The sequence below is a fragment of the Lepidochelys kempii genome, chromosome 16, assembly GCF_965140265.1.
Source record: "Lepidochelys kempii isolate rLepKem1 chromosome 16, rLepKem1.hap2, whole genome shotgun sequence".
Lineage (NCBI taxonomy): Eukaryota > Metazoa > Chordata > Testudines > Cheloniidae > Lepidochelys > Lepidochelys kempii.
Window position 1 is genome coordinate 3297556 of NC_133271.1, and position 67999 is coordinate 3365554.

Below are 67999 nucleotides of genomic sequence, written 5' to 3' on the forward strand. Positions count from 1 at the left end.
CCTGTCTGCTGATCACCTCAGGCAGAACTGCTATGCTTATGCAAGTATAGTCTGCTCCTGAGGTCCTGTCCCTCAGTGCTTATGTTCATGTTGATTTCCTTTAGTTTAAGTAACAAAATTAAGAAGTAAGACTAATGTTTGCCATCAAGCAGGCTTATGCTATCAAGTTAGTGACATACACCTGGGCTGAAAGAGGCAATAAATACAATGAACTGAAGCCAGATAGTATGTATAAGAACATGATCCCAGAATGGCATAATTGGATCTGTATCTGTTTGATAAATAATGTAGCGCCTCAGTTCACACATCACGTATCAATCACATATACCAAGGTTCCATCATTGTTAAAACAAAGAGAACAGGAATGGAAGATTTACACACCTGTTCCAGCCTGCTTGCAAACAACAATTCTTGAAGTGACTTTGCATTGTATAATCACTGTTAAAACAACTATAAAGAATATGGAGGGACTTTGTATAAATTATATGAACTTTAAACTGGATATTTCAGCAGCTAGAAAAGTGTTGATGGAAAAACTGCTACTTGAGAAGCATAACTATAAAGTTGGCCAAGGGAGGATTATAAAGGGGCCCACAGAAAGCAACTTCCAGAGGTAAGTTGCTGACTGGAGCAAACCAGCTGGTCTTCAAGGTATGTACCAATAGCTGTGGTCTAATCTTACACGAACTGGTGTGATGGATGAGTTGCACAAAAGAACTGAAAAATTCCAGTACCGGCGGCAAGAACTCAAAAGGTCTCATTCTCTGATTGGATGGGCGGAAAGGACACAGTAGAGCAGTGACACTGCCTGTTCAACAGCCCCTGTGCTGTTCAGGAAGATGAAGGTCTCAGGACAGGAAAGCGTGAAGCTGGAGCAGGGAAAAACAATCGCACAGTTGGGACCCTCCTTCCGGATGATATCATGATATCATCTCCCAGTGAGGATACCCCATCCAGGGGAGGGGACCCCAATTATTAGGAAGAGATGGGTATTAGTACTGGGGGAATTTGATATTAGAATTATATATAGTTGGCTTTGGGATGACCTGGCTAATTGCATGATAAATTGCCTGCCAAGCATGAAAGTAGTGGATCTAGGAGACATCTAGATAGCCTGGTAGGCAGTGCTGGGGAGGAGTCAGTGGTTATGGTATATGTAGGTACAAATGATAGAGGGAAAGTTAGGAGAGTGTCTCAAGATGCCAAATTTAGGCTGTTAGGTAAGAGATTAAGAATTGAAATTAAAAGGACCCTAAGAAAGGTGGTGTGGGAAATCAGATAAGCAGTTACTTACCTAAGGTTTGTTTTATACCCTCTATTTTAACACAGACATCCAGGATGCGGACAAATGCACTGTGGGACAGCCCAGGGTACTGGAGGGGCACGAAGAATAGCACAGGGGACATCCAGGACATTGTTGGAGACATTTCCTGGGGAACTTGCCATGGTGCCAGATGCAGCACAAGGAGTATCTGGCACAGCATCTAAGATCATAGAATCATAGAATATCAGGGTTGGAAGGGACCCCAGAAGGTCATCTAGTCCAACCCCCTGCTCGAAGCAGGACCAATTCCCAGTTAAATCATCCCAGCCAGGGCTTTGTCAAGCCTGACCTTAAAAACCTCTAAGGAAGGAGATTCTACCACCTCCTTAGGTAACGCAATCCAGTGTTTCACTACCCTCATAGTGAAAAAGTTTTTCCTAATATCCAATCTAAACCTCCCCCACTGCAACTTGAGACCATTACTCCTCGTTCTGTCATCTGCTACCATTGAGAACAGTCTAGAGCCATCCTCTTTGGAACACCCTTTCAGATAGTTGAAAGCAGCTATCAAATCCCCCCTCATTCTTCTCTTCTGCAGACTAAACAATCCCAGCTCCCTCAGCCTCTCCTCATAAGTCATGTGTTCTAGACCCCTAATCATTTTTGTTGCCCTTCGCTGGACTCTCTCCAATTTATCCACATCCTTCTTGTAGTGCGGGGTCCAAAACTGGACACAGTACTCCAGATGAGGCCTCACCAATGTCGAACAGAGGGGAACGATCACGTCCCTCGATCTGCTCGCTATGCCCCTACTTATACATCCAAAAACGCCATTGGCCTTCTTGGCAACAAGGGCACACTGCTGACTCATATCCAGCTTCTCATCCACTGTCACCCCTAGGTCCTTTTCCGCCGAACTGCTGCCTAGCCATTCGGCCCCTAGTCTGTAGCGGTGCATTGGATTCTTCCGTCCTAAGTGCAGGACCCTGCACTTATCCTTATTGAACCTCATCAGATTTCTTTTGGCCCAATCCTCCAATTTGTCTAGGTCCTTCTGTATCCTATCCCTCCCCTCCAGTGTATCTACCACTCCTCCCAGTTTAGTATCATCCGCAAATTTGCTGAGAGTGCAATCCACACCATCCTCCAGATCATTTATGAAGATATTGAACAAAACCGGCCCCAGGACCGACCCCTGGGGCACTCCACTTGACACCGGCTGCCAACTAGACATGGAGCTATTGATCACTACCTGTTGAGCCCGACAATCTAGCCAGATTTCTACCCACCTTATAGTGCATTCATCCAGCCCATACTTCCTTAACTTGCTGACAAGAATACTGTGGGAGACCGTGTCAAAAGCTTTGCTAAAGTCAAGAAACAATACATCCACTGCTTTCCCTTCATCCACAGAACCAGTAATCTCATCATAAAAGGCGATTAGATTAGTCAGGCATGACCTTCCCTTGGTGAATCCATGCTGGCTGTTCCTGATCACTTTCCTCTCATGTAAGTGCTTCAGGATTGATTTCTTGAGGACCTGCTCCATGATTTTTCCAAGATCCTCCTTCTTCCCTTTTTTAAAGATTGGCACTACATTAGCCTTTTTCCAGTCATCCGGGACTTCCCCGGTTCGCCACGAGTTTTCAAAGATAATGGCCAATGGCTCTGCAATCACAGCCGCCAATTCCTTCAGCACTCTCGGATGCAACTCGTCCGGCCCCATGGACTTGTGCACGTCCAGCTTTTCTAAATAGTCCCTAACCACCTCTATCTCCACAGAGGGCTGGCTATCTCTTCCCCATTTTGTGATGCCCAGCCCAGCAGTCTGGGAGCTGACCTGGTTAGTGAAGACAGAGGCAAAAAAAAGCATTGAGTACATTAGCTTTTTCCACATCCTCTGTCACTAGGTTGCCTCCCTCATTCAGTAAGGGGCCCACACTTTCCTTGGCTTTCTTCTTGTTGCCAACATACCTGAAGAAACCCTTCTTGTTACTCTTGACATCTCTTGCTAGCTGCAGCTCCAGGTGCGATTTGGCCCTCCTGATATCATTCCTACATGCCCGAGCAATATTTTTATACTCTTCCCTGGTCATATGTCCAACCTCCCACTTCTTGTAAGCTTCTTTTTTATGTTTAAGATCCGCTAGGATTTCACCATTAAGCCAAGCTGGTTGCCTGCCATATTTACTATTCTTTCGACTCATCGGGATGGTTTGTCCCTGTAACCCCAACAGGGATTCCTTGAAATACAGCCAGCTCTCCTGGACTCCTTTCCCCTTCATGTTAGTCCCCCGGGGATCCTGGCCATCCGTTCCCTGAGGGAGTCGAAGTCTGCTTTCCTGAAGTCCAGGGTCCATATCCTGCTGCTTACCTTTCTTCCCTGCGTCAGGATCCTGAACTCAACCAACTCATGGTCACTGCCTCCCAGATTCCCATCCACTTTTGCTTCCCCCACTAATTCTACCCGGTTTGTGAGCAGTAGGTCAAGAAAAGCGCCCCCCCCCAGTTGGCTCCTCTAGCACTTGCACCAGGAAATTGTCCCCTACGCTTTCCAAAAACTTCCTGGATTGTCTATGCACCGCTGTATTGCTCTCCCAGCAGATATCAGGAAAATTAAAGTCACCCATGAGAATCAGGGCATGCGATCTAGTAGCTTCCGTGAGCTGCTGGAAGAAAGCCTCATCTACCTCATCCCCCTGGTCCGGTGGTCTATAGCAGACTCCCACCACTACATCACTCTTGTTGCACACACTTCTAAACTTAATCCAGAGACACTCAGGTTTTTCTACAGTTTCATACCGGAGCTCTGAGCAGTCATACTGCTCCCTTACATACAGTGCTACTCCCCCACCTTTTCTGCCCTGCCTGTCCTTCCTGAACAGTTTATAACCATCCATGACAGTACTCCAGTCATGTGAGTTATCCCACCAAGTCTCTGTTATTCCAATCACGTCATAGTTCCTTGACATCACCAGGACCTCCAGTTCTCCCTGCTTGTTTCCAAGGCTTTGTGCATTCGTATATAAGCACTTGAGATAACCTGTTGATCGCCCCTCATTCCCAGTATGAGGCAGGAGCCCTCCCCTCACAGACATTCCTGCCTGTGCTTCCTCCCGGTATCCCGCTTTCCCACTTACCTCAGGGCTTTGGTCTCCTTCCCCCGGTGAACCTAGTTTAAAGCCCTCCACACTAGGTTAGCCAGCCTGCTGGCAAAGATGCTCTTCCCTCTCTTTGTAAGATGGAGCCCGTCTCTGCCCAGCACTCCTCCTTCATGGAACACCATCCCATGGTCAAAGAATCCAAAGCCTTCTCTCCGACACCACCTGCGTAGCCATTCGTTGACTTCGACGGTCCCTACCCAGGCCTTTTCCTTCCACGGGAAGGATGGACGAGAACACCACTTGCGCCTCCAACTCCTTTATCTTTCTTCCCAGAGTCACGTAGTCCGCAGTGATCCTCTCAAGGTCATTCTTGGCAGTATCATTGGTGCCCACGTGGAGAAGCAGGAAGGGGTAGCGATCCAAGGGCTTGATGAGTCTCGGCAGTCTCTCCGTCACATCGTGAATCTTAGCCCCTGGCAAGCAGCAGACTTCTCGGTTTTCCCAGTCAGGGCGGCAGATAGATGACTCAGTCCCCCGGAGGAGAGAGTCCCCGACCACCACCACCCGCCTTCTCCTCTTGGGAGTGGTGGTCGTGGAACCCCCAACCTCAGGACATCGCATCTCATGCCTTCCAACCAGCGGAGTCTCCTTCTGCTTTCTCGCCCCAGACATATCATCTGGTCCACTCTCCGCAACGGTACCTGTGGAGAGAACATGAAAGCGGCTAGTTACCTGTGTCTGTATTACTGGAACCCGGACATTCCGCTTACCTCTTCTGGAGGTCACATGTTGCCAAGCTTCTTCACTGGCCTCTTGGCTCCTCTGTGCAACCTGCTCTATATCTTTAGAGCTCTGTGCCCCTAGAAGCATATCCTGAGTTTTGTCCAGAAAATCCTCAGTTTCTCGAATGCAACGCAGGGTTGTTATCTGTTGCTCCAGACCTTCAATCTTGTCTTCCAATATGGAGACCAGCTTGCACTTTGTACAGACAAAGTCGCTTCTGTCCTGTGGAAGAAAGACAAACATGGCACATCCAGTGCAGGTCACAACAGCTGAACCCCCCCCCCCCTTCCATATCACCTTCCTACTATGAGCTTCCTCAGAGCAGTTTGCAAGATGTACGCCTCACTGGGCTCCCTCCAGGCGAACTCCCAGGCAAACTCCTGCTGTGAGCTGCTCTGCTGTCCCCCGCTGCTCAGCTGGTTCGCCGCCGCTCAGCTGGTTCGTGAAGATGTCAGTGGGGGTGTCCAGAATGACTCCAGGGGCACAATGGGACAGTGCCAGGTGTGGGCACCCAGGGATGTCCCCTGGGAGATGCAGTATTCTTGCAGGTCCAATGGCAGAGGCATCCATAATGCCACAGGCACCTAGGACGGCACTGAGGTGTCATCGGGGCATGGAGGATGGTGCTGTGTCATCAGTGTCACCTGTGAAGGTGCTGGAGATATCACCAGGGGCACTCAGAGCAGCATTAGACCATCTTCATGGATGTCTGGCAGCTCTGGGGGCATTGCTGGAACAGCACTGGGGGTAATGTTAAGGGTTCCCAGAACTGTGTGCCTGAGGTACCTGGGAACGATGCTTGGGACATTGATATGAGTACCCAGGGTGGGGTTTGGCTGCTGTAATAAATGGTTCCATTTATGTTATTAATTAGTGAGACATCAAGTGGTAAGTTTATTAAACCAGGTTGCCCTGATTAAAGAAATGACAGTGCATTACAGGAACGGGGTAACTCACTACCAATCTTGGGTCCAGTCCACAGCTCACCTGGTTCCAAAGCTGGGTAACAATTTATAGGGTTTTTTTTTATAACCCCTTATTTATTTCATATTACAATTTGCAGTTAGTTATGCAATTTACCATCAATCAATCATAATTAAATGTCATATTCTGTTATGCCTACATTTCCACTGTAACAACTTTAACTTACTTTAGCCTGACCTGAAAACATGTTTTTAACATATTTCATGTTGTCTTTTGCAGTTGGGTATAGTTTAACATTTTCCTGATTCCTGTCCCCAATAATAAAATTAATTTGCTATTAACAATGTTCTTTTACTACAGCCTTTTCTTGTGGTTTCCATTACTACATTATAATTTCGGTTGGTCAGATACAAGCTTTCAAGTTCTGTGTGGCTCAAAAACTTCTCTCTCTCACTAACAGAAGTTGGTCCAATAAAATATATCACCTCACCCACCTTGTCTCTCTATGTTATAACTTGTCATTCAAGTAGTCAGAGCTAATTAAAAGTACAAACTAATCTCAAACAGGCTGCAAAGAGGCCACAGAAAGGCCATTCATTTCTATTCTATAAGCAACAGAAGCTTATATACTCAGAGCTTGTCTTCACTACCACACTAAATTGCCCATTGCTGTATCTGGTGAAGATGTGCAAAGTCAATAGGAGCGTGCTCTCCTGTTGACGTAATTACACCGTCATAAATATAAAGGGAAGGGTAAACCCCTTTAAAATCCCTTCTGGCCAGAGGAAAAATCCTCTCACCTGTAAAGGGTTAAGAAGCTAAATGTAACCTCGCTGGCGCCTGACCAAAATAACCAATAAGGAGACAAGATATTTTAAAAAGCTGGGAGGAGGGAGAGAAACAAAGGGTCTGGGTCTGTCTGTATGCTGCTTTTGCCAGAGACAGAACAGGAATGGAGTCTTAGAACTTTTAGTAAGTAATCTAGCTAGGTATGTGTTAGATTATGATTTCTTTAAATGGCTGAGCAACTGTAATTAAGCAACTGTGCTGAATAGAATGACTATTCCTGTCTGTGTGTCTTTTTTGTAACTTAAGGTTTTGCCTAGAGGGATTCTCTATATTTTGAATCTAATTACCCTGTAAGGTATCTACCATCCTGATTTTACAGAGGTGATTCCTTTACTTCTATTAAAAGTCTTCTTGTAAGAAAACTGAATGCTTTTCATTGTTCTAAGATCCAAGGGTTTGGGTCTGTGGTCACCTATGCAAATTGGTGAGGATTTTTACCAAACCTTCCCCAGGAAGTGGGGTGCAAGGGTTGGGAGGATTCTGGGGGGAAGGACGTGTCCAAACTACGTTTCCCAGTAAACCCAGTTAAAGTTTGGTGGTGGCAGTGGAAATTCCCAGGGCAAAGGGTAAAATTAATTTGTACCTTGGGGAAGTTTTAACCTAAGCTGGTAAAAGTAAGCTTAGGAGGTTTTCATGCAGGTCCCCACATCTGTACCCTAGAGTTCAGAGTGGGGGAGGAACCGTGACACACCCATTGACATAGTGCAGTATAGACACTGCTTTAAGTTGATGTAAATTACATTGCTCAGGGGGTTCACACCCGAGTGACATAACTTACGTCAACTTAAGTGGTAGTGTAGACCAGCTCTCAGAGCTTTGTTCTGTTTTTAGTTCCTTGACATCATTGAGATGGATGCTGGGAACTTTGGGCAACACTGGCGATGCTTGGGATGGTACAGAGTTGTTACCCGGGGCAGCTGCGATGCTGTTAAGGCTCCATGGGTTGGCACTGGGGCATCACCATGGGTATATGATGGTGCCAGAGGCATTGCTAGGGTTGCCCTACTGGGTTGGGGGGGAAGGAGTGGGGAAACACAGGAGGGAGGCATTGTTAGGGTTGCCATCATCTGTGCTGTCTCTGGGAGATTCTATCATGCTCTGAGGGCCTCACTTGGGGTGCCTGAGCTAGTGCTGGGAGCACTCAGGATGGAACTTGGGGCTTTTGGGGTGCTGCTGGTTGCCATGGTACCTGGGGGTATCTGGAATGGTGAAAGAACCATGGTAAAGGTCTTCAAGTATGTAACAGGTTCTTATAAAGAGGAGGGTGATAAATTGTTCTTATCCACTGAGGACAGGACAAGTAATAATTGGAGTAAATTGCAGCAAGGGCGGTGTAGGTTAGACATTAAGAAAAACTTCCTGTCAGGGTGGTTAAGCACTGGGGCGGTTGTGGAATCTCTGTAATTGGAGATGTTTAAAACCAGGTTAGACAAACACTGGCAGGAGACTTAGCCCTGCTTCAGTGCAGGAGACTGAACTGGATGATCTCACGAGGGCCTTTCCGGTCCTACATTATGAGGAGGATCGTGTAATCGGACTGTCATAGTACTGTTCCAGAATTTATTTTAAATTGACTTTTTAACTTTCTCACAGTACACCAGTAAAACACTGAAAAGTTGATATCTTTCTCTTGTAAATGTGGGGATGGGATGGGATGGGTGCCATCTTTAAATGGCAGGAGGGGAGGGGCAGGGAGAGAGGAAGGAAAAGTAAATAAAACATTGTAAGGAAAAAATGCAGGCACACACTTACCCAAGCTCCCTTCCCCTTCATCAGCAGGCTCATCTGCACTCTCCTGATGGGACTAGCAATTCTCCCACAGTTTCAAACAGGTCCAGTTTTATGGCATGGTTGGAGCCCTCTCCTGTGTTTCCCCACTCCTCTTCCCCCTCATTGTTCATGGCACGGGTTCAATTTTAGGCTCCTCTGATGCCTGCACAGTGGTCTGTGGGGTCACTGCAACTATGACATGCAGTTCGTTGTAAAAGAAGCAGGTCTGTAGGGCAGCACCACATCTTTTGTTGTCCTCTCTCACCTTGTGGTATCCCTGGTGAAGTTCCTTCACTTTCATGTGGTGCTGCTGCTAATCCCTGTCCTAGCCCCTATGCCTGCATCTCTTGTGCAAACTGCTCATAAATGTCCACATTACTACGGCTGATCCGTAGCTGTGCTTGCACAAACTCTTATTCCTACGGGCCCAGGAGATCCAAAACTTCTTGTCTGCTCCAGGCAGGAGTGCGTCTACTACCCCCCTGTGTGTGTGGAGCCAGCATGGTTGATTGGAAGAAAAATGACAAAGATGAGCTGCTAGATTAGCTTGCCAAGGAGAACAACCAGCAAAGGGAATTTAAAAAAACGTGTGGTTTGTAAAAGGGGTGTGTGTGTGTGTGGTTTCCCATCTCTGGGCAGCGGAGTTTAAAATTGTAAGCAGAGTGATCAGTGTTGTGGACATTAGAGGATTGTGAGACAGTGGCTGAAGGGCTGTTAGGGTCAACACAGTCCATGCAATGTCTATACTCACACTGTGTTGACCAAAGTAGGATGAACATGGCTTTACACTGTTTGGGGAGGTGGTTTTACTGCATTGCTGTAATGGGATCCTTACCTCAGCCAGAGACAAATTTGCGTATAGACACATGCACAAACCTAACTTATAGTTGCAGAGCAGGCCTGTATTCCCTTGGGGTATGGTGGAGCTGATGCAGCAGTGTTATAAGGAAGCCCAAATTAGTATGGATATCTGGAATCTTTACTTGGCTAGCTGTCACTTGCTCTTTACTAGCGAGAGTGCTTGATGTGTGCAATCTCCCTTATACCACTAAGTCACAATCAACAGAATTGCTGCATACAAATTAGCTGTAGAAGAAGGGTAGTGACTGGCTGAGTGACCTGTGATGTCACAATGTCCACAGTTGAGAGTTACCTGAACTGTTGACAAGAGTTTGTCTGTAGTATATATAATCATAACAATTGGATACAACAATCATTAGGTTGTAATTAAGCTACATTATTAATCTATGCACAAGATTTCAAATAATTTTAACTATATGCAAAGTGTGAAGGGTCTGTGCCATTTTATTGTTAAGATCATTTGTAACAAAGAAAACACTGACAGAGATGCTACATTTTTTAAAGGTTCTGTTATTCAATTAATTATACCTCATAAATTCATTAGGTGAGTTACTTGTAAATTCTCAGAAAAATTATCCTGTACTCCAAAAGCAAATATTATAAATTTGGGGTGGATACTCTGTATTTTTTTCACAGTAAACAAAGATTAAATCCCTGCTTTAAGTGCAAAATGGAACTGACTCTGAACTATGGTACCTCCATAATAAAATAACAGACAAAATGAAAACAACTGAACTGCATGTTGATCCCAAATAATGTTTATTAGGGTTGTCATTTTTATGAGGGAAAGGGTTGTACTTTAATTAGGACATATTGTAATAACTTCATCTTGAAAGAAAGAGTATACACTGATCATAAGAGAAAACACACAGCTATTGCTGGAATGGCCTTCAGAGATCCACTGAATAGCATCATCTGATCAGTTTAACACTTCTGGATAGCAGAAGAAGTGTGACTGGTGCTGTAACAACAGAACACACACAAGGTTCCTGCCCTGAGAAACATACAGTTCAGGGTCCCAATCCTGTAGTGTTCAAGATGTGGGTAGTCTGCTGCACTTGCATGGATAGCCCCAATGGCTTCCCCAAGGCCTGGTGCAAGTGCCACAGTCCACTTACACATCATGCATTGCAGGAGCAGAGCCTAGGTTCAATCCAACCTGACACAGTGACACTGAGAGGAGAGACTTAATTAGTTGGCATGGGATTGTGTGTCTGCCGGGGGACTGCAGACAAGAATGGCCTGTGAGGTAAGATCTGAAGGGCGATTATGCAGTGAGTGCAATGAGGGAGGACATTTTAGTCATTGGGGCAGAATGGGACACCGCAGGGAGGTGGAGGAAGAATGCAAAGGGATGTGTGAATTGCAGGGCATGCGGGGAGTGCAGGAAACAAGGGACAAAATGAAGACAAGGGCAGAGCTGGTTAGGGGCTTGAAGATGAGGACTGTGGGTCTGAGGTAGAAGAGAATGCAGAGGGGTTGGGATGTGGGGTGAGCACCAGCAGAGACAGATGTGTGGCACCTATACGATGTACAGACTGGAGGGGAGTCAGAGTCACGTAGGCCACAGGAAGGAGGCAGCAATAATCTGGTTGGGAGATCACCAAGGAAAGGTTTGGACAGGAGAGATGGAGAAGAAAGGATGGATTCTGGAGATACTATAAAGGAAGAAGCACCAAGACTTAGCAAGAGCTTGGATGGGAATGGTAAAGGAGAGACAGAAAGGAGAGATAACATTCAGGTGTCAGACCTGGAAGGGGAAAAGCAGATTCCTGACTCTCACTGCCACATTGACTCTAGCACGTTCACTGGTCTCCTGGTTTGATACATGTGGATGTTTTAAAACATGTAAACTGCATCTATTTTCGGCTTTAGGCACCACCAGAATCCATGTTATATACATTAGAGCACAACAAAATTAACAAAAAGTCAACAGAAATCATTCAAAGCCCTGCCACAGTCCTGAGCAAAACAAGAAACTTGCACACAGATTATTCCCATACCCCAGCCTGTAGCCAGACAGCCAGCCCCCCACCTCTCAGACCAGCATTGCTGGAAACACAGGAGGAAGCAGGAACAGGGCACTTAACATATATTCCAGCACAGCCTTTGAAGCTGTGAAAGCACAGGTGTGCTGCTACAATGTGCCTCTGGGAACAGATACAACGATTAAGCTCACAGCAGGCAGAGGCCCTGTGACAGACATGGCTGTTAGCCCCAACTAAATAGCGTGATGCACACACACCAACATCCTAGTTGGGAAAATATTTACCCTGATAAAAGAAATGTCCAGTCGTCGACACTTATTGTTTCTCTCCTTTGCAAGTGTAAACTACTCTTGCGAAAGCTGGCGTCACCCCGACAGACCAGCCTCAATTTGGCATAAGAAAGGAGAAAGAGAATAAAGGAGTACAGAGGTATAAGTAGGGGACCTACAGCACCATGATTTTTGAGTGCTTTCACTATCTATCTGCTGGTCAGATAAGTGACAGCCTCCCAAGGCTTCTGCAGCTAAGAGGGTCCCTACGCCTTGTTCCTTATTCGTCTTTCCGCGGAATTGAGTGACCGATCCTGGCTTGGCACCGCTGGAATCGAGAGATGCAAGGAGGGTAAGAAGCACCCACACCTGATCTCCTATCTTTAGTGTACACATATTTTGACATAGAGCTCTATACTTTGTTTTCTTTTCTTTGGGATTGTGGCTTCAGTTTTGTAACTTGTTTGTGTGTGTAACATCTCTACATTTAAATAAGTAGGCACTAGCAATTTTGTAACCACATGATTAGAATCTAGCTTAATAAATTTTTGGTAACCATTTATGCATAAGCCTGACTTGTTTTCTCTGGTTTACTGTAAAGCAGCCAACACAATTAAAGAACCTCAGCCGTTTTGGCTCTAAAGCCTGGCCATTAGGTGAGAGTACTAAGAGCCTAGCGTTGAGTTGTGCCGCCTCCACGGGGCAAACTCTTGGGGCACCTGTCAGTCAATCCTGGCTGCCCGCTGCGAAGGAGCTCTGAGCTCTAGCAGTTAAAGTCACGGGTGTGGAGAGGCTCTTAGTGCTGCCATTGGGGCACCTGTCAGTCAGTATTGACTGCCCGCTGCGAAGGAGCTCTGAGCTCTAGCAGTTAAAGTCACGGGTGGTTAGGACCTTGGGGCATCCGTCAGCCTAGCCCGGGCTGCCCGCCGCGAAGGGACAGTGCGTCCTAGCGGTTAAAGTCACGGATGGTATAAACGGGCATAGCTGGCACCTCACCAAACATCCTTGGCCGTCGGCTAACAGAAATTGGCGTCACGAACAGGATTGTGATATAGGCTGCACTACAGTAACACAATGAAACCAGTCATGATAAACACCACAGAATTCCCTGAGCTAGAGAAAAGTTTGACCCAAGAGGGATGGGGAAACCCTCTGTGGAGCAAAGAACTGCTGGAGAAATATTGGGGAAAACCAGCAGAGATCTGGCAGCATTTCTGTAACTGGAGAACTGCCTGCAAGATGAAGAAAGGGAAAGGAAAAGGTGCTTGTATATGGCTGCTTACTAACGTTTGGCAAGCTGCCTGTAAGGATTATCATGGTCTGGCAATAGAATTTAATAGGCTGCAACAGGAAAGGGACACACTGCGCAAGGAATGCCAGAATTTAGATACCAGAGTAAGAACACTGAATAGGGATATGGAACATCTTCAGAAAAGATTACTTCCCTTAATTGAGAAAGAAGGGATAGAACGAAGGGAAAAACTGGAGACTAAAACACGCAGTATCAACCAGGCTAAAGTTGAGACTGCTCTCTGGCTAGACCCTGAGGAATGGGATGGAGACATTTGGGATTCAGCAAATGAGTCCCCCTCCTCTGAGGAGGAAGGTCCCTCTGTAAAATTAAGACCAGCTATCACACATCACAAATCAGAAGAACATGAGGAAAATTTGAGTGGGGCAGAGCTGGATGAAGAAGGGGATGACAATTATCCATCCACCTCTTCAAAAACAAAGAAGGGAGGTAAAAAGGGAAAAGGGAGTAAAGCTCCAACACACTTTACCAAAATTACCACCCGCCAATATACTCCCATGGAGTTAAAAACAATCCAGGGAGATTTTGCTAAAAAGCCTGAGGAAGGTATAATAGAGTGGCTGGTCCGCCTCTGGGACACTGGGGGTGGATATATACGCCTGACAGCCCAAGAAACTGAGCGCCTTAACTTAGGTGCAGGAATATTCCTGGAACACTCAGAGGGGAACACCCCTAAAATACTTTGGTCTCTGGCTTGTCGATGGGCAAGAGGAATTTACCCAGCAGACCGAGATGAACCCACAGTAATGCACTGGACCAACATAGATGAGGTAAAAACAGCTCTATTAACTGTGGCTGTTATTAGCATGCTTGGCCAAAACCCTCAAGCGTTAGCCTATGAAAGCCCATGGGAGGGTCAGGTAGATGTAGATGATCTCAGACCCCTGCTTAAGGGAGTTCCGAGTAACCACAGGGCTATGGCACTGTCCCTTAGATCAGAAGCTGCAGCACATAACAGTACCTTTCGGGCACTGCTAAACCTTCTGGTGTCATACTTTAGAGAATTCGGAGACATCAGAGCACTGACAGGCAAAGCTAAGATGCGTTCCCTTCAGGGAAACAAGGGGGCACCATCTAAAGGACATAAAAACAAGCGAGAGCCAACCCAGGAGGAAAAGGAGCTTAGAGCCAAGTTGTGGAGACAATGTCTGGCTTTAGGTTATCCCAGAGATGTGATAAATGGACTGCCCACAGAGCGGCTAAAATTATTCACCACCTTTAAAAGAGCTGACTGGGAGACAACTAATGCGACTCCCAGTGCACCTCTGCAGCTCTCTCCTCTTTCCCCACCTGCAGACACCCGGTATACTCCATTGCTGCAGCAACTGCAAGAGTTACCAGAGCAGGGAAACTAGCTTGTGGGGGTCAATCTCCTCTCCTAATAAACCAGCTTAAATCCAAAGAGGAGAAAACAACAGCAAAAGACCCCCGGATACATGTAACTGTAAATGACAAACACATTATTCCTTTCTTAATGGACACAGGGGCTCAAAGGTCCATGATTAAGCGAGAAAGTTTTCAGGGCTCGCCACCTACTGGCCGAAAGCAAGTACTTGTTACAGGGGTAAATGGCAGTACCATAACTTACCCATTAGTAAAGATAAAACTGGATATCCCATTGCAACCCCACCATCAGCCCCGAAAATATGAGGTGATTTTGGGCAATGCCAACATACTGGGCATGGACGTTTTAAGAGGAAAGAAGGGAAGGATTAATGGGGAAAGATGGGCTTTTGGAGTCAGTTCTGTTCCTCATGCCACCCACCTGGAAGAGGAAAGCCCTCCCCACTATTCTGTAAACTTACTTAGCAGCGCGCCTGCTCTCCCGCCCTCAACAGTAACAAACATAAAGCAGTATAATGTCCCAGCTGAGGCCATAAGCCCTGTTACTGACCTGATCAAAGATTTGGAACAGCGAGGAATTTTAATTCGTACCCACTCTCGCTTTAATTCTCCTGTGTGGCCCATCAAGAAACCAAATGGCAAATGGAGACTCACTATAGACTATAGGAAGCTAAACAGTAACACTGGACCATTAACTGCAGCAGTCCCTAGCATAACAGATATTGTAAACACCATACAAACCTGGGATAAACCCTGGCTAGCAGTATTAGATGTAAAGGACATGTTCTTCATGGTCCCTTTGCAACCAGCTGACCAGGAAAGATTTGCTTTTACTTGGAAAGGTGTACAATACACTTTTACCCGAATGCCACAAGGGTTTAAACACTCACCCACTATTTGCCATGGGGCACTGGCAAAGGTCCTAGATGACCTTATACTGCCACCCAATGTACAAACTGTGCAATACATTGATGACATCTTAATAGGTGGGAAAACCTCAGAAGAGGTACAGGAGGCTATGAATCAAATCAAAGGAGCACTAGAAGCCCTTAATTTAGAGCTACCAGCTGAGAAATGCCATGGTCCCTCCCAAGAGATAAAATTCTTAGGTACTGTATGGATGGGAAGTAGGAGGTCTGTGCCTAATGACACTGTGCAAGAGCTAAATCAGGCACCCTCCCCTGAAAGTAAAGATCAATTGAGACAGATTTTGGGAACCCTGGGGTTTTGGAGAAAACATGTACCTGGCTTTGCCATTATAGCCAGACCATTGTACAATTTGTTAAAGAAAAGTGCTGCCTGGGAATGGGCTCCTGCCCATGAGGAAGCCCTCAGACAACTGATAGGGGAGATACACACCTATCAGGCTCTGGGTCCCATGCATCCTGAAGCCCCACTCCATTTGTACCTAACTGTGGGAGCCACTGGAATGTCTTATGCTCTCTGGCAAGACAGTGACACTGCTCCCAGACGACCAATTCAGTTTGGTTCCAAGTCATGGCAAGGGTCACAGGCTAACTACACATCTTATGAGAAGGTGCTTCTGGCAGCTTACACAGCCTTGAGAGAAACTGAGGAATTAACTCAGGATAAGGACATCACAATTCACACTCCTCTTCCAATCATTAAACCTATATTGGAAGGGAAAGAGTTACCACCTGGTGTAGCACAAAAGATGACTATCCAAAGATGGGCACTTTACATACACCACAGGGTAGGGAGTGCAGACACTGCACAAAACCCCACTATGATTCAGGAATCCCTATGGAAAGTAGGAATGCCTGATGAATACCGCCTGCCTCCACAGCAGTCTCCCATTAAGGATGCTGCCCCATTTGATCCTTCTAAGCCTGAGAGAGTATGGTTCACTGATGGCAGTGCCAGGCTGGTCAAAGGAAAATGGAAGGGAAAAGCTGCAGCAGTGCCTGCAGACACCTCTGCAGCACCCCTAACTGCTGAAATTGATGGGTCAGCACAACTTGCAGAATTGGCTGCAATTAAACTGGCCTGTGAAGCAGGAGCCACCGCAGTATATACGGACTCCTATGCAGTATGGGCAGGTGCCACTCAGTGGATCACTAACTGGAAAAATAACCACTGGGAAATAGGAGGTAAACCAGTCTGGGGACTGGAATACTGGAAGTGGTTATATCAGCATGCCCTGCAACAACCCCTGTCTATAGGACATGTCTCAGCTCATCAGAGGAATAATACCCCAGCTGCACAGTTAAACAATTTAGCTGATGCAGCTGCCCAGCTCTTTACCACACAAGTAGAATGGGAACGCTTATATTCATGGTTACATGATAATTTAGGACACACAGGAAGTGATGAGTTAGTGCGGCAAGCACATATCAGGGGGTGGCCTATCACCCACAGACAGGCTAGAGACCTGGTACAAGCCTGCACTATTTGTGCTGAGACTAGAAAACATATAGTAGAAGGACAAAGGTTTGCCAGGCTAAGAGATGGAAAAACACTATGGGCAACCTGGCAGGTCGACTATGTCGGACCACTGCCCACTACAAGGCAGAGGTGGAAATACATCTTGACTGGAGTAGAAATTGTTTCAGGGATTGGTTTTGCATATCCAACCCGATTGGCAACAGGGTTGTCCACAGTTATGGGACTAAACCGCTTAACAGCAATTGTCCCAATGCCTCAAGAAATCCAATCAGATAATGGTTCGCATTTTAAGAATAAACTTGTAAGGGAATGGACCCTTAACCATGGAGTCCAATGGACCTTCCACCTTCCATATCGACCTCAATCTAATGGCATGGTCGAGCGCTGGAATGGGTTGCTAAAGAATCACTTGAAGCCTACTGATGGCACATGGGGAGACAGACTGGACGAAGTGGTGCAGAGATTAAACAACAGACAGACTCCTACAGGAAGTCCAATCAGCAGGGGATTCTTCCCTACAGGGAAAGCTATCTCCCCTGCCAAAACACCACTGCACAGTTCCAAGTATGCTCCCGGAGATACTGTTGTGATTAAACACCCAGCCCTGGGAACCTTTACCTGCGTTTTGCACGCCTATAAAGAGAAAGGTGTATGGAGTGCCTTAAATGCTGATAAAAGGCTAATAACCATTACAGAGGCTTGGATCGCATCCAAGACCGGCTGACCATGTGATTTATTGCAGGAATGGTCCCATGGTTCCGAGCAACCTGCCAGCTAACCTGTCAGCAAAATGGACCATGCAGCAGACCTGTTTGATCACTAGAGACTACTATGGACTGTTGATATATTTGCCATTACTTATAATAGCAGGTGTAATTTTTGCTTTTGGTTTTAAAATAAGTTTTTTAGCTAGAACACGACCCACCAGAGATATGTTCCTGCAAGCCCTCATGATCCTTCTGTTGGCTCCAGTCACCTTGGCAATACCAGAACATCCTCTTCGGGGAGCAATCCAAACCATCGCCTCAGCTGCTGGTGCTACAAATTGCTGGATGTGCACCTTGCTAGATTCAACCAATGGACTGGGACTTGAATTTGTACCACTCAGCCTAAATGATTGGTGGAACAAAAGCGACATCTTTCAGTGGGGACCAGCATGGTACACCAACAACCCTCGCAATGACTCGGGGGAGGTGGGACAATGGCATCGCACTGTTTGGGGACAGCCTGTGGAATATGTAACGGGATCATCTAAAGAAGTATACCCTATTTGTTTTGAAACTCAGGGTGACATACAAATGGGTAGTCTAGATAAGCAGCAATGTGCCCATACAATTGTATTTGATCAGAAAAGTGGGGGTTGGACTACCTACCCACCCATGAGCGACAAAAGAACTTTAAAATGTTGGAAAGGTCCCATCAATGGCACACTTGAACATAGACCCCTTTTTAGCATATATAATGCCACAATTGTTCCCCTGAATATGAGTAGATAGCCTGAAAGCAGAGATTGGTATGACCAATCACTGTTCTTTATTCCCAGTTCTGGACACATTTATAACCCATTGCTAATCAAATCTATTAACTCCTTATTAGATCAGTGTAATGAAAATGGACTTTTTCGCTCAGATCAAATTTTAGAAGATTTGTTAATAGTTTTGCTCTGTACTAACATTAAGATGGGATATTGTGTTCCATATCACCAACCCATACCTAAACCTGAGGGGGGCAGGTGGCACAGAGGACCTTATTCACCTATTCTTAGTAAAGAACCTGGCTTGTTCTTTATTTGTGGGGACAAGGCATATAAATATCTCCCTGTAGGTTGGACTGGAAGGTGTTCACTGGGACATGCAGTACCCGAGGGACTAACAGTACACCCTCATGTTAATGCCCCCAGAATAACAAATCTGGGAAGTTTTATACACCGGTCCAAACGAAAGTTCACCTACAACCCCCTGATTGAACGGCCCTCTGGTTTTCACCGATTTACACGTGCACTTATACCTTGGTTAAGTATAACTGAGCTCGAGATGGCAATAGCAAATGTTTCTGGACAATTGGAAATTGCTCTGAATCATACTGCTGATGCATTAGGGCTTTTAAATGAACAACTTCAGTCTGTGGCCCGATATGCTCTGCAGAACAGAATAGCACTGGACGCTACCCTAGCCCAGCAAGGAGGAGTGTGTGCTGTCATCAACCAATCTTGTTGTTTTTATGTAAATCATTCAGGGCAAATAGAGCAAGATGTGGTTGCTATTAAAGGTGCAGTTAAAATTTTACATGCAGTGGCTGAGAATGGACAAACCTCATGGATGCAATGGTTAGCTCAACACTTGGGATTCTCCCTCTCCCCGTTTTTACATTCGGTTGTGCATACTGTTTTAACCATTTTAATTATTGTAATTGTTTTTTGTGTAACTTTATGTATTATGAAGCGTTTGATTCAAACTGCTCTGTCCTCCACACAAATCAGATACCTAGAGCTAAAAAGGGATCCTACCCAATTCCGCGAACCCTCATCCTCTAATTTGGTTGTTGGGTATTTCTAGATTTCCCCAAGGAGGGCAAGAGGTGCTGGCATCACCGCCACCTTGCAATCTGGGATGTAGTGTGGTGCATCAGGGGGTGGAATGTAGCCAGACAGCCAGCCCCCCCCCCTCAGACCAGCATTGCTGGAAACACAGGAGGAAGCAGGAACAGAGCACTTAACATATATTCCAGCACAGCCTTTGAAGCTGTGAAAGCACAGGTGTGCTGCTACAATGTGCCTCTGGGAACAGATACAACGATTAAGCTCACAGCAGGCAGAGGCCCTGTGACAGACATGGCTGTTAGCCCCTACTAAATAGCGTGATGCACACACACCAACATCCTAGTTGGGAAAATATTTACCCTGATAAAAGAAATGTCCAGTCGTCGACACTTATTGTTTCTCTCCTTTGCAAGTGTAAACTACTCTTGCGAAAGCTGGCGTCACCCCGACAGACCAGCCTCAATTTGGCAGAAGAAAGGAGAAAGAGAATAAAGGAGTACAGAGGTATAAGTAGGGGACCTACAGCACCATGATTTTTGAGTGCTTTCACTATCTATCTGCTGGTCAGAAGCACCCACACCTGATCTCCTATCTTTAGTGTACACATATTTTGACATAGAGCTCTATACTTTGTTTTCTTTTCTTTGGGATTGTGGCTTCAGTTTTGTAACTTGTTTGTGTGTGTAACATCTCTACATTTAAATAAGTAGGCACTAGCAATTTTGTAACCACATGATTAGAATCTAGCTTAATAAATTTTTGGTAACCATTTATGCATAAGCCTGACTTGTTTTCTCTGGTTTACTGTAAAGCAGCCAACACAATTAAAGAACCTCAGCCGTTTTGGCTCTAAAGCCTGGCCATTAGGTGAGAGTACTAAGAGCCTAGCGTTGAGTTGTGCCGCCTCCAGGGGGCAAACTCTTGGGGCACCTGTCAGTCAATCCTGGCTGCCCGCTGCGAAGGAGCTCTGAGCTCTAGCAGTTAAAGTCACGGGTGTGGAGAGGCTCTTAGTGCTGCCATTGGGGCACCTGTCAGTCAGTATTGACTGCCCGCTGCGAAGGAGCTCTGAGCTCTAGCAGTTAAAGTCACGGGTGGTTAGGACCTTGGGGCATCCGTCAGCCTAGCCCGGGCTGCCCGCCGCGAAGGGACAGTGCGTCCTAGCGGTTAAAGTCACGGATGGTATAAACGGGCATAGCTGGCACCTCACCAAACATCCTTGGCCGTCGGCTAACACAGCCGTGAGAACATTCTGCCCCCTTTACTAATGTTCAAATCTGGGGCTTCTTAGAGAGCCTCTCAGCTGATCTCAGATGTCAGGGTGGTGCATGAAGAAATAGTCGATGTACACAGGAGTTAGGACTAAAACATATAGGCTTTATAGATCCAAATCAACAACTCCAATTGCATCTGGAACAAACTGGCAGCAGGTGGAATATGCTCCATGTGAGCAGCCCGCACACTCTGCCTTAAATGAACTGATCTTTGAGTGATCTTCAAGAGTAGCCCAGGCCCTGCACGTTTCAACATGACAAAGCATGGACAGCTGTGGCAAAATTCACCTCCAGGAGCAAAGGAAGCCATTTCCTCACTGAGGGAAGATGAAAATAGCTTCTGCTGCTTCCTGTTACTCCAGAAGCAGCCAAGGATTCAACAGGTCCCCTAGAATGGGCAGAGTAACCTTGAAGAGGTGTGTGCATAGGCCCTGTGTATCTCCCATAGCCAGCAGCAGGCAGAGTTCTATGGAAATGGAAAGGAGACTGCCTGCCCCATCAACACTGGAGAGACAAACTACCTGGGGGACTGCAGCAGGACCCCGATGGACAACCTGTGCAAAGCACCTACAGGCCCTGAAGAATCTGTACATGGCTGAGCCCAGAAAGGGGAAGTGCTGGCTGCAGGGGGAAGGTTACAGCAGCTGGAGGAGAAGTAGCTCAGAGTTGCTCCCTAAAGAAGGAAGCACAGTTGCCAACTTTCACGCGGTAAATAAGCACCCCAAATGTCACAAAAAAGCCAAAAATCAAGCTAATCCCATTTCAAAACAAGGCCAAAACAAGCCAATCTCTAAGAACCCCAACACTCTATGGGACTAGATCCCCCTGATGTGCAGCCTGGGACTGTGATGGGCCCGCTGTGCACTCCTGACTCTCTCCCCCGCTTGCCTGTTTGCCAGGAGCCGATCAAAAAAAAAAAGAAGCAACAAGCTACAAGCCAAACAAGCAACAAGCCAGAAACTAGCCAACAAGCAACTCACAAGCCAATTAAGCCAAAAACAAGCCCAATTTCTGCATTTTTTTCATGGCTTTGTCATGTCTGGAAGGAAGGTGCCATTTTTGTCTCTTTTACGGAGGGCTTGAGACTGATAGCCCTCTGTGGAGATAGAGGCGGTTAAGGACTATTTAGAAAAGCTGGACGTGCACAAGTCCACGAGTTGCATCTGAGAGTGCTGAAGGAATTGGCGGCTGTGATTGCAGAGCCACTGGCCATTATCTTTGAAAACTCGTGGCGAACCGGGGAAGTCCCGGATGACTGGAAAAAGGCTAATGTAGTGCCAATCTTTAAAAAAGGGAAGAAGGAAGATCCTGGGAACTACAGGCCAGTCAGCCTCACCTCAGTCCCTGGAAAAATCATGGAGCAGGTCCTCAAAGAATCAATCCTGAAGCACTTGCATGAGAGGAAAGTGATCAGGAACAGCCAGCATGGATTCACCAAGGGAAGGTCATGCCTGACTAATCTAATCGCCTTTTACGATGAGATTACTGGTTCTGTGGATGAAGGGAAAGCAGTGGATGTATTGTTTCTTGACTTTAGCAAAGCTTTTGACACGGTCTCCCATAGTATTCTTGTCAGCAAGTTAAGGAAGTATGGGCTGGATGAATGCACTATAAGGTGGGTAGAAAGCTGGCTAGATTGTCGGGCTCAACGGGTAGTGATCAATGGCTCCATGTCTAGTTGGCAGCCGGTATCAAGTGGAGTGCCCCAAGGGTCAGTCCTGGGGCTGGTTTTATTCACTATCTTCATAAATGATCTGGAGGATGGTGTGGATTGCACTCTCAGCAAATTTGCGGATGATACTAAACTGGGAGGAGTGGTAGATACGCTGGAGGGGAGGGATAGAATACAGAAGGACCTAGACCAATTGGAAGATTGGGCCAAAAGGAATCTGATGAGGTTCAATAAGGATAAGTGCAGGGTCCTGCACTTAGGACGGAAGAACCCAATGCACAGCTACAGACTAGGGACCGAATGGCTAGGCAGCAGTTCTGCGGAAAAGGACCTAGGGGTGACAGTGGACGAGAAGCTGGATATGAGTCAGCAGTGTGCCCTTGTTGCCAAGAAGGCCAATGGCATTTTGGGATGTATAAGTAGGGGCATAGCGAGCAGATCGAGGGACGTGATCGTTCCCCTCTATTCGACATTGGTGAGGCCTCATCTGGAGTACTGTGTCCAGTTTTGGGCCCCACACTTCAAGAAGGATGTGGATAAATTGGAGAGAGTCCAGCGAAGGGCAACAAAAATGATTAGGGGACTGGAACACATGAGTTATGAGGAGAGGCTGAGGGAGCTGGGATTGTTTAGCCTGCAGAAGAGAAGAATGAGGGGGGATTTGATAGCTGCTTTCAACTACCTGAAAGGGGGTTCCAAAGAGGATGGCTCTAGACTGTTCTCAATGGTAGCAGATGACAGAACGAGGAGTAATGGTCTCAAGTTGCAGTGGGGGAGGTTTAGATTGGATATTAGGAAAAACTTTTTCACTAAGAGGGTGGTGAAACACTGGAATGCGTTACCTAGGGAGGTGGTAGAATCTCCTTCCTTAGAGGTTTTTAAGGTCAGGCTTGACAAAGCCCTGGCTGGGATGATTTAACTGGGAATTGGTCCTGCTTTGAGCAGGGGGTTGGACTAGATGACCTTCTGGGGTCCCTTCCAACCCTGATATTCTATGATTCTATGATCTGCAGCCCTCAGCTTTACGACAGAAAGACTGAGCCCCAACAGTGAGTCACTGAGCCCAAAAAGGGAGCAATAATGAGTTTTAGTACCATTGGGGTGGTACTAAGAGAGGGTTACATAGATCATCTCCAACCATCAACCCATCAATACCTCTGTCTTGTCCAGACTGAGACTCAACCATCCAGCTTTCCCGAGCCCACTCTTGGCCAGACAATAGGAAAATGGACACTACTGCTCCAGATCTGCTGTAAAGACACAGAGCTGAAAGAACTGGGATGCTGGCAGCATTGCAGCCCAGACTGCTTTACCAACTCCCTCAAAGCTGCACAAGAGCCATGAGCACTGTGCAGTGCACAGCATGAAATGGCTCTTAAGGTACCAGCCTCTGAGACCTTGGAGAGAGAGCCAGTCACACCATCAGCTACCCAGAAGTCTGTATAGTCATCTTCAGTGCCTCCTGGTCAGTGATATCAAAGGGACTTGCCCTAAAAGAATCAGCATCAACACCTGGCCTCTGCCTGTTGCTAGGAGATCATCATCCAGTGAGACCAATGTCCTCTGTACATCTGGGAGGAAAGCTGCTTGGAGAAGACACAAAAGCTGCAGTTGGGAGATAGGGGAGATAAGACTCAGTCAGGGCTACCCCTCCCTGCATCATTCCTGCAGTCCAGAATTTTGCAGACACCCACCCCGTCCCACACACACACACTTCCCCTGCACAAGTCCTTTCCTTAACACAGGGGAGAATGAGGAACAGACCAGGGCAGGGACAGCCAGAGTCTCAAGGTAGCAGGAGATGTCAGGGAGTGGCTGCTGAAGGGTCCTTTGGGCACTCACAATGTCTTACAATCATAGAAGATTAGGGTTGGAAGAGACCTCAGGAGGTCATCTACTCCAACCCCCTGCTCAAAGCAGGACCAACACCAACTAAAACATCCCAGCCAGAGCTTTGTCAAGCTGGGCCTTAAAAACCTCTAAGGATGGAGATTCCACCACCCTCCTAGTGAAATAGTTTTTCCTAATATCCAACCTAGACTTCCCCCACTGCAACTTGAGACCATTGCTCCTTGTTCTGTCAACTGTCACCACTGAGAACAGCCTCGCTCCATCCTCTTTAGAACCCCACTTCAGGTAGTTGAAGGCTTCTATCAAATCCCCCCCATTCTTCTTTTCTGCAGACTGAATAAGTCAAGTTCCCTCAGCCTCTCCTCATAAGTCATGTGCCCCAGCCCTCTAATCATTTTCGTTGCCCTCCGCTGCACTCTCTCCAATTTGTCCACATCCTTTCTGTAGTGGTGGGGGGCCAAAACTGGACACAATACTCCAGATGTGGCTTCACCAGTGCCCAGCCCAAAGGGGTCCTACTCTCATCTGGTCTCTGGGTGCTACTGCAATTATAACAACAGTAGAAACCCAATTGAATGGGACAAAGCAGACCCATGAGGAAGATGGCTGCCTAGTCCCAGACCTATTCTCTCTCTAATAATTACTTTCCTAGCAAATTGACAATAAGTTTATGTCATAAAAGTTTTAAATTAATCCTCTAGATAAACTTCAAACAGTTGACTATGGATTCCAATGAAAAAATGAGAGGCAACAAAAGCGCTAAGCCTGAATCACCTCAACAGCTGAAGGTGGAGATCTCAAGGCCACAGCAGAGCCTCACCCAGTGTATCGCAGCTCTGAAAGAATTCCTCACACACTGGATTCAATCTCCAACGATATTCATGTAAAATCCGAAATGGCTCACTTGGAAAATGAGCTATAAAAGGCTGCCATTGAAACCAGTGAAATTAAAGAAGAAAATACATTGACTAGACAAACTAAAAGAAAAACAACTTTGAAAACAGATCTCAAAGAGCCAATCTTTGCCTCTTGGGCATTGATGAAGGTCTAGAGGAGAAGGATATTATCAACTTTCTCCAGAAGCTGCTTTCTGACATATTTAAATTGGACCCCAGCTGCCCCCATTAGATATTGAAAGGGTTCATCAAATGCCTGGTGCTAGATGGCAGGACTCTGACAAGCCCAGACCCATCATCTTCAAGCTGCTGATGTTCAATGATAAAGTAATGCCAATGAATGCTGCCAGAAAAGCTAAAACCCTTATGCAGAAAGGCCACATTTCTCTTTTACCTGTCTTCTCAACTGAGCTTACCAAAAAGAGAACTGCATTCAATGGCATAAAGCAGATCCTGACAGCGACCAGCATCAGATACAAGATCAAGTACCCTATGGATTTAGCAGGCTTCTGCAAAACACCATCTGAAGCTTTGCAGACAATTCAAAGACAGAGGCTAGACGTGATCAAAAATAGCAGAATGGTTATTCCACCATAAAAAGCATACGTCCACAAGTCTAAAAATCAGTTTGTATTCCTATATATCTTTGCAGATATGGTAATACTCACCTATATAATCTGCCAAATTCTAGCAGCTAGGCTGAAGTCTTTTGTTGACCCTCTTTGGAACTGAGCAACAACTGCGTAACACTGCAATATATAGAGTAACAGCTTAACACGAAGCTGGGGGACACAGACCCATCTACTGATGGAAGTGTTGTCTCCAACTAATCATCACAACGTGCACTGCTAGATGAAGACGTAGAATCATAGAAGATTAGGGTTGGAAGAAACCTCAGGAGGTCATCTAGTCCAACCGCCTGCTCAAAGCAGGACCAAAGCCAACTAAATCATCACAGTCAGGCTTTGTCAAGCTGGGCTTTAAAAACCTCTAAGGATGGAGATCCAACCACCTCCCTAGGTAACCCATTCCAGTGCTTCACCACCCTCCTAGTGAAATAGGGTTTCCTAATATCCAACCTAGACTTCCCCTACTGCAATTTGAGACCATTGCTCCTTGTTCTGTCATCTGCCACCACTGAGAACAGCCTAGCTTCATCCTTTTTGGAACCCCCCTTCAAGTATCTGAAGGCTGCTATCAAATCCCCCCTCACTCTTCTGTTCTGCAGACTAAATAAACCCAGTTCCCTAAGCCTCTCCTCGTAAGTCATTGCCCCAGCCCCCTAATAATTTTCGTTGCCCTCTGCCGGACTCTCTCCAATTTGTCCACATCCATTCTGTAGTGGGGTCCCCAAAACTGGACGCAATACTCCAGATGTGGCCTCACTAGTGCCGAATAGAGGGAAACGATCACTTCCCTTGATCTGCTGGCAATGCTCCTACTAATGCAGCCCAATATGCCGTTAGCCTTCTTGGCAACAAGGGCACACTGCTGACTCATTTCCAGCTTCTCGTTCACTGTAATCCCCAGATACTTTTCTGCAGAACTGCCGCTTAACCAATCGGTCCCCAACCTGTAGCAGTGCATGGGATTCTTCCGTCCTTAAGTGCAGGACTCTGCACTTTTCCTTGTTGAACCTCATTAGATTTCTTTTAGCAAAATCCTCCAATATGTCTAGGTCACTCTGGACCCTATTCCTACCCTCCAGTGTATCTACCTCTCCCCACAGCTTAGTTTCATCCACAAACTTGCTCAGGGTGCGATCCATCCCATCATCCAGATCATTAATGAAGATGTTGAACAAAACTGGCCCCAGGACCAACTCCTGGGGCACTCCGCTTGATACCCGCTGCCAACTAGACATTGAGCCGTTGATCACTACCCGTTGAGTCCGATGATCTAGCTAACTTTCTATGCACCTTATATTCCATTCATCCAAACCATACTTCTTTAACTGGCTGGCAAGAATACTGTGGGAGACAGAATCAAAAGCTTTGCTAAAGTCAAGATATATCATGTCAACTGCTTTCCCCATATCCACAGAGCCAGTTATCTCCTCATAGAAGGCAATCAGGTTGTTCAGGCATGACTTGCTCTTGGTGAATCCATGTTGACTGTTCCTGATCACCTTCCTCTCCTCCAAGTGCTTCAAAATGAATTTCTTGAGGACCTGCTCCATAATTTTTCCAGGGACTGAGGTGAGGCTGACTGGTCTGTAGTTGCCCAGATTCTCCTTCTTCCCCTTTTTAAAGATGGGCACTATATTTGCTTTTTTCCAATCTTCCGGGACTTCCCCTGATTGCCACGATTTTCAAAGATAATGGCCAATGGCTCTACATCAGCCAACTCCCTCAGCACCCTCGGATGCATTGCTTCCAGCCCCATAGACTTGCGCATGTCCAGCTTTTCTAAATAGTGCTTAACCTGTTCTTTCATCACTGATGGCTGCTCACGTCTGCCCCATACTGTGATGCCCAGTGCAGCAGCCGGGGAGTTGACCTTGTCTGTGAAGACGGAGGCAAAAATGCATTGAGTACTTCAGCTTTTTCCACATCATGTCACTAGGTTGCCTCCCCCATTCAGTAAGGGTCCTACACTTTCCCTGACCTTCTCCTTGTTGCTAACATACCTGTGGAAACCCTTGTCACCGTTCACATCCCTTGCTAGATGCAACTCCAATTGTACTTTGGCTTTCCTGATCACACCCCTGCATGCTCGAGCAATATTTTTATAGTCCTCCCTAGTCATCTGTCCAATCTTCCACGTCTTGTAAGCTTCCTTTTTGTGTTTAAACTCACAGAAGATTTCTCTGTTAAGCTAAGATGATAGCCTGCCATATTTGCTATTCTTTCTGCACATCGGGATGGTTTGTTCTTGCACCCCCAATAAGGCTTCTTTAAAAATCTGTTCACTAGTTCTACTGCTGATGGATCATATTATGATAACCACAGATCCTTTGGGGGCAATCAATTCCTGTCCTGTAGATTACAGCCTAAACCGTAAATAACACTAACTATTCAATTTGTGCAGGACATCTGCCATAGTATATGACATTTTTTCTTTTCCCCCATAATATTGTTGTATTTTCCATATTCAGATTTTATACTAATTTGCACTTCATTGACCAAATCAACTGTGAATTTATATGTGATGACTCTGCATACATGTAGATGCATAAGGCCCTACTTAACTTGTGATACTGTGGAAATTGCGGATTCCGCAACATTAGGCTTCTCCCACAATGGGAGCCCTGGCCACCCCAGGGCTGAGAGTGAAAGCCCCCAAGTGGCCGACAGGGGAAAATTGCAGAAAAGTAATAATGGATTTTATTATTGCAAATATTATTACTTTTCCACAGTTTTCCATGGTTTGTCCGCAACTCAGTCACTTTTTTTTGACAATCATCCAGCAATTAAAATTGGGCCTCTTATATGCATATATAAGTGTATAGATGCATGTATAAAAACCTCTGGACGTAGGAATATATTATACATGTTCTAAGAATACCCAATGGTATTTACAGGCTAATATTTCATTTAAAATATATTTGCAATTACAGATGTTTAGAATATTAGATAATACGGGGAGGGGGAGTGAAAGAAATGGAAGTCATTAGGGATCTGAATGTGCGCATACTGCCTGGTTTTATGTTTGTTATTTTTTGTTTGTTTTCTGTTACAAATATACCTTGGGAGACATATGATATTTAATTATAGACCTTTTTGTATACCTGACACCCTCAGAGGTTGAATTGAAGCCATAAATTTATTCAAAACTAACCATTATCTAATATGTATATATATGAACCATTATCTTAGAGATGTGGTTTTACAATATTAACTGGGAATATATATCTTTAGAACAAGGTTATATATCTTAATGTATCTTTTAAAACTTTGCCATTAATTTTCTTAGAGTGTGTTTCTGGAATGTGAGGGGACTTAATGAACCTTAAGAGAATTAAAATCTTGAGAGCAAAATTATGCCACTTTGCTTTAGTGCAGGAAACTCACTTAGTAGAAAAAGCAGCTGATAGAATGAATATGATGTGGTTAAGTGTAGAGTATCATCCATCACTGAATTCTTTTAGAGGCACTTCCTTCTTAATTCATAAAAGTATAACTTTCCACTTTACGTAGTCTTGGTCTGATCCTGAAGGAAGACATATATCCTTTCTGAAGGCTGTTTCAACTCAAAAAGGTTAATTCTAGGAAGCATTTAAAATCTAAGTGGAGGTAATTCTGAATTCTTCAAAGATATTGAAAATATCATTTCTAATAAAAAAGATATTCCTGTAAAACTGGGAGGTGATTGGAATACTATACTAGACACACATCTGGACAAATCCAATTACAAGAGAGACAGCTGTCAAAATGCAATAGGCTAACCCTCATTATTAATGAATGAATTTGATTTAAAAGATATGTGGACACTGAGACACCCCAAGGAGCCTGATATTTCAATACAGTACATTCATCTTCCTCCAGAGTTACCTTTTTTCTTGGGTATTCAGAACTGACTCCAGCATGACTAGAAGCAACTATTTTTCATATACTCATTTTGGATCATGTTCCAATTATACTTACCATAGATGGTAGTTCTACTTTATTAAATTCTCAGTCGAAGCTGAACACTGTGCTGCTAATAGCTGCAAACTTCGTTGCACAGTTGATTCAGTCATCTCTAACTTCATATGAGAAAATAAACAATCTGTAACCTCAGCTATGAACGCTACTGTAAGGGGTGAATGCATAAAGTGGGCCTCCCAAAAGAAGATAGAAAGACAAGTTATTCGACTCTTTAGCCAAGGAAATAGATGATTTGGAGAGAATGCACAAGACTGACCCAAATAATGAAAACCTACATTCTCTAATCAACTCGAAATATAGATATAATGAATGCTTATCCAGCCAAATCGAATTTACAGTCACAGGATCAAACAACGATATTCTGAATGGGGAGATAAAGCAGGTAAACTACTTGGCAGAAGACTTATGAGGAAACTAGCCAGCAACAACATTTCTTCCTTCTTTCTTGAACTAATAGATATAGATACAAATAATCAATTTAAGCAATTCTATCAAGTTTCATATAAATCAGACGACCGAGCTGACCCTAACAAATTTAATCATTTCGTTGAAGACCAGCCTTTTAATATCCTAACTTCAGAACAAGTGTTTTTTGGACAAACATTTGTCAACACAAGGACTCTAACACACTACTGAAAATATAAATTCTGGTAATGCCTCTGGGATGGATAGCTTTCCAAAATATTTCTACAAAACATTTTGTAATCAGTTATCTTCTGTTCTTTCAAGGGTCTTCAATTAAACATTCCCAAAACCATGGCTTGTAATATGAGAACTGTTTTAATTATTTTAATATTAAAGAACAAAGATGGTTGCAACTATGGTGACTTTTAACTCATATCTGTTGAGCACAGATTGCAAAATAATTGGAAAAATTGTAGTGACACAACTGAGTACCATCATCCCATCAGTTACACACACAAGATCAGGTTGATTTAATTAAAAGAAGATTGTTTGCTCATAATACAAGAAAAATTGCTCATTTGATCCAGCAAGTTCAGATACCAAATATTTCCTCCATAGCCTTATCTCTAGATGCAAAGAAGGCCTTTGATAGGGTGGAATTACCTTATATGATGACTTGCCTAAAAAAAATTGGATTTGGATCAATATTCCTAAATTGGATTAGTATATTATACAACTTTCCCCTCCCTTTACTATCAACTAAAGGAATCTCCCCCCTGCATTTCAGCTAGAAACAGGGACATGACAGGGCTGTCCCCTCTCACCCTCCTTTTTAATCTATTTCTTGAACCACTGCCAATGTACACATGCCAGCTCTCAACCACCGAATTAAAACCACTGAAGGTGTGACCATAAACACAGAAGAATTTATATGCTGATGACATTTTTGTACTATTGACGTATCCATTGTCATCAATTCTATCATAATTGAGTACAGTTGGCATTTTTTTGAAAAAGATCTCTGGTTTTCAGATTAACTTCTATAAATCACAAGCAATGGCTGCATCCAAAAGACCAGATCCTTCTTAGTTTCAGCACCTTCCTTTTCAAATATGCAATGAAATCGCTTACTTAAGTGGATTGCACCCTCAGCAAGTTTGCAGATGACACTAAACTGGGAGGAGAGGTAGATACACTGGAGGGTAGGGGATAGGATACAGAGGGACATAGACAAATTAGAGGATTGGGCCAAAAGAAATCTGATGAGGTTCAACAAGGATAAGTGCAAAGTCCTGCACTTAGGACGGAAGAATCCAATGCACTGCTACAGACTAGAGACTGAGTGGCTAAGCAACAGTTCTGCAGAATAGGACCTAGGGGTTACAGCAGACGAGCAGCTGGATATGAGTCAATAGTGTGCCCTTGTTGCCAAGAAGGCCAACGGCATTTGGGGCTGTATAAGTAGGAGCATTGCCAGTAGATCGAGGGATGTGATCATTCCCTTCTATTCGGCATTGGTGAGGCCTCATCTGGAGTACTGTGTCCAGTTTTGGGCCCCACACTACAAGAAGGATGTGGAAAAATTGGAGAGAGTCCCGTGAAGGGCAACAAAAATGATTAGGGGGCTGGAGCACATGACTTATGAGGAGAGGCTGTGGGAACTGGGATTATTTAGTCTGCAAAAGAGAAGAATGAGGGGGGATTTGATAGCTGCTTTCAATTACTTGAAAGGGGGTTCCAAAGAGGATGGCTCTAGACTGTTCTCAGTGGTAGCAGATGACAGAACAAGGAGTAATGGTCTCAAGTTGCAGTGGGGGAGGTTTAGGTTGGATATTAGGAAAATCTTTTTCACTAGGAGGATGGTGAAGCACTGGAATGCGTTACCTAGGGAGGTGGTAGAATCTCCTTCCTTAGCGGTTTTTAAGGCCCAGCTTGACAAAGCCCTGTCTGGGATGATTTAGTTGGGGATTGGTCCTGCTTTGAGCAGGGGGTTGGACTAAATGACCTCCTGAGGTCCCTTCCAACCCTGATACTCTATGATTCTAAGATTTGTCCCAAAATTGTTTTTTATAAAAATGGACAATTTATTTTTAAAAGTTTCTGAGGATGTAGAGATGGCATCTCCTTCCTCTGTTCTTACTTGGGAGAACAGAAGTAGCCAAAATGAATATCTGCCCAAGATTAATTTATATCATTAGCCTATTGTCTTTCAAAGTCTCTCCCATGCTCCTTGCTTGAGTAAATAGGTGTATCATGGAATTTATATGGAATAAAAAAAAAACAGTCTCATTTGTCACACATGACCCTTAAAAAATGCTGGACAACTGGAGGTACCAAATTTCCAGATTTGTATCTATATTACCTAGTGTTCCAAATGTATCTTATTGTAAGCTGGTTCCCCTCCAGTGGCTCAGTATACATACTGACTTGGTTTGAGATTGAAAAAAGCTTAGCTATGCCATTTGATTCCCTCTCTTCTTTTTTATATCTCAAGAGGCTACCCATACCCTTAAAGAAAAATCCAATCTTGGCATCTATGTGGGGTATACTACAATATGTTAAGATGATTATAGCATCTGATCTTACTAATTCTCCTCTCATACCACTATGGGATAACCTGTGCCTCAGGATCAAGACCAGTTCCAGGTTTAAGACAATTTGGATAGAAAAAGGATTAACAAACATTAAAGATATAACACAAGCTGCTAGACTGGTCTCCTTCAATTAAATGTGTAACAAATAACAGCTACTGCTGTTTCACAGTTCCTTCTTTCAGTGACTATGCTCAAGTATACATGCACAAATAGGAGATAACTGGTCTGTTTAACTTTCTCTTCTCTAGAAGAACATGTTGAGAAATATGGAAACAACAGTCATTTTTTAGGAATGACTTATAGGTGGCTTAATGCTTTTCAGCACCCTCTCAATTTCAGTTTAAAAGAAAATGGAAAAAAGAACTTAGTTTTACTGTCTCAACAGAAACCTGGGAGGATGTTTGGCTTAATGTTAAAGACACTTCAAGTTCTTTATCCTTGTGATTCTTCCAGAAGAAGATATTAAACAGGTACTACTGGACTCCAGAGCGTTTGTTTAAGACTAGATTGAATCTCCAGCACTCAATGTCCATTGCCAAACAGCCACATGCCACCTTTTTCACATCTTTTATATCTGTCAAAAAATGCATGTGTTCTGGAACACTATAACCAGTGCCTCTCAAAATCTTAACAAGGAGTCTGGTGGCACCTTAAAGACTGACAGATTTATTTGGGCATAAGCTTTCATGGGTAAAAAACACTTCTTCAGATGCATGGCCATGCATCTGAAGAAGCGGTTTTTTACCCACAAAAGCTTATGCCCATATAAATCTGTCAGTCTTTTAGGTGCCACCGGACTCCTTGTTGTTTTTGGGGATACAGACTAACATGGCTACCCCCTGATACTTCTCAAAATCTTTGTGTCACTATTTTCTCTTCTCCAAGCGTGAGTATTTTAGGGGTCTGGATGAGTTGGAATTACACTTAACATTAAGAAATGGATTGCAAACTATTCTAGTGGCCAAAAGAGTATTTTGAGAAAATGGAACTCTGCAATTCTTCCCTCATACACAGACTGACTGAGTGAGCTCTCCACTACTGCATTAATGGAAAAAATTACTCTAACAGAAACTTGTTATTTCTGCTTCGTGTATAGATTTATATATGTTTTCTTTTGCTATATACATATATTTCACATAAAAACAATAAAGTTAAAAAAAAAGAAAGGGACAAAGGAAGTCTGAGGACTTCCAGTAATACTAAGACAGCTACATCACAGTTTTCTGAATAACCTTCCCTTAAAAAGGCTAGGGCATTAAGTGGTTAGGAAAGATTATTTGGACCTGGACTTAACCAGCACTAGACAAATGGGCAGCCCAATGGTAATTCTGTGCTCACAAACGCAAAGTAATGAACATTGGAAGGAATTATTTAGACTACTCACATATGCCCTACTCCTGGGATTTAAATCAATGTAACCAAAAATGTCCCAGGTATCACCATAAACAACGCAATGGCAGTCATGGCTCAATGGCAGCAGTGATCAAAAAAGGAAACAAGATGTTTGTATGGATCAGTAACGACAGAAAACAGTACTGAAAATATTATAATGCCATTCTATAGATCATTGGTATGTCCCCATCTGGAATGTTGCCTTCAGTACTGGTCATCCTATCTTAAAAAGGATACAACCTACAGAAAACCCAGGGGATTCTGCGACAGAAGATAAAAATTCTTAGAGGGATGGAAAGATGTTGAAAAGATCAAGACAAGTTACTTTAAAGACACGACTCAGAGGGTACATTACAAAGGTACACAGAATGATTAATGTTATAGAGATTTATATTCCTCTTTATCCTTTTTCAAATACAAGAACAAGACGACATTTATGGAACTGAAAACTGATCAAAGGAAATACCCTTGAACACAACACATAATCAATCTGTGGAAATCACTGCCAAGATATCATTGAGACCAAGAGCTCAACAGGATTTTTAAAAGGGTTGAGGATTTATATGGATAATTAGAACCACCACAGTGAGAGGAGAATAAAAGGAGGTAACCCTTCACAAATTTCTGACTGGTGGGAGTTAGGGAGAAACTACTCATAAGGGCTGCTTATCCCACAGTATCCACTACAGAATTCTTGCATCTTCCTCTGAGTCAGAGACAACATACTACTAGATGAGATGCACAGCTGGTCTGATCTGGTATGGCAATTCTTATGTTCCTAGCACTCAAATAGGGTGTTGCCAATCTTTATTAATAATGGTGCTTCATTTTACCCATCAGGAGGTTCAAATAAGAGCTCCCAGCCCTAACTCACCTAGCAGGTCTAAAATCTCAGTGAGACTGGCTGAAACCCAACCTGAAAATGTCACCTTTGTTGCTGTGCTGTCAGAATGTGGGCAGTCTTGTGCACACTGTAGATCAAAATCTCCTCCATGTGAGAGACATTTGACTGTTTCCATGTAAAGGCAGCTGTAGTCAGTGTGAGACTCCCAACCAGAACAGCTCTGCTGACTGATGCTGCAGGCTATATGGTTCCATTTCGCTATAAAGTAAGTTTTACTTTGCACTTGAGATAACTAGGTCATAAGAAGAAAAGGAGGACTTGTGGCACCTTAGAGACTAACCAATTTATCTGAGCATGAGCTTTCGTGAGCTACAGCTCACTTCATCAGATGCATAAGGTTTGTTGTAAAAAACCATGGGGTTGCATGTGCCTCTGAGTTCTCAGAATATAGACTCTGTGCAATGCTGACAGTCATAGGTGTGAACCACAGGTTTCAGCTTTAAATTGCCCTGAGATTCTCAGAAAGTGGAGTCGATAGGGTTAGTGGTAGTGGTGCATAAGTGCTATTTACTGGTGTGCTACTTACTGGTCAGTTTAATTTCCAAATGAAATACAGAGAGCATATACCAGAGGAATGGGTGTACATATCTGGAGATGAGGTGCATCTACTAGAGTTCAGTTCAACACGCATGGCCTGATGTCAGGTCACTCTGCCTTCTCCAGTCAGAGCCACCTGCACATGCAGTTAGCACAAGTCCTTAACTGGGAGGACAATCTATCATTCCATAAAGCACGTCCCTTGAATTAATTGAAGGGACAACAGCATCTAAAACCCTGCTACCCAGCACCAAGGAGCTGGTGAACAGCAACTGGACATCACAAAAGCAACCACCTTTTCAGACACACACAGGAAATGGTGAAGCTAACGGTACAACACAGGCGTGTAGCTCTGGTCTGCTGGAAACAGACCTTTACTGCCCTTAACTAGAAGAGATCCAAGAATCATAGAACTGTTAGGCTGGAAAGGACCTCAAGAGGTCACCTAGTCCATCCCCCCATGCGGAGGTGGCTAGTGTATAAACATAAGCTGCCTGGCCACTGTATTTCTACTGCAGGTCTGTCCACACTCTCCAGCATGAGAGTCAAATACATTATCCCCAAAAGCCGAGGGGCTCCAAATCAATGCTCGTGAGTAGATTCTCTGGCCTCTTCTGCTCTCATTGAACCGCTCAGACAGTAGCCATTGGAGTAGAAATGATCCACAAGCCCCTGCTGAGTGCAGCTGCTTAGCCGCTCCCCCAGCTGGCCATTTGCTACATACCGGGGAAGGGAGACTAGTTTTAGTTGCTACATTATCTGCTTTGCTACTCGTAATCCCCAGCAGGCACAGAGCCAGCATATTCAGCTCCTATGCCTCCCTCCCCACAGTTCCTCTGGCACAGGAGTAATGTCAGGGTGCAGAGGGGCAGGTTGAGTGTAAGCATGGGGTAGTGGCTGGTGTACACAGTGCTGCAGCTATTGTATGGTTTCTTGGGGACCCTTGACAGTTGATGCAAGTTAGATCATGGAACTCCTGTTGTTGGTTCTCAGCTTTCCCTCCTGGCCTGCCCTGGGTGCTGTCTGGGGTAAATAAGCTGTCCTTTATGGGTGTTCACCTAAGCAAAGCCTTCTGAGTGTCTGCCCTGTTCACCTAGGCTCCCCCAGACCAGTAGCAGTGTATGCAATGAAGCCAGAGCTACTCTCTCTTCCCCTTTGATGCAGCAGGTGGCCAGAGAGGGCAGCTGCAGTAGGAGTGGGACATCGGCTGCTCACAATAAATCTTTGGGGTTGCATGAGCCGCAGTGGGAGGTGCTTTTCATAGATTATAAAGCTAGAAGGGCCCATTGTGCTCATGTGTAGAACACAAGTCATAGGATTTCCCTGAATTAATTCCTGTTTGAACTACGGCAGATCTTTTAGAGGATCCATACACCTTTCTGTAGTGACTACAGCTGATGAAAATACTTCAGTTACCAAAAAAAAAAGTCACAGGATGTAGCTGGAAGCATACCTTCAATGGCCACAGGTTGGACACCCCTTTTCCAGTGCTTCCTTTTGCTTCATTTCCCTCAAGCTAAAACAAAGTGATTCCTGCCATGCAGGCAGAAGATCTTAGCTATTTACTAATACATTATTTCAGAAAGGCTTGACTGGAGAGGGTTAATAGATTTTAAAAGTCAGAAGGGGCCATTATGACTATCTTAGTCTGGCCTCTTTCAAAACACTGTCCCGAGAATTTCACGCAGTGCTTCCCGTATCCAGCCCAATAAGGTAGTTGAAAAACAGCTTATATTTTAGAAAGACACCCAATGTAGATTTAGAGACTCCAAGTGACAGAAAATCTATAGAAAGCCTTTGTATTCTGGGCCAATTATCAATTAACTGTTATCATTGTGCATTTTATTCCCAATTTAATTATTGCTGATTTCAACTTCCAGCCACTGGATTGTGTTACAATGATAAAGCCCTTTGAATATGTTTCACTAAATGTTGTGTTTCATAATAATAATGATCCTTTTATATTTTACAAAACAAAAGCAATAGGCCAGATTCTGAACTCAGTGACACCACGGTAAATCTGGAATAAACTCATTGCCCGCAGTGATTTCAATTTTACATTGGTACGGCTGAGACCAGCTTCTGCCCCAAATACACAGATGTAAGCCATGCAGCTCTATAGGAGAGCAATAGTTCAGATTTTTATGCTCTTCACAGGTCTTCTGCTTTATTGTGTTGACATTCTGAGCAGCTCAGTATAGAGGGATTCAGCTGTAAAGTGCAGCACTTTGAGGAACAAATGAAAGAGATTTGGAAGTGTTTTATATGTCTGAACCCAGCTCTGCACATTGCTTGTCTGATATGTGATTGGCTAATGATTCTATGATGTCAAGAAGGAGCGACTGACTGAGGGATCGCAGGTTTGGCAACTTGGAGACCTTCAGGGAAAACAAAAACAAACAGAAAAACACACAAAAAAGAAAAAAATTAAAACCATATTTTAAATATCACTGTTTAATCCCAACAGACCCATAGTAGACATATACAGGTTAGTGAAATCCAGTGATATTCCATTGTGTGGATATTGTCATGTTACTAGTAAAATGACAAGCACACAGAACCAAGATGCAAAGTTCCATGAAAATCACTACAACTGTGGTTTCTATGTAAAATAATAATTCTCCTTCCTTGTCTTCTGGTTTTAGACTGCCTTTGCTGTGGGGTGGAGTTGAAGGTATGTCAGGAAATCTGACACGAGAATGACAATAATTATTCATAATAATGATTCCATAATTAATATACAAGATGCAAACTAGTGTAGGCTAAAACATATCTTAGGCCCTTAACTAGCTTTGAAATTCATGCCGTTTGTATTTCTGCTGACATTAAGATCCACTGGAACTGGTAGCTCAGGATTTGTGCAAATAATCTATCTACTCTAAAGGAGTACTTGTGGCACCTTAGAGACTAACAAATTTATTTGAGCATAATAAATATTCCTGAGCTACAATTCACTTCATTGGATGCATGCAGTGAGATGAATTGAGCTGTAGCTCATGAAAGCTTATGCTCAAATAAATTTGTTAGTCTATAAGGTGCCACAAGTACTCCTTTTCTTTTTGCGGAAATGGACTAACACGGCTGCTACTCTGAAATCTATCTACTTTGTTATGGTGTGCCCTGAGAAGCAGCTCAAAGTACTGCTCTATTTAGTGCACATAATATTTTTGCCTGGATCTTTCAAGCAGTTAAAGAATGCCATGAGAACTAATAATCAACACGTGCACTGAAGGTCTTAGCTAATCAACTGCTCTATAATAATGTTTATTTTCTGACACCATCAGACTGAACGGAGAATTCACACAAACCCAAGTTTTCTCTGAAGAGCCATTTTCTGACCTTGAGAAACATCCGTATTTTACCTCATATTTTAGCCCAATCAATGGAGAATATTTGGATATCTTTTTTAAATTACTTAATAATATTTCCTCCTATCTTTGTTGGTCCAGTGTCTGTAGTGAAGAAACAAAGGCATTTTGTGCCTCTAGTATAAGAGTGAAATGAAGCAGATGAATCAGGCCACTTCTGGAAAGAAATCAGTACACAGAGTTATCTGTCTAAAATAAGGGGGAATAGACAATGTGCAGGGGATGGAGGGGTAGATTCCATTAACATTAGTGGGAATTAGGCACCTGCACTGAAGAGCATATTGCATTGAGATAGGATTAAGACCAAGGGCAAAGACACAGAATTATTGCAGAGTATAAACAAAAAAGATTTTTATTAGGCATTTGTATAAACCTAACACACACTGGGAGACTAATGTATAACCTTGCCCAAAGTATTACAACAATATAGTCAGCTCTCCGGTTAATATTCTCCTCTGATATTCTGAATAGGGAACAGCAACCTTTAACGAGTCAACAGAGCTGAAGGAGACTGTAATGGCCGCACGTTCATATAGTGCTGGGCAAAAAGTTACATACCAAAATCTCCAAAACACAACATAAACATTACAGCATTTGGATTTCTTGAAAGCTGCAGGTATTCTCCTACCCTAACACTCAGTCTTTCAATGATAATTTGATGAGCCTGTCCCTAGAATCACAGTTTTTAAATTACAAAACCAGAGTTAAAAGAAAAAAATTAGCAACAACAGAAATTTAACAAAATGTCAGAGCCTCAAACATTTTCTGAAATGTTGCATTTTGTTCATTTTTCTGGCCACAGTGCAACATTGCACTCAACATTAGTTTCAAGTTGTTACTGATCAGGTCTACCACAAGGAAGTCAAAACTAGAGCCCTGCAAATCTGTGGATATCTGCTTTATATCCACTTTATATTCGCGGACTATGTTCGCAGATTGTGCATCAGATGCAGATGCAAATTTTGTATCTGCGCAGGGCTCTAGTCAAGACCATGACACTGTATTAAAATAAGACAATTTGCACAGCAGTAAATGCAGCCGGACACTCTATGACTGCCAGAGCCCATCTGTATAATCCCATTTCCAAATGGAAATGCAGAATATGGAATGCTGAATCCATTAGGTTAATTCTAGCATAGATTACATCTTTCCAGATTCTTCAGTATTTCTGTATTCTTTTCAGAGATTGTACATTTTAAATATTACTTGTATGCAGTGGTCAATTGTGTCATTTTTGTCTTTTGTTTTTACCTGATGTAGTTCAGTTTTTTGAATGGAAAGAATGCAAAGATGATAGAAACAAACAACCTCCCCCTTATTTTGGGCCTGACAGTACCTAGGTAGGTGAGCAAGCGAGGTGCGCTTAGTGGACAGAAGGGACAGCCCAAGTGTTATGGTGCCAGACTCACGTTCAGCTCCCTGTTTGGCTACAGATCAATATGTGACTGTGGGTAAGTCCCTCAGGGCCAGATTTCCAAAGACATTTACGTACCTAAAGATGCATGTAGACATCTAGAGCTAGAGCGCCACAAAGGGACTTTGGTGCCTCACTGCCATTCTAGGGGCTTAAATAAAATATGCGAGTGCCGTTGAGTTTCTTAACCCTCTACTCAGCTGCTGGCCAAAGTCCATAGCTACCTACGTTTTTGCTAATAAAATTCCCTAGCTGCCTAAGTTTCTGCCAATGGCATTTTCAAAAGCACCTAAATCGATTTGGTGCCATTCACTTCAATGGGAGCTAGACGTGTAACACGCTCAGGCACATCTGAAAATCCCATTCAGTGTCTATCTGCACCTTGGGCACCTAAATACCTTTATATATCTGGTCCTTAGTCTCTTGGGGACAGATTGACAAAGGGACTTTTAGGCACACTGCCTCCCAGTAGAATTCTTAGTCTTGAGTCAGGCGCCCAGGCTCACTATACAATGCCTGGGGAGAGATACAGCTGAGCAAGGAGCCTTGCTAAGCTAGTCAGCAGAAAAAGCCGAGGCAGTTAAATGCCTAGCTCTGGGCTCGAGGGGGGGTGCCTAGCTGCATTTGGGATTCTCAGCTGTGAACCCTCTCTTGCAGCCAGGTGTCTTAGCTAGGCAAACCCCTTCTCAGGAAAAAGGAGCAAGAGAAACTAACCATAGCTGCCCACTGGCTGTGGCACTCAGCCCTGATGCAGGAGACCAGTTTTCAAACTGCCCTTATGCTTGATTCAGAGCAGGTTTGTGATCTTGATTTTCCCACATGCCAGGTGAGGTTATTCTGGGATAATTGTGCTACAGCCTCTCCCATTGGAATAAATATAAATAATGAAATATAAATTGGAACAGGGACTTGTCCCAGGTCAGTGCCTTAGCCACTGAGCTACAGTCAAGCTCTTCCCTGCTCTTTCTGCTCCAACGAATAGTTAATTATTTAATACAAAGTGGAACAGCTTTAACAGGAGACACTAAGCAAGCTCCATCCAAGAGCAGGCAATACCTGAATGATTACGACACGCTCCTTGCACGTGTGGGGCCTGGATTCAAGTCCCTGATCAAAATCAGGCAGCGCAACGATTTGAAAACAAGTCTTCTCTATCCCAACTGAGTGCTCCTGTCATAAATATAAAGGGAAGGGTAATCACCTTTCTGTATACAGTGCTATAAAATCCCTCCTGGCCAGAGGCAAAGTCCTTTTACCTGTAAAGGATTAAGAACCTCAGGTAACCTGGCTGGCACCTGACCCAAAATGACCAATGAGGGGACAAGATACTTTCAAATTTGGGGGGAGGAAAGGCTTTTGTCTGTCTGTGTGATACCTTTGCTGGGAACAGATCAAGGATGCAAGCCCTCCAACTCCTGTAAAAGTTAGTAAGTAATCTAGCTAGAAAATGCGCTAGGTTTTCTCTGTTTTGGCTTGTGAAATTCGCTGTGCTGGAGAAAATGTGTATTCCTGTTTTTGTGTCTTTTTGTAGCTTAAGGTTTTGCCTAGAGGGATTCTTTATGTTTTGAATCTGATTACCTTGTAAAGTATTTACCATCCTGATTTTACAGAGGTGATTCTTTTACCTTTTCTTTAAATAAAATTCTTCTTCTAAGAACCTGATTGATTTTTCATTGTTTTTAAGATCCAAGGGTTTGGGTCTGTGTTCACCTGTACCAGTTGGTGAGGATATTATCATCAAGCCTTCCCCAGGGAAGGGGGTGTAGGGCTTGGGGGAATAGGACTCCAAGTGGTCCTTTCCCTGCTCTTTGTCTAAATCACTTGGTGGTGGCAGCATACTGTTCAAGGACAAGGCGGAAATTGTGCCTTGGGAAAGTTTTTAACTTAAGTTGGTAGAAATAAGCTTAGGGGGTCTTTCATGTGGGTCCCCACATCTGTACCCTAGAGTTCAGAGTTGGGAAGGAACCCTGACAACTCCCAATTCTGGGCATTGGGTACATGCCCCCAGAGTTACAAATGTCCTTTGTGCAGCTTAGACATGCTCAGAGCCTGCCTACCAGATTGGAGAACGCCTCATTTGTGAATCCATCAGGGTTTAAGTGTGAGAGAGGGCTCTGAGCAGCTTGGTGATTTCAGTGGTTTTGTGCATGCCTTCTGGCAGAAACTTAAGTGCCTTCAGTGTTAGGAAGTAGCTGAGTCGGGGTTGATGATCTCACTGGTACCTAAAAGTTGGACGTTGCCATCTGTAGTGGGAGTTACATGTTTAATTCCCTTTGTGGATCTAGCTCTCTGTGCCCTAGTTTCCCATCTATGAACTGGAGTTTACAGTGCTTCCTTACCTTGGGAATGTTGTGAGGATAAATACAGTAAAGACTGTTAGGAGCTCAGATACTAACATGACAGGAGCCATATAAATATGCCAGATTAGACATGTTGGCATTTTTTGGTCTGCGAGAGACAGTGGGAATTGCAGCCTATGATGTACATGGTTTGCAATGTCTCATGTGACTGAATAGTCCAATCTGAGATTTGCATAATCTTTGGCAGTTATTGCAAATGTCTGTATCTTGGTTGGGAACTGCTTGCTTCCTAAAGGCTCTTTTCTCTTCAAGCTGTAGGAGCCAGCTTCTGTCATGGACTTTGATACCCTGATGGAGACGATGGAGCCACGTGTTACCATCACTTGCCAAGACTTCTCACTGGCCAGGATCTTGCTTGCACGTGTCTTTATAGCGAAGCTTGGGACATCCTCTTGTTCTTGTTCCCTCCAACAGCTCCCCGTATAGCATGTCCTTGGGTATGCGTCCATTTTCCAACCTACTCAGATGGCCCAACCAGCACAATTGTCTTTGCTTGAGCAGGGCTGTTATACTTGGTAACTTTGCCCTTTGAAGAACCTCTGCATTGGAGACTTTATCTTGCTATTTGGTGTTGAGTATGCGGCGTAAACAGTGGAGGTGGAAACTGTTTAACCTTTTCTCCTGATGAGCATAAGTTGTCCATGTTTCCCCACCATACATGAGCGTGCTGAGGATGCAGGCTTAGTACACTAGCATTTTGGTCTTGATGGTAAGCTTTGAGTTGTTTCATGCTCTTTTAGTTAGTCTGCTAAAGGTGGTGGCTGCCTTTCCAATGTGAACATTTAGTTCTTCATCCAGTGAGAGGTTGGTGGTCACTGTAGAACCTAAATAGCTGAACTTTTGGACTACTTCTAGCTGATTTGCATTTAAGGTAATTGAAGGATCCTGTGGAACCCCCTGTCCTAATACAACTGTTTTCTTGATGCTGATAGTGAGAGCAAATGCCTGAGAGGCACTTGAAAGGAGGTCCATGAATCCTCGTAGTAGATCTTCACTGTGGGCAATGAGGGCATCATCATCAGTGAATAAAAATTCCTTGATTAGCACCTTTTTGACTTTGGCCTTCGACAAGTCGGGACAGGTGGAAGAGTTTGGCATCTGATCTTGTGTGGAGATACACTCCATCTTTCATGTCCTTAAACACGCCATTCAAGAGTACCGAGAAGAAGATTCCAAAGAGTGTAGGGGCAAGAACGCATCCTTGCTTCACTCTGCTTTTCATCTCAAAACTGTCCAAAGTGGACCCTTCAAACTGGACAGCTGCTCTCATGTTGTTGTGGAATGAACATATAAGACTTAACAGGTGTGCATCCTATCTTTTCTAGGATTGCAAATAGACCTACTCTGCTGCCTGTGTTGAATGCTTTGGTTAGGTCCACAAAGGTGATGTACAATGGTCGGTTTTGCTCTCTGCAGAGAAAATATCATGTCTACAGTTGATCTTCCATCCCTGAATCCACACTGTGATTCAGGGTAGACACAATTCGCCAGCTGTTGTAGGCACACTAAGATGACTTTTGTGAAAGCTTTTCCTGCTACACTTAGTAGCGAGATACCTCTGTTGCACCACACTTTTCACCTTTATTTTTATACAAAGTGATGATTTTTGTGTCGCGCATCTCTTGTGGTACCTCACCCTTTTTTCAGCATTTAAGTAGCAGCTGATGAAGATAGGGTAATAGGCTGTCTTTCCCAGACTTGAGGATTTCCGCTGGGATGCCATCTTTTCCAGGAGCCTTGCCACTTGATAGCAAATCCATGGCCTTGCTTAGTTCTTCTACAGTGGGCTCCACATCTAGCTCTGGCATGACCTGTAGAGTTGGTATTTGGTCCAGTGATTCGCTGGTGATGTTTCTTTCTTGTGCATATAGCTCTGAATAGTGTACAAGCCAACGACACAAGTGCTTGCTTTTATCTGTAATGATTTCGCCGCTGTGCAATTTGAGAGGGGCAACCTTGTTGACAGTGGGACCTAGAACTTTCTTCAGGCCATCATACATGACTTTGAGGTTTCCTGTGTCTGAGGTTGTCTGTATCTCTTCACGGATCTTGATCCAGTAATGATTTGCACAGTGTCTGCTTGCTCACTGCACCTCAGTTTTTGCATATTGAAGTCTCACTTTGGCGCTCTCTGTTGGCTTCTTGTTCAGTTCCAGATAGGCTGTGTTCTTAATGTTGATGAGAGATAATAGTTCCACTTCATTTTCTTCAAACCAGTCCTTTTTTGATGTTCTCTTCCCCCCGAATGTAGCTCAAGTTGTTTCATGGATTGTTGTTCTTAAATCTTGCCCAAATTGCTCTGCACTCTCTGTTAATGATTTTCCATGTATGCTAAGTTCAAAAGCATTCACAAACTCCTGGCATTTCCTCTGTTTTTTGGTGTTAATAGCATTGATTTTGGGCTTGCTCCTAGGTTTTGCTCTACGTAGTTTCTTGGCTGTAATCTTCACTTTGCCAATAATCAAGGAGTGGTCAATGTCACAATCAGCACTGTGGAACGTGTGAGTGTTCTCCACTAAGGGTAGGTCTTTCCTCCTGACGATAACAAGGTCTAATCGGTGCCAGTGGCCTGATCATGGATGTCGCCATGATGCTTTGTGGTGATCTTTTCCTGTAAAATATGAATTGGAAATACACATTTGGTTTTGGGCGCAGAATTCAAGAACTTGTTGGCCATTCTCATTCATCTTGCCAATGCCAAAATGTCCCAGGCAATCTGGCCATGAGTAGTTGTCTGCACCGACTCTTGCATTAAAGTCACCAAGGAGGAAAAGTTGCTCAGTTGATGGTATTCTTTTGATGACTTGATGCAAAGAGTTGTAAAATGTATCCTTCTCCTCGGGGATAGATTTGAGTGCTGGTGCATAGGCACTAAAGATGTTCACAGAGCCGATGGTCGTCTGAAGTTTAAGTGAGATGATACGCTCTGATTTCCCAATGGGTGTCTCTAGAGCTTTACCCACTTGTTTTTCACAGCGAAACTGACACCATGAAGAGTATTTTCTTCACTGCTTTTACCTTGCCAAAAGAAGGTGTAACTGGCCTCTTGGACAGAACCAGCATCTGCAAGTCTTGTTTCCTGAAGTGCTGTAATGTCAACATTGAGTTTGTACAGCTCATGGTCTAGCAAAGCTGACTTCCGTATACTGCTTGTGTATTGTAGGTCATCATCGCCTGTCAATCCTGGACACATGGTCCTGACATTCCAGCTCCCAAGGCAGAAAGTTCTTGGTTTCTTATTTTTGCCAGGTGCCAGATTTCCATCTGCCTTTCAACTTTTTGTCTAGCACCACGCACCTCAGGACGTGGACAGACCATGGCGAGCCAGCACCTAACTTTCTGGGGGCTGCCTGGCTTTGTGGTGGGTGGTGGCTGACCAATGGAATGCAGTGATTCTTCCCATCGTCGAAGGTGACTCTTGGAACCCTCTATGCCAATCAAGTAAGAGCTTTTTACCCATAACTGTCACCTTCTGTGTTGTGTCCAGGTTGCCAGCAAGGATGGAGTGTCCTCTCCGTGTGATGTGGCTGCAATAGCTTGGGTAGTTGATATGGAGACACTGCTTTGCCCATGTGTCAGCATCCCCCTTCACTGGTTTGAACCAAAGGAAGGACGGGAGTGGATACACTTGGACTCAACTATGCTGCAGGAGTTGCCAGTGCAGAAGAGATCTTCCATCTGCCTGGCTTTCAGGGCTCCACTCCCAATGTGCATTACTTTACATTTATCCACATTAAATTTCATTTGCCATTTTGTTGCCCAATCACTTAGTTTTGTGAGATCTTTTTGAAGTTCTTCACAGTTTGCTTTGGTCTTAACTATCTTGAGCAGTTTAGTACCATCTGCAAACTTTGCAATCTCACTCTTTACCCCCTTCTCCAGATCATTTATGAATAAGTTGAATAGGATTGGTCCTAGGATTGACCCTTGGGGAACACCACTAGTTACCCCTCTCCATTCTGAAAATTTACTATTTATTCCTACCCTTTGTTCCCTGTCTTTTAACCAGTTCTCAATCCATGGAAGGATCTTCCCTCTTATCCCATGACAACTTAATTTACGGAAGGGCCGTTGGTGAGGGACCTTGTCAAAGGGTTTCTGGAAATCTAAGTATACTATGTCCACTGGATCCCCCTTGTCCACATGTTTGTTGACCCCTTCAAAGAACACTAATAGATTAATAAGATCTCCCTTTACAGAAACCACGTTGACTTTTGCACAACAATTTATATTCTTCTATGTGCCTGACTATTTTATTCTTTACTATTGTTTCAACTAATTTGCCCGGTACTAACGTTAGACTTACTGGTCTGTAATTGCGGGGATCACCTCTAGAGCCCTTTTTTAAATATTGGCGTTACATTAGCTTTCTTCCAGTCACTGGGTACAGAAGCTGATTTAAAGGACAGGTTACAAACCATAGTTAATACTTCCGCAATTTCACTTTTGAGTTCTTTCATAACACTTGAGTGAATGCCATCTGGTCCCAGTGACTTGTTACTGTTAAGTTTATCAATTGATTCCAAAACCTCCTCTAATGACACTTTAATCTGTGAGAATTCCTCAGATTTGTCACCTACAAAGGACAGCTCAGGTTTGGGAATCTCTCTAACATCCTCAGCCGTGAAGACTGAAGCAAAGAATTCATTTAGTTTCGCTGCAATTACTTTATCGTCTTTAAGTGCTCCTTTTTTAACTCGATCGTCCAGGGGCCCCACTGGTTGTTAGCAGGCTTCCTGCTTCTGATGTACTTAAAAAACATTTTATTACCACCTTTTGAGTTTTTGGCTAACTGTTTTTCAAAAACTCCTTTTTGGCTTTTCTTATTACATTTTTACACTTAATTTGGTAGTGTTTATGCTCCTTTCTATTTACCTCACTAGGATTTGACTTCCCCTTTTTAAAAAATGCCTTTTTATCTCTCGCTGATTCTTTTACATGGTTGTTAAGCCATGGTGGCTCTTTTTTAGTTCTTTTACTGTGTTTTTTAATTTGGGGTATACATTTAAGTTGAGCCCCTATGATGGTGTCTTTGAAAAGTGTCCATGCAGCTTGCAGGGATTTCACTCTAGTCACTGTACCTTTTAATTTCTGTTTAACTAACCTCCTCATTTTTGCATAGTTCCCCTTTCTGAAATTAAATGCCACAGCGTTGGGCAGCTGAGGTGTTCTTCCCACCACAGGGATGTTAAATGTTGTTATATTATGGTCACTATTTCCAAGTGGGCCTGTTATAGCTACCTCTTGGACCAGATCCTGCACTCTACTCACGACTAAATCAAGAACTGCCTCTCCCCTTGTGGGTTCCTGTACCAGCTGCTCCAAGAAGCAGTCATTTAAAGTATCGAGAAATGTTGTCTCTGCATATCAAGTGGAGTGCCCCAAGGGTCGGTCCTGGGGCCGGTTTTGTTCAATATCTTCATAAATGATCTGGAGGATGGTGTGGATTGCACCCTCAGCAAATTTGCGGATGATACTAAACTGGGAGGAGTGGTAGATACGCTGGAGGGGAGGGATAGGATACAGAAGGACCTAGACAAATTGGAGGATTGGGCCAAAAGAAATCTGATGAGGTTCAATAAGGATAAGTGCAGGGTCCTGCACTTAGGATGGAAGAATCCAATGCACCGCTACAGACTAGGGACCGAATGGCTAGGCAGCAGTTCTGCGGAAAAGGACCTAGGGGTGACAGTGGATGAGAAGCTGGATATGAGTCAGCAGTGTGCCCTTGTTGCCAAGAAGGCCAATGGCATTTTGGGATGTATAAGTAGGGGCATAGCGAGCAGATCGAGGGACGTGATCGTTCCCCTCTATTCGACATTGGTGAGGCCTCATCTGGAGTACTGTGTCCAGTTTTGGGCCCCACACTACAAGAAGGATGTGGATAAATTGGAGAGAGTCCAGCGAAGGGCAACAAAAATGATTAGGGGACTGGAACACATGACTTATGAGGAGAGGCTGAGGGAGCTGGGATTGTTTAGCCTGCAGGAGAGAAGAATGAGGGGGGATTTGATAGCTGCTTTCAACTACCTGAAAGGGGGTTCCAAAGAGGATGGCTCTAGACTGTTCTCAATGGTAGCAGATGACAGAACGAGGAGTAATGGTCTCAAGTTGCAGTGGGGGAGGTTTAGATTGGATATTAGGAAAAACTTTTTCACTAAGAGGGTGGTGAAACACTGGAATGCGTTACCTAGGGCGGTGGTAGAATCTCCTTCCTTAGAGGTTTTTAAGGTCAGGCTTGACAAAGCCCTGGCTGGGATGATTTAACTGGGAATTGGTCCTGCTTCGAGCAGGGGGTTGGACTAGATGACCTTCAGGGGTCCCTTCCAACCCTGATATTCTATGATTCTATGATTTCGTCCTGAGGTGACATGTACCCAGTCAATATGGGGATAATTGAAATCCCTCACTATTATTGAGTTCTTTATTTTGATAGCCTCTCTAATCTCCCTTAGCATTTCATCATCATTGTCACTGTCCTGATCAGGTGGTTGATAATAGAGCCTTACTGTTATATTCTTCTTAAAGCATGGAATTACTATCCACAGAGATTCTATGGAACATGTGGATTCATTTAAGATTTTTATTTCATTTGATTCTACATCTGGGATGTGCGAAACCTAGGGTCAGTTCCCCCTTCAGGCAGAAGGGGAGAAAGGATTTGAACAAGGATCTCCCAACTCTCAGGTGCAGGCTCTAAATACTGGGCTAAGGGACATTTTTATGTGTGCCTTCCTCAGTCTCTCCTAATAAAGCTATTCCACTCTGGATAAACAATTAAAGAACCACTAGAGCATGGGTCACCTCCCCAGTGAGTGCCCTCCCACTAGGCTACACTCCCTGGCCAATGACTCTTACATTAAGGTAACTCACAAGCCTTTCACAACTCTTGTATTGCTGCACACTCCCCTCCAGGCAGTGCATCACCCATTAGCAGATGCAGCATACTCCTCCCATTGTGTCCAGCCATCTCTGCTGCCCTTGCTCTTTACCCAGTGCCCAGACTCAAGATCTAGGTAGGTAATGCATGACTTGCATGGGTTGGGGCATTATGCTCCCTTACTCCGCCCGTAGCGCCAACTCTCAGGATGTTATTATGAAGTCTGTAAAGGGAATCGAGGGATGAGGTAACAAGCAGCAAGAATGTGTACTGAAGAATAGCATGCTTGTTAGCTCCATGAGTTCTTTTTCAGGAAATGTGACCCTGGACTTCAGAAAAGCAGACTTTGACTCCCTCAGGGAACTCATGGTCTCAAGTTGCAGTGGGGGAGAGTTAGGTTGGATATCAGGAAAAACTTTTTCACTAGGAGGGTGGTGAAACACTGGAATGCGTTACCTAGGGAGGTGGTGGAATCTCCTTCCTTCGAAGTTTTTAAGGTCAGGCTTGACAAAGCCCTGGCTGGGATATTTTAGTTGGTGTTGGTCCTGCTTTGAGCAGGGGGTTGGATTAGATGACCTCCTGAGGTCCCTTCCAACCCTGATACTCTATGATTCTATGACAGGTTTCAGAGTAGCAGCCGTGTTAGTCTGTATTCACAAAAAGAAAAGGAGTACTTGTAGCACCTTAGAGACTAACAAATTCATTTGAGCATAAGCTTTCATGAGCTACAGCTCACTTCATCGGAAAGTTTATGCTCAAATAAATTTCTTAGTCTCTAAGGTGCCACAAGTCCTCCTTTTCTTTTTAGGATTCTATGACTACTCCTCTGCAGGGAGGACTAGGGTTTTCAGGCTTGTTGGAAGTAGTCTGTTTTAACGGAAGGACTTTGAAGGAGGAGAAGGTGGAGGTCCTGCAGAGCAGGTCAGGGAGGGGCCTCTGTGTGTAGGAAGCCACCTGGGGAAAGCCAGGAAGGCGGGAATGGAGAAAGGATACTAAGGACTTAGTGAATCAGACAGTTTGAGCACAGTAAGGAGGAGGAGCAGAAAGATCTGTGGGCACATGTGGGAATCACGCTGTGCAAGGCCTGAACGAGAAGACAAGGAGCTTGGCTTTGCTGTAGAAATGGAGAGGAAAGCCAGCCAAAGGATGAGGAGGGGCTTGATGCTATCAGAATAGCAGGCAAGGAAGGCATTTTGGATGGACGTGGGTGTCAGGCAGGCCAGACAGGATGCTGTTGCAGAAGTTAAGGTGACAGATGACAATAGAAGAATGGAACCCTGTGGACTTCAAAGTGGGAACAGAGAAGGATGAGCACGTTTTAGAGATGCTGTGAGGCAATCTAGCAGGATTTAGTGATAGCATCAATTTGGGGTGGGGTGGAGGGACAGAGAAGAGGAATCCAAAGTAATACGAGGGATGAGATACTGCAGCAGAAAGAGAAAAGAGAAAGCAACCTTGACAGCAAAGGGAGGGAGAAGGGAAAGCTTCAGGAGAAAGGGAAGGAGCTCAGTTTTACTCATGCTGATTTTTCTGACAGCTGGAAATTCAGGAAGGGATGGCAGAGAGGCAATCAGAAATAATGGACTGGGCAGAGCTCGGGAGTGGAGAAATGAATTTGTGAATCTTCACCAGAGAGGCAACAGCTAAAGTTGTGTAACCAGATGAAGTTGTACAGAGACAGGGAGCAAGAAGAGAAGAGGAGGGAGACAAGAATGTAGCTCTGACAGACACTGAAAGGGAGACAGAGTCCACAAAGTAGCCACTGAAGAGTGGCTGGGGGTGTAAGATGAGAACCAGAAGAGCACCAAGTCCAAGGCATTGTCTACATGGGTAAATTGCATTGGTTTAAGTTAAATTAGTGCAAACCCTTATGTGGACACTCTTGTTCCAGTTTAAAAGTGTCTCATTTTGGTTGAACTAAGCCTTTTCCTATTCAGTTTATTAGCATAAAAAGCCACTCTTATACTGAATAGTGTCGATATCGGGTTAACTGAATCTATTGAAATTCACACCATCCGTTAAACTGGGGCAATGTTATCATGTAAACAAGCCCTATAAAGCCAAGAAAGGAGAATCATTAGGAGGAGGGACTGGATCAACTGAGTTAATGGTGGTGTAAGACTGAGAAGGAGGAGAAAGGCAGCGTGGTCTTGGGATTTGGCCAGGAAGAGGTCACCGTTGACGTTGTTGAGGACATCCAGTGGAGGTACAGATGCCAGATTGTAGGGGATTAAGAATGAAGATGGAGATGATGAGACAAAAGAAGTAAACCACGTGCTTCAGCGGCAAAAGGAAGGAGTGAGATGGGACAGCAGTTGGAGAAGACGTGCAGGAGGGAATCAAGAGTGTTTTTTTTAACAATAAAGGAGATGGTATGTTGGAGACAGAGTGGTTGAGGGGGAGGTGGAAGGATGAGGTCAGTGAGGAGGATCTACCTTTGAGAAAAGAGTAGGCCAAAGGTGCTGGGTGCAGGGTTAGAGAAAGAAAGCAGGAGACATATTGCTGAGTTGAAGACTGGGATGTACGGAGAGATGGAGCAGGATGGGAACAAATGAGGGGGAGGAGTAGAAGTGGAAGCTCATGCTGAATAGTATTTGGTCTCGCCTTAAAAAAAAAAAAAGAGACGATCTTCAGTGGAGAAGGGAAGTCAGTGCAAGACTAGAATCAAAGGTAGAGAAGAATTAGTGCGGTTTTCCATTCTAACTCCTGTTTTCATTTGCTCATAACTTTCTAAAACGTTCACCTTTCAGACCAACGTCTGCTCTGCCTCTTGGTAGTTGGGGTTCTTTGTTTGGACACACAATGTATTGAATAACAATATTCCCATCAATAAGGGACCACATATCATATGACACAAACTAACGGGAATTTGAATTTCAGTCTTTTGACATTTTCTCACTATTTTATACAATAATCCATATTTAAGTTTCACAAATATGGAGACTGTAGAAGATCCAGCCAGAACAACTGGGGATTGGTCCTGCTTTGAGCAGGGGGTTGGACTAGATGACCTCCTAAGGTCCCTTCCAAACCTGATATTCTATGATCTATGAACACGATGATATGTTTTATGAAATTATGTAATATTACCATTACCACTACCACATAGACAGTACTTTCTTCACCAAAAAACTGAGTATCACATTTATAATTGCCAGAGAAAGAAGCTTGTACATTCAATACATGTCAAACATATCTTGTCATACATATCAAAACCCAGCACTGGTGTAGCACAGAAGGGCTAATATTTCAGAAAGAAAAGGACAAGGAAATGGTGGGAGTTCTGAATATCTGCTCTGTTTTGGTAGGTTTTCATGTCTCCAAAAAGCTGTTCCTTTAGATAAAAAAAGACAAGAAAACCAGGTATTGTCCACAGTATGCCTGTCAGTAACAATGTCCAGTTGTAAGCATAGCAAGCTGTCCTGTGAAGCAAGAAGAATTAAATGAAGGCCCAGATTAAGCTGCTCTCAGCCATGGTAGTGACAGAGGACAACAGATTCCCAGAAACCCAGAGAAGATCCAACCAACCTTGGTGAATTGGTGAACAATGATATGTAGGCAGTGCTTCTTCATGTCCAGAGCCTGTGTCTTGTCAGCTGCCTCTAAAATCTAGAGCAGAACAAAGTTAAAACTCTCTTCTCTTTCTTCTTCTGATAAAAGTCTAATCACAGACAAGTGCTGATTTTATGCAGAGAAGGTCATTTCCCTAAACTTGAGGTTGCTACCAGCTTTCCATTCTGAACTGGATTTTGGCTGTTGTGTGTGGTTCTTGTCAGAAGGTAATTTTTATGGAAAACTGGAGACGACTTAGGCTATGCATGGAGCCAGATTGTCTCAGGTGCCAGAATGAGACTGGTGCAGGCAAAGGGAAAGCAATACCCTAGGCTGTGGGTGGGGAGCAGTCAACGTAGGAGGGAGCACTGCTAACTTTTTGCCAACTGAGGATTCTCTCTACCAGGGAAATTCTTAGTTGGCTAGATTTTGGCTCTTTTGCACCACCTGGGCAGCAAAAAATGAGCAGGACCAGGGCAGAGGATCTGGTCCATGATCTTTAGGAAAAAATAGTTTATTTATGGTAACTGTCGTTCATTGAAAGTTGCCTCTATGCATTCACATTTGTGGGTTTGACGCTCCCAATGATCTGTTGATGGAACTTCTACCAAACCAGTGTCCATTGGGTCTGCATGAGCACCCCTTACTGACACTGATGTTCAACTTCTAAGCCTACAGAAGGAAGTCCAGTACCCAACCACCTCGGCTTCTTCTTCTATACCAAAGTATGATGAGAACTCTGTATGGAATGGGGACAGGAAGTGTGAATGCAGAAAGATAACTCTCAAAGAACAACTGTTATAAGTTTCTTCTTCCAGGTCCTCTGTGCATTCTCATTTGCAGGAGATTAGCGAGCAGTACCCACAGAGATGCAAGGCAGGCTGAGGAGTTTGCAGCTGAAGAGAAGTTGTAGCACTACTTTCCCAGTCTCGGCCTCCAAACAGGAGGTCAAGATTAAGGAACAGTGCTTGCTAAGTTGTGATCTGAACTCTAAATGAGTGCTCTACAGAACGCCCTACTGGGCAACAGCTTGAACATGCCACACAAATGGCTGTAATGCATAATGGCAAGAGAACCTTAGTCCAAGAGTAATAGAAACAAATGGACAAGATGATCCACTTGGATAACCTGCGAGAAGAAACAACCTGTCCCTTGTACCTCTTCCCATATGCTAAATTAGCCTAGTGCTATTTCAGAAGGGCTTAGTTCTCTCTGGACAGAAACAGAGTGCCCTTCTCACATTCAATGTGTGAAAATATGCATCCTCTGGGAGTGGTGTGAGTTTTGAGGAAGAAAACCAGAAGAGATACAGACTGGTTAATATGAAAATCCATCACTGTTTTAGCAATTAAGTTTGGGTGTGGCTATAGAAATCCCTCAGCCTTATGTGTAAAACTAGGTCACCATTAAATCTGCAACTGACTGACCCTCCAAGCTGACATAATGGCATTGAGTAAGGCTTTTTTGTAAGAGATAGTCCAAAAAGCAGTTTGCCAGTGGTTCAGAGGTGTGGTTCCATGACCTTTGCTAGCACCCAGTGCAAGTCCCATGCAGAAAGAGGCTACCTCACAAGAGAAAGGTGTTCGCAAAGCCTTAGATGGAATGTGTGATTGCAGAGTGTGGAGGAAATGAACCACCCAACCACACTAGACCCTTGCAGATGGAGTTGGCATACAGAATCTGCATCCTGATGGACTTTTGGGGATGCATCAAACAGACTGGTCTCCTTTTGGTAGTGGTCTAGAATGGAGGGGAGCACTCTAGAACAATCCTTCAGCCATTGCCCAAGTGGAGCATATCTTCCACTTTGAACACAGTACATGTGTGTCACACGTTTTCTAGACTGAAGAATCTTTCTCACTCTTGCAGAACTAGACAGGTCAGAGTTGGTTAAGAATCTATCAGCCCGGCAGTCAGATGCAAAGATACTAGATCTGGATGCAGAATTCTCTTCCAGCCTGAGATAGAAGATCAGGAGATAGCAGAACGTGACATGGTAGCTCAAAGGAGGATGCAACAGCTTGGCATACCAGTGCTCTGAGACACTCTGGAGCAATGACAAGAGTTTTTACCCTCTCTCACGGTACGAGGTACTGCCAGGAAAGTACAAAGTTCTTGCTCCAGTCCAGGAGGAATGTGACCCTGAGAGACTCCTTCTTCCTGACCATTATTGAACAGAAAAGGTGACCCTTTCTGCCTTTATAGCAAAGCATTTTAGCACAGATGTTTACGTGCAGAAGAGATGGCAAGACAACGATGTTTCCAGAGACCACTCATGTTGGTCTAGTTGCCTTGGCCTGAATGCATGAAAGGAATTAGGTGCATAAGTCCCTATTTTAGGCATCTAAGTCCTACTTTCAGCACCACTGTGATGCACAACCCCCTGCCAAACCCTGCAAGCGCCTGAACTCACTTGGCACTCAGCTATTTGCACTAAAAGTTCCCTAGATGCCTATCTTACTGCCTGTGGGCAGGCACACTGCTGCGTTACCAGGGGTGTCCAGATGCCTAGCTCTTGCCTAAGTCCCATGAGCCTCAGAAAGAACCAGATAATTTGGCAAAGCTGATATTGCAAGGTTTGCAGAGTTTGACCAGTACTGTGAAATCTGTCTTCTGGCAGCAACATCTTGTCCACAGGTTAGTCTCAGACTGTGCCAATAAAAGTGAGGCTCTTACAAGGGCACAGTTCAACATGCCCCACTTGATTTTGAGCCCCAAAGTCTTGATTAAATGACAGGTCAGGACCAAAGAGCAGAAGAGCTCCTGCCATGATCTGGCTTTGAGAGGTCAGTTGTATAGATATGGCAAAACATATATTCCTCTTTTCCTTAGCTGGGTTGTCACCACAGCCAGGCGCTCAGTAAACACTCTTAGTGCTGTTGACAGGCTGACGGAGAACGCTGTATTGTAAAAACTTTTCTCCTATGCAAAACTTCATGCATTTCCTATGTGATTGCTTTATGTCTGTGAAAGTAGGTGTCCTTCAAATCAAGAATCATGCATCAGGGCTTGTCTATATGAGCAATGATTTGCAGCAAGCTGGGGTGAAAACGTAGTGTGCGGCATGCTAGTGTGGGGTAAGTTTCCGTAAGGCTCCTGCTGACACACCCTAAAAGTTCCCTAATGCACTTTAATCTACTCCTGTTTCAAAGTGGGGTAGATCAAAGTGTACCAGGGAACTTTCAGTGCACAGCAGCAGGGTCCACATGAATACTTAGTGAGTGGCACACTAGTGCAGGATAGATTTTCACCCCAGCTTGCTGAGAACTCAATGTTCATGTAGATAAGCCTTCAGTCTCTTTGGAATAGGGAGGGGGAATGACGAACCAGCAGGGGTTATCAAACTTTTTCTTTCTGAGGCCCCCACAACATGCTAAAAAAAACTCCACGGTCCACCTGTGCCACAATTGTTTTTCTGCAAATAAAAGCCAGGACCAGCATTAGGGGTAGCAAGCAGGGCAATTATCCAGGGTCCCCCACCATAAGGGGCCCCGCAAAGCTTAGTTGCTCAGGCTTTGGCATCTGCTCCAAGCGGTGGGGCTTGGGCCCCTGGATGGTAGGTCTTGGGGCCTCAGGCTTCAGCCCCATACAGTGGGGCTTCATCTTTCTGCCTAGGGCCCCAGCAAGTCGAATGCTGGGCCTGCTTGACTGAATCCCTGAAACCAGCTCTTGGCCCCCCAGTGGGCCCCGGACCCCTGGTTGAGAACCACTGCCATAGTGATCATCCTCATTTTGAAGGTTCTGATGTGTCTCTTCAGTCTTCAGGCCATCTATCTTCCAAAGGATCTGTGAAGAGGAACTGAGAAGGGGGGCTTGGAAGCAGGATGGTGAAGAACTGTATGGAGTAACCTTGATGCGTAGTCTTCAGTATCCAGCAGTCTGATGTGATTTCATACTTGGCTTTGTGAAGTCTCTAAAGGACGTGGAGGTGGTAAATGAAGAGAAGAGCGTGCAAGAAACTGGAATGCGGCTCCCAACTGTGGTGTCACCACACCAATGTCGTCAGATATCACCAGTGTGGTGCTCTGCTCTGTTCAATGTTGATAACAGTCAGCTGCATGTGTGCGTTCCCTCTTCGTGCTGCTTCAGCTCTGAGCAGGTAGCTGACACAGCAGACCCCGAGAGAATCCCCAATGACCACAGACTCTGATAAGGTACGAAGGCACCTGGCCAGGTTTATTGTCAAACGAAGCACAGTAATAGTTTCCCAGAGACTCTACAGGACATACTACAAATATGTACCCCCTGACAATGGACCTGCTTAGTCAGTGGTGGGACTCTCCATTGCCCCCTAGGCCAGACAAAGACAACCCTAAGACAACCTCTTTTTCACTAAGAGGGTGGTGAAACACTGGAATGCGTTACCTAGGGAGGTGGTAGAATCTCCTTCCTTAGAGGTTTTTAAGGTCAGGCTTGACAAAGCCCTGGCTGGGATGATTTAACTGGGAATTGGTCCTGCTTTGAGCAGGGGGTTGGACTAGATGACCTTCTGGGGTCCCTTCCAACCCTGATATTCTATGATTCTATGATTCTAACCCTTCAGGGTTCAGAGTAACAGCCGTGTTAGTCTGTATTCGCAAAAAGAAAAGGAGTACTTGTGGCACCTCAGAGACTAACCAATTTATTTGAGCATAAGCTTTCGTGAGCTACAGCTCACGATACAAATAAGTTACACATTACTCTGACATATAGAGGTGCAACCCCACTATGTGTTAGGGTGCTGCCTCTCACCTTGTACATGTTGGTTCAAACAAAACAACTCTATCCATCATATTACCCTCCTGCCCCTGTCTTTAGGATGGGTCAGTATATTCCTTGTTATCTATGTGGAATGTGTTAGTACCGGAATGTTCTGGTACTGTCCTGGCACATGTTTATATTACTAGTGCTTCGTACCTTTTAGGTACATGTATATTTGCAACATTAGCCTTCTTCTTGCCAGCTCCTGTGAGCAGAGCCTGCCTCTGGATCACAGCTTAACTTGCTTTATGTTAGCAAAGTCTTGACCATTACTTTAGTTCAGGCCTTAGGTCTCATACCGGTCTCTGGATTATGTTTCAGGGTCTCATCTTACCAAAAATCTCTAAGGTTTTGTTGATTTTTTCAGTAAAATGGCCTTAACTTTCAAATTCTGTATTCACACTTGTGATTCTGGGGCAAGGTCTGAGGAATGAGGGGGGATTTGATAGCTGCTTTCAACTACCTGAAAGGGGGTTCCAAAGAGGATGGCTCTAGACTGTTCTCAATGGTAGCAGATGACAGAACGAGGAGTAATGGTCTCAAGTTGCAGTGGGGGAGGTTTAGATTGGATATTAGGAAAAACTTTTTCACTATGAGGGTGGTGAAACACTGGAATGCGTTACCTAGGGAGGTGGTAGAATCTCCTTCCTTAGAGGTTTTTAAGGTCAGGCTTGACAAAGCCCTGGCTGGGATGGTTTAACTGGGAATTGGTCCTGCTTCGAGCAGGGTGTTGGACTAGATGACCTTCTGGGGTCCCTTCCAACCCTGATATTCTATGATTCTATGATTTAATTCCTGAATATCTCTGCGGCCGTGGCTCTGTTGCAAGGAGCAGAGGTGTCATAGGCCGCATGGGGGGAATGACAGGCCATACTTCTGCTTCAGTGGCAAGATCCTTTGCTGCCTTAGCCTGATCTTTAGGAATCAACTACAGAACAATTGCATCCCAGAGGGTGTACTGTTAGTATCTTGTCACTGCCTAGTAACTGGCAATACACTTGGATCCCAACAAATATGATTTCCTACTGAGCGAGGAAATTCTGTGCCCAGGGAGCAGATTTAGTACCCTTTATCTTTTCTAATGCAGCAGAGACCACACAGTTCAAGCACCACCAAGTAGTGTCCTTAAGGCTTTGTGAAGGAATGCCATAGCAACATCTGTGAACTCCTGATATCATGGAAGACAGAGTGCTCTGTGGAACTGAAGAGGTGTATGAAGGCTGATGGTGATGGTTCACTCAAAGGGGGCCTGAGTGAAGCAAAAGGGAGATCCTGGGCATCACTGAACAGGAATTCCAGAGATGAATCAGGAGTAAGTTCCAAAGCCAAACCGTGCACCAGTGAAGCAAAAATCTTTTATGTGGACTAGTTGACCAGTCTTGGGAAAAGTTGCTGGACTACCAGGAACATGAACTGGGGAAGTCTGCAGCTGTTACAGGGCCAGTGACAACTTAGGAGCTGAGACCTTCTCCAAAATCAACCCTGGGGAATTTCTTCTTTCCTTCTTCACTTCCCCAGAACCAGACCTATGCTTTCCTTTCCTTGTTTCTTCTGTGCAGATGGTGTATATTCCTAGGATGGTGCAGCAGGTGCCATAGAAGGATCTTCAACAGCTGAGGATGTTCTCTCAATAAACGGGTCTCGAAACTAATACCATTTGGGGAGTCAAACTTATCCGCATCACAAGTGCCAATGCAGATGAAAACGCCTGATAATGCTTCACAGGGGAGGTCAGTGCTGCCTGAGGCACAGACCTGGCACTGGAACCCTTGTTAGAGGCCCAAGTTGAGGCCGGTGAAGAGGCTGGAGCCAGGTTCCAAGGCTTCACTCATTTAATAGTAGTGCATTTTTGTGCCAAGGAGGGTCATTGTGGGCCCAGATTTTATTGCCTCGTCAGCCTGATAGCAGGGCCTGTGCTGTCTGAGTGTCACTGGTTTGAAAGACAGATAGGCCTTTAGACTCAATTGCTGATCATGGCATACTCTGGGGATGAATGTGATGGAGTGTGAGCTTCACCTGAGCACACCAGACATTAAACATACATGTCTGATTTCAGATAGACTGTCAGATATTCTTACAGCCTTTCTAGGGCTCTACTCCAGCCATCTTTGCATGGACCAACACCAGATCAATCTCCTACACTATTCTCTCTTCCTTATAATTAAAGTGAATAAAAGAAAATTCAGATGGCAAAGATGGTCTATTAAATAATTAGACAAAGTCACACACAGCGAGGATCCTACTGCTTTGCACAGGAGAGGAGAAGGAAATGAAGACACTGGGGTCTGCACTGCTTTATATAGATTCAGATATTGAGCACTGACATCACTAGGAGGGCTTATGCAGCCCCACTGGATACAGCTGTAGTAGAGGTTCCATGAACTTGAAGCCAGAGGATGTCAGACCTGCAAGTAGGGATGCACAGAAGCCTCTGAAGAAGAACACAAGTATTACTTACTCTGTAAAAATTTTAATACACTTTCCCCAGTCACATCTGTATAACAGCTTGGCCTAGAAACATCAAATGTTTTAACTCATCCCCATACTTCAAATTTTGCACATTCTTGTTTACAAATTCTGTTTCAATTCCATGGCATTCTAATGCTTTTCCACCCAAAAACTACAGTATCCCTATAATCTTAACTGCAGTTTAGCCAATTATTTTTGTCTAAGAATGTGAGTAAATCACAGACCCTTCTGGCTGGTGTTGCTGGACCCTTTGAATTTCTTGAATATTTACTGTATTTAAGACTACCAATGACTAATTAAAATGGATCAGGGACAATTACCTGGAGCACATTTTCCACTGTAACATTCATTTCCAGGTTCTGCTTGCAGTATGCTTGAAGTCTGTTGTTGTAGAAACCATAATAATAAGGGGCAGAGAAGAGGTAGCTATAAAGCTAGTCAAGGAGAACAAATCTGTGTTCCAAGTTGGTAATAATTAGGGCTCCGTGTCTGCCATGGAGGTTGCGGAAGTCATGGATTCCATGACTTCTGCAGCAGCCAGTGTGGCTGATCCCAGGGCTGCCCAAGCAGCTGGCTCAGGGGCCAGCTGCTCATATAGAACAAGAAGTAATGGACTTAATCTGCAGCAAGGGAGATTTACATTAGATATTAGGTAACACTTTCTAACTATAAGGGTAGTTCACCTCTGGAATAGGCTTCTAAGGGAGGTTGTAGAATTCCCATCATTGGCAGTTTTTAGGAACATGTTGGACGAACACCTGTCAGGGATGGTCTAGGTTTCCTTGGTCCTGCCTCAGAGCAAGGGGGCTGGACTTGATGACTTCTCCAAGTCCCTTCCAGCCCTACATTTCTATGACTCTATGGTTGTCCATGCAAGCTCCCTCCAAAGATGTATATAAAGTACTTCCCCAAGAGTTGTATAGCAAGATGGTTAGTCAGTGGACCAGTCCAACATACTGAGGCATGCATACTCTCTGGTACCCATTGTGAATGACAGCAATGGCCCAAAAATATAGTGAGCAGGGATTAAGTCCTGCATAGTTGTGCTCACGCAGGGGATCTTGGCATTGCGACACTTAACTTCTAGACACCTTGCCACACAGTGGAATTCACGTCCCGAGTTAGGTTGTCAGGCTCCCCATGCATTGTATGGGGAGAGTTAAGCACCTATGAACCAGATTCTCAGAAGCCAGCAGCTGAGCAGGGAACTGCCTGAGCTGGCCAGGAGTGAAATGCAGAGGGCTTAGGGCCCAGATTCACAAAGGGATTTACATACCAAATTGAGAGGCTGGAAGGATGCACCTATCTATGCTCAGGATTCTTAGCCTTGAACCCTTTCCTGGATTTAGGTACCCAAACCAGGTGAGCTCTTTCTCACAAAGAATTGAAGAGACACTCCTCTACCCCATTTTAAAATTATAGGAATGAAGGGCTCTCAAGAGGCCATCAAGTCCAGCCCCCAATAGCCCACTGCACACACCTGGGGGTGTGGGAGACCTGTTTTCATAACCCTGCTCTAACACATGTTTCCTACACTCCTGGTGCTTGCTGTAAACACCAGGCTATCAGGTGATGACTTGCTTACCCTTTTGTGTGGGTTCAGCATGCTCTGAGTGCATCAACCAGATCAGGCCCTGCACAAGTGAGATGGGCAGGGAACACCTACTTTGAGAATTCCACTGTGGCTTGGGTGTAAGAAAAGGTTACTTACTAACTCTGATTCTTCAAGATGTGATGCAGACGTGTGTATTCCACTTAGGCGTGTGTGTACCCAGTGCAGCAGAGGAAGAGAATTTTCCCTAGCAGTACCTGCAGAAGGGCAGCGCTCACGCCTCATAGCCATAGCACCACTCCAGGCTTTTGAAGGCAGTGACACCCCAACCCCACTCAGTTCCTTTGCAACGAACATCCAGAGACCAGACTCTGATGGAAAGGAGGTGGAGGGTGGGTAGTGGAATTCATGTCTGTATCACATCTAGAAGAACCAGTTACAATAAGTAACTGGTTTCTTCTTCTTCAATTACATGCAACCTAGTATTCCACATAGGTGATGCACAAGGAGTATCCACAGGAGGTGGGGCTCAGAGTGTAACTAAGGATTGCTGGACCGCCCTTTCAAAGTTTGCATTAGCTCTGGAAGATGCAGTAATGGTATAATGACAAGACATCATCTGCCAACTAATGTATGGAGATACTGCTCCTCCGGAGCTGATTGCAGCTCAGGAAAAAACATGGGTACATATACCACCTTCGAGAACCCTGTATAAGGAGGCTCTCAGAGCCTGCAACTCAGAGACTCCCCTTCCAGATGTTATTGAAACCAGGAAAGCAGTTTTCTGACAGAAAGTAGAAAGGGTTAAGATGCCAGAGACTCAAATGGAGGTCCCATTAAGTCCACTGGGAAAGTATTAAGGTCCCACAGAGGAACTGGTTTTGAGACACTGGAGGATGGAGATGAAGAAGGCCTTTAAAGAATCTTGCTGCCATGGTACTGGAAAAGACTGATCTTCCAAGAATGGGTGGATGAAACACTGAAATCACTACCCGGTGCGACCTCAAGAGCTAAAGGCACCACCAGGCAACCGAAGACACAGCAAGTACTCTAAGATGTCCTGGATAGAGACCAGCATCAGTTGAATTCTGCGGGGCCGATGAACACACCAAAAAAATGGTTCCATTTTCTCAAACAGGTGATTTTGGTACAGGGCTTTCTATTTAATAGAACCTGCAGAATGGCTGCCAAACAACACTTTTCATTCTTGTTCAACCACAAAACAACCACACAGTGAGATGCAGGGAGCTGAGTGTGGGATGCAAGGCAACACCATGATTCTGAGTGAGTAGGTCAGGATGAAGATAAAGGGATAAAGGAGGCTGAATTGACAAGCGCAAGGTTGGAGAATCAACACTGCCTCAGCCATGCTGGTACAAGGAGGATAAGCATGTCCTGATCCGCTTTCAGTTTGAGGATGATCTGTTGTATGACTGGGATTGGGAAAAAACATACAGAAGAGCTAATGTCAGCTGAGATGGAAGGTGTCAGTCAGGGAGCCTGGACAGAATTCCCCTCGAGAGCAGAACAGATGGCATTTCCTGTTGTCCCTTGTAGCAAACAGGTTGGTTGTTGGAATGCCCCAAGCTGCAAAGATGACCTGCAGGATGCTTGTCTTCAGGGAACACTCGTGATTCAGGCAAAAAATTTTTCTGAGATGGTCTGCGAGATGATTCTGGGCCTCGGAAAAGCGATCGGCTATTAGAGTGATAGCCTCCTTGATGCAGAACTGCCATAACCTAACCACCCTGGATTGTGCTCCCCTTCTCTGTTCACGTAATGTATCACAGCAGTATCACTGGTAAATATGTAAATGATGGCTCCCCGATGCGGTTCAGAAAGGCGGGACAAGTATCGCAGATGGCCCGAAGCTCCAGTATGTTGATATGCAGAGACACTTCCTGCTCTGACCACAGACCCTGAATTTTCAAAAAGAAAAACTTGTGGCACCTTAGAGACTAACCAATTTATTTGAGCATGAGCTTTCGTGAGCTACAGCTCACTTCATCGGATGCATTCAGTGGAAAATACAGCTGGGAGATTTATATACATAAAGAACATGAAACAATGGGTGTTACCATACACACTTTAATGAGAGTGATCACTTAAGGTGAGCTATTACCAGCAGGAGAGTGGCAGGGGTGGGGGGGAAGGAGAAACCTTTTGTAGTGATAATCAAGGTGGGCCAGTTCCAGCAGTTGACAAGAACATCTGAGGAACAGTGGGGGGTGGAAGGGGGGAATAAACATGGGGAAATAGTTTTACTTTGTGTAATGACCCATCCACTCCCAGTCTTTGTTCGAGCCTAAGTTAATTGTATCCAGTTTGCAAATTAATTCCAATTCAGCAGTCTCTCGTTGGAGTCTGTTTTTGAAGTTTTTTTCTTGAAGAATTGCCACTTTTAGGTCTGTAATCGAGTGACCAAAGAGATTGAAGTGTTCTCCAACTGGTTTTTGAATGTTATAATTCTTGACGTCTGATTTGTGTCCATTTATTCTTTTACGTAGAGACTGTCCAGTTTGACCAATGTACATGGCAGAGGGGCACTGCTGGCACATGATGGCATATATCACATTGGTAGATGTGTAGGTGAACGAGCCTCTGATAGTGTGGCTCATGTGATTAGGCCCTACGATGGTGTCCCCTGGATAGATATGTGGACACAGTTGGCAATGGGCTTTGTTGCAAGGATAGGTTCCTGAGTTAGTGGTTCTGTTGTGTGGTGTGTGGTTGCTGGTGAGTATTTGCTTCAGGTTGGGGGGCTGTCTGTAAGCAAGGACTGGCCTGTCTCCCAGGATCTGTGAGAGTGATGGGTCGTCCTTCAGGAGGTTGTAGATCCTTGATGATGCGTTGGAGAGTTTTTAGTTGGGGGCTGAAGGTGATGGCTAGTGGCGATCTGTTATTTTCTTTGTTGGGCCTGTCCTGTAGTAGGTGACTTCTGGGTACTCTTCTGGCTCTGTCAATCTGTTTCTTCACTTCAGCAGGTTGGTATTGTAGTTGTAAGAATGCTTGATAGAGATCTAAAACTATTTCCCCATGTTTATTCCCCCCCTCCATCCCCCACTGTTCCTCAGATGTTCTTGTCCACTGCTGGAATTGGCCCACCTTGATTATCACTACAAAAGGTTTCTCCCCCCCGCTCTCCTGCTGGTAATAGCTCACCTTAAGTGATCACTCTCCTTACAGTGTGTACGGTAACACCCATTGTTTCATGTTCTCTATGTATATAAATCTCCCCACTGTATTTTCCACTGAATGAATCCGATGAAGTGAGCTGTAGCTCACGAAAGCTCATGCTCAAATAAATTGGTTAGTCTCTAAGGTGCCACAAGTCCTCCTTTTCTTTTTGCAAATACAGACTAACATGGCTGCTACTCTGAAACCTGAATTTTCAGTGACTCCAGATGTGCTCCCCAGCCCACCAGGGAGATGTCAGAGACAACAGACCTGGTTGGTAGGGGCTGGACAAAGGAAATGCCCTGACATATACTTTCTGGAAGCATCCACCACTACAAGGAGTCCAGGACCAGTGGAGGTAGATGGACCGATCTGTCCAAGGAATGAAGAGTCAGATGGTAAACCATCCTGAGCCACATCTGAAGGGGTAAAGGCGCAATCTTGCTAACAGAACCCTCTGCATGCAAACAGATATGTGGCCCAAGAGCCTCAGGCACATCCAAACTGCGATGGAAGGCTGAGACTGCCCAAAAGTGCATTGTGGACAGTATTGCTGCTGCTGCCCATAGCAGCACCTTTGCTCTGCCGGTGTGTACAAACCCAACGAATGTAGGGTGGCCCTAGAACCCTTGAAGTACTGAGTCTTGTCCATCTTGTCTGAAAAAAGCACCTAGCCATTGAAAGGCAGATCATCTATAGCCTGCTGCAGGTCAGGAGCAATGCCCAAATTCTGCAGCCAAGATACCCTTCTCATGGTCTCTTGGAGGCCACAACTCTGACTGAAGAGTCCGTGATGTTCAGCATCGACTGCAATGATGTCTTGGCCATCAAGCAGCCTTTGGTAATGAATGCCCCAAATTTCTCTCTGGAGGTTTCAGACATCTGGTCTGCAAACTTAGACATGAACATCTAATTTACAAATTTGTATTTGGACAACAATGCCTGCTGGTTTGCAATCTGCATTTGCAAAAAGGAGGAGATATAAATCTTCCTACCCATAAAGTCCATCCTTTTAGAGTCCTCATCCTTAGCAGTGGACTTAAATCTGCCCTGCTGGCCTTTATTGTTCACCACAGTTACGACCAGGAATTTGGATCCAGGTGAAAATAAAAGCCCTCAGATCCCTGCACCAGGACAAAACAGAGTTTCTCCATGTGCTTTGTCATACATGATACTGAATCATAGACTATCAGGGTTGGAAGGGACCGCAGGAGGTCTTCTAGTCCAACCCCCTGTTAAAAGCAGGACCAAGCCCCAATTTTTGCCCCAGTTCCCTAAGTGGCCCCCTCAAGGATTGAACTCACAACCCTGGGTTTAGCAGGCCAATGCTCAAACCACTGAGCAATCCCTCCAAGCTGGCAATCTCCAAAGAACATTTGCAGGCTCTAGGAGTGCATCATTAATAAGAGGAGCCACTCTCCCAGGAGCAGACAGCTGCAGGATATCCAGCAACATAATGGTGCTCTCCTGCAGGAACTCTGCCTGAAGGCCAGGGAAGCAGCCATGCACCACCAAAGGTCCTGATAGGACTTGAAATCCTCAGGTATTGAAGGCGAGGAAGAGCCCTGCCAAATTGTTCCCGATGGGGGGAGCAGTGTGGACCCCAAAATCAGTGGTGGCACCAAAGTAGCTGACGGTTCCAAAGTGGAGGGCAGTGAGAGCTGCCATGGTAACATCAGTGGTGTGAATGCAATGGTGCCAAGGAGTTTCCCAGTGCCAAAGAGATCCCTTGCACCAAGCCCATACCAGCCCTGCTTCCACAGACTGTGGAAGGGGAACATCGGAGTGTGGTGCCAATGGACCAAAAGGTTCAGTGGCCCATCCACACAATGAGGCTATAAACGACACAGCCCTGGCAAAAGCCTGGATCAATGGAGGGGTCAGGATGGAAAAGCAAAGGAGGTCTGTTGCTGCTTGATATGCCGCCGGCGTGGAAACAACTGATGCCAGCATCGCTCTCGTCAGTACTGGATTCAAGAATCAGAGTCAATGGTAGAGGGTCTCTGACCTCTCTGCTCAGTATCAGGAAGCTGTTAGAGGCACCCACACCCTCATGTATGCTGGCATTAACACAATGATGGTCCACACTCTTTCTGGAGGAGGCAGAAGAGTTTTCATGAGACCTGCAGTGGTCTGGATTGGTCTTATGTGACCTCTTCCTCGGCGCATTCGATGGGGAACTCCTCCTCCATCCCTTTGGAGAGGCGCTGGCTCCAGAGCATGACATGGCAGCACTCTCAGAACCTGAGGGTGACTTCCAATCTGAGGAGGTCCTCGGTGCTTAAGCAGGCCACATGGCCTGGTCAAGCAGGTGCTGCTTTAGGCGAAGGTCCCTAGCCAGCTGAGTTCCTTTCAAGAACGACCTAGAAATTGCACACCGCTCCTTGACGTAGACGTCACAGTAAGCAGTGTGTGGGGATTGTTGTTGGGGATCGCTCTCCCCATATAACAATCTTTAAACCATGGTGAGGGCATCACCGGGGAAATACTTAACTAAATGTAATTAACACTACATTTAACTAACACTAAGGGTACTAATTATATACGACTAGAACAAACACTAGAAAAAGACAGTGAGAGATTGCATGGTTAAGAATCACACAAAGCTCTGACTCCAGCCACAGGCAGTAAGAAGGAAATGAAAGGGGTCAGGGTGGTGCCGCCTCATATAGCCAGAAGCTGTGGCAAGGAGGTGTGAGCGCTGCCCCTTTACAGACATTGCTAAGCAAAGTTCTCTGGCTCCAGAGCCCTAGGCATGCACCCACCAACACGGCTGCATCTACTCAAAGAAGCAGCTTAGGCTCTGAATGTCTTGTTAGCTGTGAGGGCAGTGTCAGGATTTAGTCAGCTTTGGGCATGCCCACCAGCAGAAATGCAGGTGCCTTTAGGGATTTAGGTGCCTACATAGTTTGGTGGCAGCTGAGTGGTGATTTTGTGAAAGTTAGTGATGTATAGGAGACACT

The 67999-nt window shown here is 44.7% G+C and overlaps 1 long non-coding RNA gene across 1 annotated transcript; it reads right to left on the bottom strand.

Annotated features, from left to right (window-relative positions):
- Nucleotides 1-37376: 37376 nt before the first annotated feature.
- On the bottom strand, nucleotides 37377-60723 carry LOC140899222 (uncharacterized). Its single transcript, XR_012155246.1, has 3 exons — nucleotides 60628-60723; nucleotides 53075-53155; nucleotides 37377-37902 (listed from the first exon to the last, which is right to left on the bottom strand). It is a non-coding gene; the product is annotated as an uncharacterized lncRNA (long non-coding RNA).
- Nucleotides 60724-67999: the final 7276 nt, after the last annotated feature.